This window comes from Bidens hawaiensis, unplaced genomic scaffold, assembly GCF_021521415.1.
Source record: "Bidens hawaiensis isolate Kalapana, Puna unplaced genomic scaffold, B.hawaiensis_p1.1 tig00030888_1, whole genome shotgun sequence".
NCBI lineage: Eukaryota > Viridiplantae > Streptophyta > Magnoliopsida > Asterales > Asteraceae > Bidens > Bidens hawaiensis.
Genome location: NW_027495180.1, coordinates 1,763 through 73,851, shown reverse-complemented (window position 1 = coordinate 73,851; position 72,089 = coordinate 1,763). Strand labels below are relative to the sequence as shown.

General features: G+C 38.9%; 4 protein-coding genes and 3 pseudogenes across 5 annotated transcripts in view; 1 reads left to right on the top strand and 6 right to left on the bottom strand.

Moving 5' to 3' along the window:
• Positions 1–11,742: 11,742 nt before the first annotated feature.
• Positions 11,743–14,383, bottom strand: LOC143581356 (zinc transporter 4, chloroplastic-like). The gene is made up of 4 exons (XM_077064179.1): positions 14,342–14,383; positions 14,202–14,259; positions 12,969–13,666; positions 11,743–12,221 (listed from the first exon to the last, which is right to left on the bottom strand). Exons 1-4 carry the CDS (start codon positions 14,354–14,356, stop codon positions 11,766–11,768), a joined length of 1,227 nt encoding a protein of 408 aa, XP_076920294.1. The 5' UTR covers positions 14,357–14,383; the 3' UTR covers positions 11,743–11,765.
• Positions 14,384–18,231: 3,848 nt separating this feature from the next.
• LOC143581361 (uncharacterized) lies at positions 18,232–21,286 on the bottom strand. Its single transcript, XM_077064182.1, has 6 exons — positions 21,067–21,286; positions 20,012–20,093; positions 19,431–19,497; positions 19,149–19,331; positions 18,527–18,587; positions 18,232–18,452 (listed from the first exon to the last, which is right to left on the bottom strand). Exons 1-6 carry the CDS (start codon positions 21,284–21,286, stop codon positions 18,232–18,234), a joined length of 834 nt encoding a protein of 277 aa, XP_076920297.1.
• A 15,077-nt stretch (positions 21,287–36,363) lies between these two features.
• On the bottom strand, positions 36,364–38,038 carry LOC143581360 (uncharacterized; annotated as a pseudogene).
• Positions 38,039–40,748: 2,710 nt separating this feature from the next.
• LOC143581359 (uncharacterized) lies at positions 40,749–42,408 on the bottom strand. Its single transcript, XM_077064181.1, is given in 4 exon segments — positions 40,749–41,438; positions 41,738–41,804; positions 41,933–42,014; positions 42,135–42,408. Coding segments are annotated over 4 exon segments (1,113 nt in total).
• A 1,494-nt stretch (positions 42,409–43,902) lies between these two features.
• On the bottom strand, positions 43,903–46,108 carry LOC143581358 (uncharacterized; annotated as a pseudogene).
• A 19,187-nt stretch (positions 46,109–65,295) lies between these two features.
• LOC143581368 (leucine-rich repeat receptor-like protein kinase PXC1) lies at positions 65,296–67,791 on the top strand (annotated as a pseudogene). The gene is made up of 2 exons (XR_013143809.1): positions 65,296–66,649; positions 67,007–67,791. The product of XR_013143809.1 is annotated as a leucine-rich repeat receptor-like protein kinase PXC1 (transcript).
• A 4,044-nt stretch (positions 67,792–71,835) lies between these two features.
• The window catches only part of LOC143581367 (uncharacterized), a 1,449-nt gene continuing 1,195 nt past the window's right edge, over positions 71,836–72,089 (bottom strand). The window contains exons 2-3 of the mRNA XM_077064186.1: positions 72,003–72,089; positions 71,836–71,911 (exon numbers count right to left, since the gene is read on the bottom strand). The exon at positions 72,003–72,089 is cut by the window's right edge and continues 80 nt beyond it. Coding sequence (XP_076920301.1) covers positions 71,906–71,911; positions 72,003–72,089 — 93 coding nt within the window. The 3' untranslated portion in view covers positions 71,836–71,905. The remainder of the gene's footprint in view (positions 71,912–72,002) is intronic.

Genomic DNA, 72,089 nt, shown 5'->3' with positions numbered 1-72,089 from the left:
GAGGTATGCGTATCAACTTCTTGGCGCAAATAACTTCGGCGCGATTATGCGAAAGCCAGTCCATACCAATGATAACATCAAAGCTCCCAAGAGGCATAGGGATGAGGTCAATCAGAAAATCGTTTTCGTTAAGGTTAAGCGTACAACCTTTAATCACTGAGTTAATTAAAATAATTTCACCATTAGCCAATTCAACTGAAAAATTCTCTTTTAAATCGTTGCGCGGTCGCGCAAGCTTCTGCTCGAAGGCGCGAGAAATAAAACTTCGATCGGCGCCAGTATCAAAAAGTACAGAAGCATAAAATCCGTTAAGCAAAAATGTACCATTAACTACGTCATTATTCGCTTGCGCTTGGTGCGCGGTTATGTTAAAAGCTCGTCCACGCGTTACTTGGTTTGAAATCTGGTTCACCGGATTCGCTTGTGTGATTTGCACTTGCAGTCTCGGGCACGCGTTCCGGAAATGACTAGGATCACCGCAGTTAAAGCACGATCTGGGTCGTGGGTTTTGGTAGGTTGGTTGTGGGTTCTGCGGGTAGACTGGTGGTGTTGGCGCAATTGGATTGGCGAGAAGGACTCTACAGTTTTCTGCAAGGTGACCAGCGCGGCCACATCGGGTACAAAGTCGACACGGGGTTTGGGTTGGGTGGTGAAATCTACAGGTTGGGCAAAAGGGATGGTTTCCTGTGTAAGGTTTCTTAGGAGGCGGGGCAGGGAGTGCGGGATTGGTTAAGGCATAGTTATGGACTACAGGAGGTGTTGGGTAGGCTGACAGTGGGTTAGGCGCATGAACTGGAGGTTGGTATGCGGGTTGCTGGACAATGGGCGGGTTGGTAAGCGCATAGGCCTTGCGCCTGCGCTTGAGGTTGTTACGGTTTGAGGGTTCAGGTTTGGTTTCTGTTGGTTCAGGGGCAGTCTTGGGTTTGGTCTTTTCTGTTCCCCGCAGGAACAGGGTTCCTGCTCTGACATGGTTGTCGCTGAGCACAGCGGCCAACTCAATGGCGTCAGAGAGGGTTACTGGGTTTCTGGCCAATACAGAATCTTGAATTTCCATGGGGAGACCCCCAAGGAATTTCTCTATGGCTCGGCGGGAAGGGGTAACAAGGTGAGGGACAAGCAGGCTTAGTTCATGGAAGCGCGTCGCGTACTCGCGCGCTTCACCACTGTACTGCTTAAGATTCCAAAATTCCTCCTCCAGGCGCTTAACTTCGTTGGGAGGGCAGAATTCTCGCGTCAGAATTTCCTTGAATTCCTCCCAGAGCATGCTGGAAGCAGCTTCTGCGCCACGCGCATGAGCTACTCCATTCCACCATGTAAGCGCTCTGGATTCCAGGACACTGGAAGCATACAGGGTTCGTCTGTCTGAGGGGCATTGGGTGTGGAGGAAAGTGTTTTCTATCTTCTCAAGCCACTGGAGCATCACGGTGGCTCCTTCAAGACCTGTGAACTTTGGAGGGTTTCCAGCGTTAAAGGACTTAATGTTATAACTGGAGGTATTGGTATTGTTTTGGCTCAAGGCTTGGGCTATCGCGGCGGCCATTTCCTGGGAACGTTGCTGTCTACGCATGCGCGAGGCTTCTCTTCTCTGAAATCGGCGAGATAGCGGAGGCATTCTATAAAAGTTTTAATTTTGGTTAATGTCTTAGCGCAAAGTATAATCTCATAAAGCTTGGTTTCGCAGGGTTAGATACTATCAAAAGTTAAAGTAGATTAAATGACTTTAAATGCAGACTTAATAAAGGTAACAAATTCGAATCAAGAATCGACAATTCATGTATCACCATGACTTTCCGAATTCCCAATTTAAAATATACGAGCAAACGAGTATTGGAGATTGACGATTCATGTATCACCATGACTTTTCAATCTTCAATATAAAATATACAAGAAAATGAGTATTGGAGAGTGACAATTCATGTATCACCATGACTTTTCAAGTCTCCAACCTCAGAACATAATCGTAAATGGGAATTGAAAATCAACTTATTCATGTATCACCATGACTTTTCGGATTTTCAAACCCAACAAACGAATATGTAAGAAAAATCAATAAAAATCGAAATTCAACAAAAATCGAAATATCGCGAAATAAAACATAAAATCATATACTGCGCAAGCGCGAGCATATTCATAAATAACGAGTAATTAACAATAAGCGCGCAAACATGAGATTTCTCTCATGCGCGAGAAGGGACTCCTAGGTATTCTAGGTCGTTACGTCTAACCACCTATCCTAAAGTCAACGAGCTCTGATACCAATCTGTAACACCCCGACCAAAGGCGGATTATACATCGGGGCGCCACATATTGTTTCATTACTCGTGACACTATTGGGTGTCAATATTTAATAAATACATTCATTCGCGCAGGCGCAGGGTAAACACAAGATATAAATAAACCAACATAAATTAATATATTATAAGGCAAAATATTCGAACAACAATAACTTGTCTTGATACATTTTAATCTAGGTCCAAAATAAAGAAAACTTCCTACGTGTCCACAAGCTCCAAAACAGCTACTGCAAACCTGAACATGTGTTAAAATAAACGTCAAACACTTGCGTGTTGGTGAGAAATCAAGTTTAATACAATACATAGATAACAATAAATCTGCGCGCAACATGTGTATGTCTGGTTTTCAACAAGGGTGTAATCTGATCGGGACCAACTCTAAGATTCATAAGACTGCCAGTGCTCACAATTGAGCTCACAAACAAGACAAACTGTGCATGTGTAAACAAAAGAGAAAATCATAAACGATAGTTCTCCCGTGTTCATCTAATGGTACCATGAAAACTGCGGAATAGACCGACAAGACGGTTAATGATCCACACATACAAATAAACAGCCAAGTCTACGTCCTCAACACATGGGATACTGCGCGACTAAAGTTCATAAACAAGTTTAAGACTCTAAGTTTGTATGAACACATGAACATCCCAAAACATTAAAAGCAAAAAGGGATTAGGTACGAGATTACTCACTTGATAAACGATGCGGTGTAAGATAAAGCAAGAACCAACTTTAAACAAGCACAAGTTATCCTATAAATAAGATTATTGTTTTAATGATTTGTTTTAAGTCTTGATTACAAGTTAGCATAATTAATAAGTAAATTATTATATATATATATTACCGGAAAAGCAGGGCAGAACAGGGAGGAAGACGGAGGCAGAGAGGGAGGCGGCAGAGAGCAAGGAAAACAGGAGAGATTAAGTGTTTGTGTGTGTAGTGTTAGGAAAAATAATACTATTATTTATAGAGAAACCCTAGGGAACACAATCCCTAGAAAAAGGGGAAAAGATCTTTAACAGGATCAAGCAAAAGATATCAAAAAGCATAAGAATCCAAAAGCAAAAGATATGGAAAGATATGGCAGCTGCAGAGGCAAGATAAAGCTGTCAGGGAACAGTAAAAAGCATGGGCGGGTCAGATAAAGGTACTGGTCAAGCATGGCAAAAGCAGATCTCAAAAGATAATGTCAGTCACTTTATCTGCCAACCAATGGGGTTGGTGCGCATGCTGCGCCGAAAGTAACTTTTCAGACATAAAGCAGATTAGGTCAACAGCACAAAAGATAAGACAACACAAAAGCAAACGGCTAGATTCAACAGAAGAAACTCAAAGGGTTTAGCGCGAGAAGGCTAAGGCGCGAAGGCAGACACAGAAGGTCAAGAGAGCGCGAGCGCGAAGGCAGACAGAAACAACCTTAACGCGTCGCGGAAAGAACTACATTTCTAAGCGCGCCGCGGGAAGAATCACATTTCTTAGCGCGCCGCGGGAGGAACTAGAATTCCTAGCGCGCCGCGGGAAGAACTATAATTCTTAGCGCGCTGCGAGAAGAACTACAAATCCTTAGCGCGTCGCGGGAAGAACTACCGTTCTTAGCGCGCTGCGAGAAGAATTACAATTCTTAGCGCGCTGCGAGAAGAGTTCGTCTCGCGTATCGCTGAAACAGGTGGTCTTCACGCAGGATTCCTTGTAAGGGGTCTGGCGCGTGGAGCTGCGCAGACAACCTTAGGCGGGAAGGAACAAAGGACAAGCAAGGAGTTAGAAGAAAAAGAGGGAAACAAGGCGTAAGGGCGGGACGGCGACAAGAGGGAAAAGAAGGCGGAAAGAGAGAAGGAGAGGGACGGCGGAAAGAAAGAGAGAGAGAAAGAGGCGGGAAGGAAAATATATTATTATTATTAAAAGTAAAATATAAGTATAAATACTAAATCATAAAAGAAAGAGATCGGGTCAGAGAAACGGGTACCTGGGTCGGGTCAGATCGGGGCAGATGTCACATAAATCTTTTGTTCGAATAATAAAGAAACTGAAATAATGTTTCTGGTCAAACCAGGTGCAAACAAACAGTTATCTAAAGTAACTACAAGGCCAGACGGACAAGCAAAATGATATGTGCCAGTTGCAAGAACTGGGACTCTCTTCCCATCACCAACGATGAGTTCCATGCTGCCTTATTTCAGCTTCTTCTAGTTTTCAGGCTCCTGCAAGACATTAATGATGCGGTAACCACTTCCGATATCAAATACCATGTGTTGCTAGAGACAATGAAAAGTTCAATAACGTAAATAGAAATACCTTTAGAGGAGCTTCCACCATTGGTCCTCTGCCTTTTCAGCTCATCAAGGTAGTCGGGATAGTTACGTTTCCAGTGTCCCATTTTGTTGCACTTGTAGCACTGGCGCTCCTCAGAAGGCGGCGGTGGTACCTTTGCAGCACCTTTGCTAGTGTTGGTGGCAGACCTGGCAGCAACAGTAACCTTCTTTTTGCCTTTACCGTTATGACCTCGGTTCTTGGGTCAAGGCTTGACGACACCAGCAGATCGAACCATAAGAACTTGATTGTTTTTAGCGGGAATATTCATCTCAGCTGTCTTGAGCATTCCATGAAGCTCCGGCACTGTCTTCACCCAGCCATTCATATTGAAATTCATTACGAACTGGTCGTAAGAGCTGTGAAGAGAGTTCTGGATGGAATCCGCTGCCATTTCATCTGACAGGGGATAATCAAGTTTCCTTAGCTGTTTGATGTACCTTTCATCTTGACGACATGCGCACTAACAGGTGATCCCTGTTCTTTCTGCAACTGATAAGCTGCTTCATGGTGTCATAGCGTTCTTGACGGGCTTGTTTCTGGAACATGCCCTTGAGTTGCTCAAGCATCTCATAGGCACCAAAATCTTCCAAGCCTTTTGCAAGCTCGTAAGACATGGTGGCTAGCATGATATAGGCGACTTCAGTCGAGTCATCCATATGCTTGTCAAGAACTCTCTTGGCATCAGCAGTATTGTTTTCAGGCTCGGTTGGAATAGGTCCATCGAGAACATAATGCTTCTTTGCCATCTTGAGAACAAGTCCCAAGTTGCGGTGCCACTCAAGAAAGTTGGTGCCATTCAACTTTTCTTTCTCAAGGATAGCCTTGAGGGTGAATGAGGAGTTATTATCAGTAGACATATGTATAAATAAGCAAAAGTAAATTTTATTAGTATTTTCGATGATTTAATCCTATTATTAATGACCCAATAACATTAGTAAATAGGAACTAGAGAATTTGGCTTCCAGTTACTAATGGCAGCTGTAGCACACAATATTAGTAAGTGGTTAGGCAGACAGACAACGATTACCAATTGTGAATAGAGCACAACTCTCGTTTATGAGGCCTATTAAGACAACATTTGTCTAAGTAGATACGTTTAGCCTCATCTATGCCCACCTTAGTCTCCAGACAACTGTAGTACGTAACAAGAGAGTAAGGTAATAGTCGCCCTAGTATAGTCACTTGTGAAAGAGCCGGATGTGTCAACGAAACCCTTTCACCTTGAAGGGATAGGCTAGAAATCAAGTGCGGTGCTGTAGCTCCAAACACTTGAAGTTTCGTAGTATGCCTCAAGTGTGACTTATAGTAGGATGGTATAGACTATAGATTTAAATTGGGATTAATTTTAAATATTACCGAATAGAGTAAAAGTTTAGTTTCACTTTATTGATCGAGACAACTTGATGAACCCTTTCATCTCTCAGGACACTTAGTTTTAAATAACCTATTAAAACTAAGTTTGTCGCGATAATACCAACCAATTTTAAGTTAATAGTTTTACCTATTAAGTTATTAGTTATGGAAAATTAAATTTAGTTTAATTTTGCAAAACTTGATTGGTTAATTTATTTTAATATATTTGGTATTAGATTGGTGGTATTATAACCCCATTATAATCAAGCAAGCAACCAAAATAGCAAACAGAATATGTAAATCTTAAATGGCCAAGATTAGTGATTGACTTTGCTAGAGCCTATTAGCAAATTCAATCGGGTCAAGGGGTCACAACACAAAACAACCACAAGGATGGACTCTTGGTGCATCCCGTTATCTTTGGTAACTCCCACTGACTTCAAGAACTCCATGAGCTCGTCCTCGGTTTACCTTCGGGTCTTCTTCATTACAAAATTGCACTAATACAAGTAATGAAAAACTAAACCCTACCTATTACAATTTTGAACCATCAAAGTGGCCAAAAACCATAAAATATAACCGAAAACTAAATACAACTTTTGAACCATCCATATGGCCAAAATAAAAATCATTCAACCAAACAAACAAGGTCGGGCCAGATTTACATATTCAACGAAAAATAAGTCGGGGCAATATTTTGGTCAAATAATATAAATAAAATTTTGACCAAACTAAAATTGCCCTAATATTTTATCTAGATCATAAACGTCAACAATCTTGAAGTTTATGATGTAGAACCGGTGAAAATACCGGATTTGACTCGTATGTTGTAACCAAGGCTCTGATACCACTGTTGGGTTTCAGTGGTAATCAGTTAAAATTTTGTTTATTAAAACCGGTTCAATAAACGTGGTTAATAATAATTAATCTTATTAATTATAGTTATACGCAGCGGAATATATAATTAATCAGCACTGAAAACTAAACCCGACAGGATCCAATTACAGACAATACGAGTACGAGTCAAAAACATTAAATATATAATTATAAACTAACAATATATTTAAGTTTACCTCGGTTAATAATTAACTGGTTGAGACACCGAAGGCTAACGAACCGAGCCAGGTGACACAACGAGATCCAACGGTGGCGGTGCACAACAGCAACGACAGTGGTGGTGGTATCCGGACAGCAGCGGACAACGGCTGTGGGCCCTGGTCGGCTTCAATCGACGATGGTAGGGGGCGACGGCTGGCGGCGGTGGCACCGGCAGGCGGCGGCGGCGGCTGGACAGCGCCAGTGGTCGGAGCAGCGGCGGTGGTGCAGGTTGGCCGGCGATGGGATGGAGGCAGAAAGGAGATGGACTTGTTGATTAGATTAGGGTTAATTAAACATCATATGTTTATATAACTTTCTATTAGGTTTAACCAATCTCATTAGTTATAAACCTAATGAGCCAACAAGTCCAACTCTTACTCCAAAGCCCGCTCCATGTAGTTTTTTATCTCGTTAAAGTGTCTAACCCGGTTAACAAACTTTAGCGGGTTAATGGTCCATTACCTCACGGTGTAACTCTCACGGGTCATAACCTGGTTGGCCGTATTGACTTACCCTAACCGGTCCATAATTCCAACAAATATGTTATGTTACTTTAGATTCATGATGGCTTGATGTATCGGTTCGGTTGTAAACACATAAATAAGAATTGGCAGAAACATCAGTGATTTTTGTTTTCAGTTTGACGTAGTCCACTTCAAACTGTTTTATTTTTGTGGTTGTTTCAACTTTAATGTAGATGCGTAACATGTTAGTTAGATTCAGAAGATAAGAGTTGTACTAAGAAGAGGTAATTAGGAGAGATAGAGGTCAACAGTTATTCCTTTTGTTTGTTATTGGTTTTATTCAATCTATGCAGTTGATATCGGTATCGGACCTCTAGCAGAATATCGGTACCGAATTTGTTTTGCATGTTTCACCAGCATCAACACACAAAAGAAATCCTATCAAGTACCTCTCATGCTCCTCTACTAACAATTTTGCTCATTCTTTTGTTTTTATTTTTGAAATGAAGTGAAGAAAATTGAAGGAGAAAGATTATATATAAATGTGCCTGGTAAGGATATGATCAACATCAACTAGTGTAGGTGTACAAAACCGGTTTTCGGCCCAAACCGAACGGGTTAGAACTGAGTCAAACAAAGCGAAAACCGATTCGCCCAAACTTGATTGGTTTAGAAGTAAGTTTTTAAAGGAAAACGATACCTGGTTTCAAATAGCATTTCAAACCGGTATCAAAACCATGTCTATATACTCAAGCTGTTTTAAAACCTGCGGATCAGATTGGACCCGAGCCCGTTTAACCTTCAGGATCGGTTTTGGATCTGGTTCTGGAAACTTGTGCACCTCTAACATCATCACTAAATCATGTGCTTTGGTGGGACAACACAACACATGTATGATCTTTATTATGAATCTGGCTCAATACTTAAAAAATAAAAATAATGTAGAAAATCATGAAAGTAGCTATTACTTTCTTGGTGTGTTACATGTTGTAGTTTATAGAAAAAATTTACTTGTGTGGTCATGCATCTACTTTTGCATGTGTGGCGGACTTTTGCCCATTAATCACGGCTTAAATGCAAGTGATACGTGATCCAGTGTCGTGTATCATGATTTTCCGGCGACCCAGAAGAAATTAAATGGGACCAACGGTCCGTTAAATTAAGATTGTTATTGATAATAAAAATGAAAGTTGAGGCCGCTAGTAGTCACGTTATTAGTTGGGATTATTATTAGTTAGTGCTTAATATTTGAATTAGTAGAATCCAATTTTCCTATTTTATAGACAAATTTTGGAACAAAAGTACAAAACCATATGCGCTTGAACATTAGTCATGTAGAATCACTAAAACTCATATTTCCTACATTAAAAGTAACTCAAGTCCGTAGGAATGACTAAGACTTCTACAAATACCAAAACACCATTGGCACTATACTTGCATATCATTGTCTTCTAAGTAACCGAAAGAAAAACATCATGTGTATTCCTACACAGTTATAGTACAGACATCAATTACTAACACTTCATAGAGCATCGAGCTAATGTTGTCCGATGACTTGGAACAGCATCCATTGCAAAATCCTTTACACGGAAGTTAGAAATGTCGAGGTTATTATAACCGATGAATTGCAGGGCAAATCTCCTTTGGCGGTTATTACAAATGAATGACTTATTAACTGCCAAGGAGTAATTACCGAGTAATGCATTCATATGCTTTAAAGGCACTTGGTTGATAGAATTCATATTCCTCCAACTATTTATAGGCTACCAACTAATAGCATGCTCTATTCTAGCATATACTTCAAACATCTCCCCCCTGCCCTTCATCTCTATTTATTTGTTAAGACATTGAATTGAAAATATACTCAAATAATATTTTTTTATGCTAGTGTCTTTTTGTCCGACCTTTTACGATTTGAAAAGACATAAATATGCATGCAAATGAGTATATTTTGGGATATGCAAGAAACTTTTGATACTAATTTTAATATTTATTCTTTTTTAATAGGTTACTGTAGAAAGTGATACTAAGTTTCACAAGATCATTAGAAAATGTTATCGGTCAAGATTGAAAGCATGCATCAAATAATTCTTACGACCCTAATACTTTGTTATACGTTTCAACACGATATTTCATAGATTTATTCAAATCTTCAGCTCGTTCTTCTAATCCACTTTGTCGGCTTTCAGTCGAAAAGTATGTGGTCGATGTCAAGTGCCTAATTCGACCCAGGAATCTCCCCCGTGGCCCTTACATGCCGACCATTTTCAGTTAGTGTAGCTTGTGAAGACTGACAATAGCATCTCATCTGCGATACACACAACCCTCATGAACAAACTAGCTTCCGAGTTCCGACTTTGTCTTTGCCCCATCACCTTTCTTGATAGGATTACTCATTAGTCATTAAGATATGTAATCGGATGTCCCAAACATAAACACATCCACTGTTTCAAAGATCTTGATGTCAGCTTCATTAGCTTCCCCTGTTTGATTGTCACGGAACCAATTGACAAAGTTCAACAAACAAGTAGGTGTTTAGGTTTGCTTAATATGTGAGAGGAAAAGTTTCATAAGTTAGAAGGTTGTAACTTATGACTTTTTCATAGGTCTTAAGGATTTCCAAACACCCCCTAAGTGGTTAACCCATCGGCGGATTCATGTAACACTTTCTGGCACAAACAAATATGAAAGTCAGCTAGAGATTGTCAGGCTTCAAAATTTTTAAAAGAATACGCTACATATAGAACTATACCCTATGTATTTAGGGTGTTGAGTTATAATTTGGGTGCTCGAATAATTAAAGGACCCAACTAAAATTCCAAACAAACCTACTAACCTATGATTATATGAATATCTTGACCCATTAGATACGCATAAACAAATAAGTAAACATCGATTAATGAATAACTAAATAATTAAATAAACAAAACAACCCATAAAGATTAAATTGTAATTAATTAATATATAAAGCCATAACATTGAAATAAGCAGTATCTTCTGAAATCCTGTTTAGTTTATTTAACTATATATAACTAGTTTTAAAACCCGTGTCACACACGTGATTATCCAAATTAAAATATTACAAGCAAATAATTACATAACGTATTTGAAAAAAATATATTACATCTATGTCTGAATCTATAATATTTGTACATAAATTAATTTTATTTATATCACAAAATGATTTTTTTTAAATGAACTTAATAAAAAAATACACGTACAAATTCTAACTTTCATCCGTTTGACATTTTTAAGCCAACACTTTGAACTCGTAACAGATTTGATGATAAATCTATTTGCATTCTCAAACTTTTAAAAATACTCAGATTTCTCATTTTGTTATCTGTAACAAATTTTGATCCTAAATGTAGCTAACTTATACCAAACAATCTATTTACCAACATTTGACCCATAAAAATCAAATTTAAGTTCCACAAAAAACCCAGAACAATCCTAGATAAAATACTAAGAAATAAAATATGATAAACCTTGTTATATCTGAAAGTGATTGGTATATACTATCTTTACGTTTTAACATATATATAGTTTACTAAATTAACTGAAAAATAAAATGAATAGATTTAAAGCATAGATTTATAATTTATAAATTTATATGACAGTTTATAATAATAATAATAATAATAATAATAGATTGATTTAAAAAAAAAATAGATCGACTTTTAAGCATATATTTATAATTTAATGATTAAAAAATAACTTTGTAAAATGAAAGCATATTCGACTTTTATTTTTCTTTACAATATCTCCCACAATATATAGTACAATATATTAATGATAAACATTAAAATTATATGATTTTTTAATCTTTAACAAACATGGTTTATTATAGATTTTTGAATTTACCAAGTATTTTGGAATATATAGTAAAAAAATATTTTAATATTTATTTTTATAAAAATATAAATATAAATAGAGTATAAAAGGAAAGTGAATAATTATTGATCTATTACATATATTATGATTAATTAAGTTAGTTTTGAAGGAAAAAGAATGATAAAAATTAACATGACAAGTGTCCATAATTATTTTAATTTATTAGAACAGGTAGATTTAATTCATCATTTGTTAATTACCTAATAATGCAATACTAAGTATTGTGTTTTTCACTTGGAACACAATAACAATAACCACACCATATCAATCATCATCAATCTCATTATAAACCCGTGGTATACTCTGGCTTAAAAAAATTATAAAAATAAACAATAAAAAAATAAACCTAAGCTTAAGCCCAAGCTGCTAGAGAAGACATCAATCCAGCACCAAGAAACAGAGCAATATAAGACACCACTTGCAACCTAGTATTACACCTCATCCTCTTACTCAAAAAATCAGCTGCAATCAAGTCCACCAAAGCCATATACACCAGTATCCCCGCGGATATCGAATCCAGGATTCCTTCAACCACTAAAGCCCACGGGCTATTTGGGTTATAAAACTTTGATATACCCGTCCCGATACCCACGCCTATGGGAGCCGTTACTGCAAAAAAACATGCCATTATTGTAGAATGAAGGCTCCCGAATTTAGCCTGTGAGATGCACCCACCGAGCGCGAATCCTTCAAAGAATTGGTGAAAAGATAATGCGCCTAACAAAGGTCTTATTGTGCACGGGCTTTGTGACACTCCGAGTGAAAGCCCGATTATTATCGAGTGTGATATTATTCCGAGTTCCAAAACCTGCAAAATGTATGAATAACCAGTTATTATTGAGTTTTGTCAATGCAAATCCAAACAAACCTGAGGTGTGAACAAGCCAAGCTGCTCATGAGGGTCATGAGCTACTTGAGATCGGCTAGTTAAAAGCTCAAATCACATATTAAGCTTGAGTAGGCTTGTGAGCATAAACAAGCCTGTGATTTATATAAATATAATAATTTTCACTCTTCTTTATTTAGATGTGTCACTTTATATAATTATAAATATATAATATATAAATATAATAATTTTAACTTTATATAATTATAAATATATAATAATAAGTACTATTATACGTAACATTGCAATTTAAATAACTAAATAATATATATAATTCCTATATTTATAATTATAATTATTGAGTATGAAACGAACAACTATACATGTATGAAAATAAAATAATTACATATTTAGTTATTAAAAATATATTAATCATACAAATAAAATAATTACATATTTAGTTATTAAAAATATATTAATTTTCATTTTATATAAACTAAACATATTTAACTACATAATAAATACTATGTTCTACATAAACTAATAACAAAAACAACTACATAATATATATTTTGTTACATATAAGACCATAACTATAAATACGATTTAAATAACTATACATGTATATATAAATAAATTAAAAGATAACAAACGAGTCAAGCCCAGCCGAAGCTAGTGCGAAAACTTATTAACATGCTGAGTTCAAGCCCTCTTAAATTAAAAAGTTACCTGAGAAACAACAACATGTCGAATGCCACTTTCATCATCATCAAACCCGTGTGAATGCGAATGCGAATGCGCATGTGAGTGTGTGTTCTCGTGTGAACCACCCTCGCTCGCTTGCCCTTCGCAGCCCTCTGTCCCAGTTGCATGATTATGTCTATGTTGTGCAGCATGAGCATGCATTCCCACAATATGAATCCCACCTTCCTCTTTACCTGCTGCCACCGGTACAAACCCCGACTCCGAAGCCAAGTCAGCCGAGTTAACTCTAACCGCTTGCACCTGCCTCTCGTGCTTCCGTTCATAATACTGAGTACTAAGAAAATCCGCAAGCAGCGTGCCTAAAGCCGCCATCATTGCAATAAACCCTGAAAACGGAAAGTTGGACCACGGGTTTTTAGGAAGACACGGGTTGGATAATGCGGACGTGGCGTCCGGTAGCATGTGAACGAATCCAGTGGCTAAGATCACACCGGCTGCAAAGGCCTTGGCGGCAAAGAATAGGTTGGTGTCGGTTCTAAGAAACCGCCTCTTCTTTCCGATCAACGGGATTGCGACTCCAATTATTCCAGCAATGAGGATGGCGGCAATGGCCACGAATTTGAGTATTAACGCCGCCTTTTCGTCCCTACATGATTCTAGATCGGCTGAGACGTTGCAACTGACGGTTGACATTGATTCAGTAAGATTTCTTAGAAACGAGCCTGTTTGAGAATCAAAATTAAACATGAATCATTTAGTTCAATAATAATAATTAAAACCAAGAAAAGGCTGGTAAATCTTCACAAAATCAAATAATAATAATAATAATAATGTCATTCAAAAAGGGGTAGCGGCGCAGCTTGTTCCCCTCTTGCCTTCTGTTTCGATGTAATCTAAATGTTAGTTTTATAAGTTTAACTTAAAAGAAAAAAAAAAGGTTTATTAACCAATATTTCAAAGAACATATGATAAACAAGCAATCAAAAAAGTGTTAAAAAGCACATGATTTATTTATAATTCCTTTCACTTAAATACACTTTTTTCTAGTCAAAAAGTTTAAAATTGTCCAAAGACATATAAACAAACAAGTGGTGTGCATACTACAATTATACATACATACATGCTTAATCTTGAAACTTAATATCCACCAAATTAAATCAATCAATACCTATATAATCAATCCAAGTAACACAAACTTTAATCAATCAATCAAATTAAAAACCCTAATCAATGAACAAAAAGGGTTTTGGAAATTACCGGGTAAAGTTTGAATCTTTGGTTCAAATTCTTGTGAATACAACAAAGAGAAGAGTTCCTGAAACAAACCCAGATCAGATTTCAAGAAACATTCAAAACCCAGAAATGAAAACACATGAAGAAGAAGAAAGAGCAAGAACCTGAAGCAGTGACATGGGATTGAGAATTGGGGTTTTATTAGAATCCAAGGGTCTGTAGATAAAATGGGTTCGGGTGGAATCAAGTAACAATTTGTATTGAAGACGACTCTGCTCAAAAGGGGGGAAAATGTCGACATATTTGAGAGATTCCGTGGAAAGAGGGCATGGAATAGTTGTGAGTTTAAGGGAGTGTGTCGACATTATTATTATTATTATATAGGTATGTAACTGCTAGTTGTCTCTAGATGCTTCATCTTTTGGCATATGTTGATTTTGGACCTTTATCATTTTTATTCTTTCACTTTTTGCTTTTTCATAAAATAATCACTAATTGCCTTTTTAACTCTCTCAAATCACATTTTAAATATCCAAGAAATCTTATTTTGGTCAAACGGTCAAACTGTATACAAACTTGAAAAATATCAAATATATCCATGCAAAAATAAAAAGTATCATATATGCACTTACAAAGTAGTTAAAATATCGAACATATCCAATTAATTAAAAATAACTAAATAAAGGACCATTTTACCCTTATTTTTCTAAAACTTTAAACTTTCATATATGTGCATCTTTAACTTCATTTTTTTATTTACCCATTCATAGCTTAAATTTCTTTTACTCATTCGATTATTTGCCGTTGAGAAAACAAAAAAGGAGAGACAACGGTTCAGTTGGCTTGCTTGTCGTCAATTTTGATCAAAATCCTAAAAGATGGGGTATAATGGAAAAGGGTAGAATGGTCATTAAGTAAAAAACTTATTAAAGTTGGGTATATACAATATTTTTAGTTTTGGTTGGATATATATGAAAATTTTGAAGTTGTAAGGATATATATGAAAACGATCCTGTAATGTAAAAACGATAAAAATCAAACCGTTGGATTAGTGACCAGAAGATCTTCACCAACAATCTGCACTTTATCACCACATTCTCCAGTCATCTTGCCATAATGCTCCCAATCATCTTGGTCAAATGGGTCTTCAATCGACACGATCAGGTACTTGCTCACAAATGATTTATAAAGATCATTGGGTTGCACTCCTGAAATTTTTTGAGACCCATTGTTGTTCTGCATAGAGGTATCAGTGAAACAAAAGGTTATCCATCTCTTAGTTCCAGTGCTTCATAGACACCTACAAGACAAGAATTATATGCATATCTTATTATGATGTTTAAAATTCTGGCCAAATATTATAGCCGCATACGGATTACAAATTAAATGTATGAATACTGCAATCTACATAAATGAAGGGATGCAAATGATCGAAGCCGCTCATGAGCTACTTGAGATCGGTTCGTTAAAAGCTCGAGACCGGTTTGTGCTTAAACGAGCTCGAGCCTAATAATAAGCTTTTTAAGTGAATGAGCTCAGGCTTGAGTAAGCTCGTGAGCATGAACAAACATACTTTTTCTATAGTTTTATTTAATATAGTACATATTTGGATAATAACAATTTTTATACATAAAATTACGATAAAATGACTAAATAATGTTATTATTTTATAACAAAAGATATAATTATGAATATATAAAAAGATAAAAGGATGCATAAATAAACTAATGAATAATACACTTATACACGAACCAAGCACGGCTTGAGCTCAGGCTCCGCTTGGCTCATTTACATCCCTAAACATTATATTTCAGAAGGTTTTTCCTAAGCAATCCATCCCTCCTTCACTCAGCCTCACATTTTATGCATCAGGACTTATGAAAACTCATTAAAAATTTTACAAGATTTATAAAGCTTACAGTTCTTTTAAAAGCTCAGAAATTCTTGAAAGAAAAATTAAAAACATTACAAATTCTTATAAATATATACAAACTTTTTACAAATTTCAAAAAATCTAAAAATACCAAATTAATTTTAGTTTCACAAAATCTTATAAACAAAACTGGAAAAGTCCCACGTTTCGCGTCTGTGGGCCTCCCCGCAAACACATTGGCCAAAAACGCCTACGGACGGGCTCCGTGGAACCCGAGGTAATCTTTTAACAGTTTGTTTCATGAGAGAAATAGATGTTACCAGTGGATGCACCACTAGGAATAGCTGCACGGGCCTATGTACCATTTGCTAGAATAACATCCACCTGCATCAAACCAAAATTAACATCCAGATTTCAGGAAAACAATCTCATCAGTCTCAATCAAAACCAATGGTTTGGTTTTATGTTTTTGTTTACAGTTCGCTTTTGGCTTTGCTTGTTATTAAAACTGACAAGAGCGATCCAAATCGAATGTCTAGATTTTCATTTTTTTATTTTTTATTTTAAGTAATTTAGAATAATTTAATATATATGCAACTCAAATATTTTAGGCCAAATGCATAATGATTAATTACTAGTTATTAATTAGCAAAATGATTTAGGTCTAATCATTTTTCTTTTTCAGCCAAAAACTTTCAAGATCAAATGACAAAACCGAGAAAAAAAATTTAAGAAAAAGGCGTAACCAAACAGTTTCAAAAGTCTAAAAACCAAAGTTTCGGTTTTAGCTCAAAACGGCCCAAACCGAACCATGCACACCGGTACCACCTACTAACGATTGTGTGTGTCTATTGATCTAAATTCACAAGAACAACGTCGAAATGCGAGTGAGCTATGAAATGGATCTACGGAAACAAACAAGCCTCCACCGTTGGATTGTCTGTGCTATCGAAGATTTGCTGTGCCATAATTGTGGCCATTATGGTTCTTTGTTTAGAACTTTAGATTGATCAGAAGTGAGAAATGTGAGTGAGGGACTCAGAGGTATGCATGCATGCACTTGTAGTTGTTTTCAGGTATTTATAGGCTTCCGGTTGTTTTCCTGATGAAAAAGTCTAAATAAAATATTATAATAATATATATGTTTTATTTTTATATGTAAAATATGAAGAGTGACCGTTCGGAGGTATGCATCCCCCACTTGTGGCCTAGTGGTAAGAGGCTTGGGTTCTCCAATGGAGACTCAAGTTCGAATCACACTTGCGTCATATTTAGGTGGATATTGGCAATGATAAAGTTGAGCTAGGCCTTGTGCTAAGGTTGTCAGTTCAAATCCTGAGCCCACCCGGGTTTCCGTCCCACCGTGTGTTACGCCAGAGAGTTTTGCTCTAGTGGTGGCACAACGGCTTTCAAGTGGCAGTCGCCGGTAAGGTTTCCCGAGGGAACGCCTAAGCCAAACTCTGAAACCAGCGTGGGCCCGGTTAAGACAACATAGTCTGGCCAGAGTGGGGCATCAGGGCTCTCCAAATTTGAAGAGTGCGGTAGCCTAAATATAAGAAAGTCGCCGTTCTAAAAAAAATGAAGAGTGACTGTTCGTTATTCATACACACACTCAAAGAATGGCCTCGAACAAACTGTTTGTCTTGTCAGACGATATAAAGTGAGGAACGTATTTATCAGAAGTCTCGCAGTGAAAGGGTCGCATTCATCGGTGGCATGTTATCAATGATACTTATCTTTCTAGTCGTGTGTTGGTAAATATATGTTGTTTTTCAAAAAGGGCTAACGACGCACCATTAACCTCATAATAAATTAAATGATGAAAACTATTTTGTTAAATTAAAAAAATGCGCAACCTATAAATTATTATAGGACATAACAGTGGACGTATTAGTTGACAGGATAGTACATCAAAAGTATAGTATAATTCATTGGTGAAGAAGGTACATGGAAAAAAGGTGTAAATACCAACATTCCCTTATCAAGGTATTACTGGCAGATCCACGCCAAGTGACAAAGAATGATATGTCAACTTGTTTATTAAACATGTCAACCCGTTTAACCTATTTAAATATGCAGGTTACACGGGTCATGTTCGAGTTACATGATTTTAAGAGTATGATTTTAGGATTGATATATTTGATATGAATAAATACACGATCCATTTTCGGGCCATTACTTTCAAAAACGAAACTGCCCTCTTGATCTAAATGATTCAGATGAGTTCGAGTGATCACCGGATTCTTTCTTACCAAAAGCACGAATTATCTTGGAATAATAGTCCCAATCAGGATGAGAAGGCGTTATAGCTGGATCCCCAATCTGGTGAGCTTTCACATAACTCTGAACATCTTTAGCATCCGCAAGCCCGTCCAAAAACGCCCTTAACTCGCTGTTCAGGCCTAATCAAAATTTCACATATTTAGAACACGAAAATTTTCCAAAAACAAGCTAATGAATCTATCTATATATTTACCTAGAACATCATCTTTCTCATTTTCAGGATCATAATTCCCAGGATAAATCGAAGTGTTTGGCTGCGACAAAACACACATGTATCATCATCATTAAAGGCATTAACATTACACCCGCGCGCGCACAAACACGAATATATATATAGATATAACTAATCGTGGAAGTGTATGTAGGCTTATAAATGAATCGAACAAACATGAACATATAATCGAACAATATTTTTTGTTCATGTTCGTCTGTTTAAAACCTGCACGAATAGTTCATGAACTTAAACGGACATAATTGATGATCATGAATACAAACTCTAGTGGATGATCACGATTTTTTTTCCAATAAATATAACCAAGTAAATATTTATTTAACTATAATTACTTATGTATTTATTAAAATTTAAAGGAACATAAACGAACAAACACAAATAAGTGAACATAAACGGACGTTCACGGACATAAATGGACGAAAAAGATGTTATGCCCGTTTAAATAAATGAACAAAAAATCATGTTCATGTTCGTTCGTTTGTAAAATAAACGAACTTCCCGCCGAACATATCACGAACTGTTCAAGAACGGTCGGTTCGTTTACAAGCCTAACTGTATGAGAGATGTATATAAAGAGTGATACAGGATTCAAAAGGGCCTTCACGGGATATGTGATCAACAAAGTGTTGGACGCAGAGTATTCGCCTTCGGACCATGGACCGTATATATACTTTTTCTGCCATATATGCTTAAGTTCTTTCAAGAACAACGGCTTCTTGTTGTTGTCCGGACACATGAAACCTGTCTCCGTGCATTGGCCTTGATCCTAACAAGTCGTTAAAGCATCAGCATCGTCGTAAAAGATAATAAAATACAGTAAACAAGAAAATTGGTCAGATTTGTAATCCAAGTGATTTAAACTCACCCATGTAAACAAAAGCTTGCTTTTGAGTTCTCCCATTACATTGGTGAGAACCTCACCTATGTTATGCCTGAAGAGAATTATAAATTTATTTTAATAATATATAAAAATAATTATCACTAATTCACTATATATAAAAGAACCAAACATCCAACAAACGTGAACCATTGGCGGACAAATTATTAATTTTTTTTATTTGTCAAACAAATAAACATGAACAGTTTTGTTTAGTTAAATAAATGAACATAAAAAAGTTCTTGTTTAATCATTTGTGCTCCTAAACTATCCGTTCATGTATGTTTGTTTACATATAAAAAATATTTTTGAAGTACATTATATAGCCAAAAAAACAACATAAACAATTATATGAGAAAAAGAATATTATGTTTATTTTAACTTTATAATAAGCTATTTAATGAAAATAATATTCATTCCTTTGTTTGTTTATTTTCTTAACGAACAACAAAAAACTCAGTTCGTTTTAATACCCGTTTATTTACTTTTATCAGTTGAACTTAAACGAACAAATACTAACAAAATGACAAGTAAACAAAAGAAAAATTCAGATAAATTGTGATACTAACTCCATCGCTGATGACCAAATCCCAACTTCAAATCTCTCAAAACAAAACTTCAAAAACTCTTCACAGAATGGCCTCTTGTAAACTGTAAATACACATTTATTATAACGCGTTAGTGAACAGAAATATAAAAACTAGGACCGGCAATTCCTGACAGGTTTTGGTTTGGCTGACACGACCCGTTTTCTTAAACAGGTCAACCCAAACATGGCACGTATAAAAAAGTGGGTCAACCCGAACATGACCTGTGAAAACAAGGTTGGTTTGACCCACTAACCCATTTAAAAAGTTTTTAAAAAAGTTAATATTTCGATTTTTAGAGACAGTACTAAAATTTTAAAGTTAAATTAAAATATTCTGATTATTACTTCTAAGTTCTAACTGACTATTCATCATTCCTATTCGCCTATTCAAACCTCAAGCTAAATATATAAACTCAAGTTTGTTAATCGGGAATGAGAGACATATACAATACAATTAAAATCACACAAATTACAAAAAGGTTTTATATGAATCTCAGTAATGAACTGTTTAAATTGTTACTAAGTCACTATGTATTACTCGTATTAGGGTTGTTCAAAAAGGTCGTGGCTTGAAGCTCGGTTTGAGACTGTATCAAGCCGGCTAGGCTCGGTTAAAAAGTGAGCTTAGCTTGGCTCAGGTCGTAACTAGCCAGACTGGCTCGCTTGTTAGCTTGGCTCAGTTTGTTTGGGTCGGGTTATTTTGCTTTTAATGCATTTTGTATTCGTTTGAACTAGTTATGAACTTATTTTGTATTTAGTTGAATTTATTAATTAAAAAAAAAAAGAAAAAACCCTGGGCTGAGCCCGGGTTTGCCATGACTCGACTCGTGAACAACCCTAACTCATATCGGTAAATGAACATAAAACGGGCCAGTCGACCCGAACACAACACGGCTTTAAGTGGGTCAACCACAACAAGACCCAAATAAGTGTACGGGCCGGTTAGGGTCGAATAATTCAACCCACCAACCCGACACGATTTATACAAAATTCCCACATTAAAAAGCAAATAATAATATTGTTTTGTTTACTCACTCATAAAATTTCCAGAACAGAAATCCGGCAGCCGGTTTTTAGGGACGGTGTTTGGCCGGCGGCAATGAGCTCGGTGAACGAGAAACCCACCGATGGGAAGCACAATAAGCTTCTTTTTGGGACCAAGGTTAAGCTTATCCATGGATATTATATTTATATCCATTCCTGCAGTTTCTTTTTCATTATCAGAAGCAACAGTCTTCTTCTTCATCATCATCATCATTAATAATAATAATAATAATAATAATGAGGTAACAAAATATTTGATGTCTTTGATGAGAGAGATGACTTCATGACTTGTGTGTTTTTGTTCGCAGTTTTTTCAACTTCACTCTCTTGACTATTGATAGGTAATATCCAGTCCCTCTAGTTTTCTAGCTTCCGTTGCAACGGGTAGGGGTGTGTACAAAACCGTAAAACCGATCAAAAACGAAAAAATCAAACCCAAATTATGGTTCGGTTTTGCCTGTAATTAAAACCAAAATTAATAATCGAACAGAACTAATAGATTTTTATTTATTAATTTTTATTTTAATTTTTAAGTAATTTATAATAGTTTAGTTCAAATATTTCAGCTCAAATGTATAATAATCAATTCGTTACTATTGACCGAAACCTAACGGTTCTCAAAATTATAAAACCGAAATTTCGGCTTTTTTGTTCGGTTTTAGCTCAAAACTAAACCAAACCGACCCATTCACACCTCTAGGCCTAGCAACTAGTTTTCTAAATACGTTTGTCCAATTAGCACCGAATTAAGTTATAAGATAACTTTCCAATAAATTATCTGTATGGTTTGCATAAGTGAGATTCTAGCCAAATTGCTTGTTCATGCTTTTGAAATTCTTAGCTTGATTGTTGTATATGAATATGATCGGTGCTTGATCCTTAATTACTAAACATTTGCACTTGTATGCTTTTGCAACACATTGATAATCATTGTTTAAAACATTCATTTCGTGTTTGAATGTTCTTTATACAAAATGTATCGCACCAGAGATGGTGGGTAGAGTTTCAAAATTTTGATGTTTTTCGATTATAGCATTCTTCAAATCATTTGAGTTTAAGAAAATCTTATGTTATGAATAGTAACTCTTCTACCTCATTATCTTTACCATCAACACTCATAAACAACCTTTAAGAAATTAGTCTCGTGACATTCTAGCATCAAGTTGAAGTTTTACACTTTTAAGTTGTCATTTTTTTTAATAATGTTTGAAACTATCCACAATATTTGAGTAAGCCTTCCTACTTCCTAAGATATGATATCAACAAGGAGGAAACCCACCACGGTGACCCCCCCTCTTGTCCGTTAAGTCAGGCTAAAGATCTCAAACCTAACCAGAGGACATTTGCTTAAAGTTTGGTCATGCCTTTAATTTCGACTTTGAGATGGCTAGTGTGTCTTATGATTTTAGATTTCCAATAAGTTGTGGGATATGATAGCATTAGTGGTTAACTGTCAATTGATTATCATTACAAGACTCAAGGTGGCTAGCATGCATTATTATTCTAGCTTTCCAAAATAGAGTCATATGACTCTTAACTCTAATGGGAGATGTTTCTTCATATGCACTTTTATGTAACACAATTTATATACTTTATTGTGTAATTTAGTACATCAAATAGATTTGAAGCCAAAATGTTATTCGTCTTGAAAGGATTCCTCGGGACTTCTAGCTTTATTTATTTTTATGCATTGTTATTTTATCACTTCATCATCTACTTATTAAATTTGACTAATAAAAGCAAAAGTAGAGTATTGGGAGATATCATGTCCATTGGTTCGATACCAGATTTTTGCCAATACTATATCGTTATACGATAGGTACACTTGTCAATTGCGTGTAATTGGGTTAAACTGTATGCTTTAAAAACATACCCACGTTATTATTACTATTATTAATAAAATGACATTACACTTTATGGTCAAAATATGTAATCTCTTGATACCCCTAACGGCGTTTTTTCAAGATCACACTAATCTCACAAATGAAATAAGTCATATAATGTGATTAAAGCTAGGCTATGTTACAAGATAAGAACCACATGGTATTCATAATCTTTTACAACTTGTAAAATATGATGCTTGTAAATCGTACAGTAAACTTTTGAAGGTCAAGAATCTCATGCTTCTTGTTAAGAAATTACAGGGGTAATACGGAAACCAAAAGTTTCAGAACCTGAACTTGTGGCACCGTACCACGTTTGAAAATGTAAACCACGAAACAAACAAACAAGAACAAGCAAACTGGTAATCAAATACGAACTAGATCCACTCTTGACCGGAATAATTAGATGGGTTCTAGTGATCACTAGATTCTTTCTTGCCAAAAGAACGAACTACATTGGAATAGTAGTCCCAATCAGCATGAGAGGATGTTATAGCCGGATCCCCAATCGGGTGATCTTTCACATAACTTTGAACATCTTCAGCGTCTGCAAGCCCGTCCAAGAACACCCATAACTCGCCGTTCAAACCTAGAAGATCATCTTCCTTGTTTTCGGGATCATAATTCCCAAGAGAAATCGAAGTGTTTGGCTGCAACAAAATCATCAGTAAAGGTGTCAACTAGGAAAGACTCACACACCAGCACATATATAAAGACGTAACTTATTTTTTAAAGTATATAAAAAGAAGTATATATAGAGTAATACAGGATTCAGAAGGGCCATCACATGATCAGAGATCAACAACGTGTTAGATGCGGAGTAATTGCCATCACGCCATGTACCAGATATATAGTTTTTCTTCCATATATGCCTAAGTTCTTTCAAGAACATCGGCTTCTCTTTGTTGTCTGGACACATGAAACCTGTATCCGTGCATTGGCCTTGATCCTAACAAGTGTCGTTAAAAACATCAAAATTGTCATAATAATAATAATAATAGTAGTAGTAGTAGTAGTAGTAGTAGTAGTAGTAGTAGACGACTAGTAAACAAGAAAACTGATCATATGTAATCTAGGCGATTTTAAACTCACCCAAGTAAACAAAAGCTTGTTTTTGAGTTCTCCCATCACATTGGTGAGAACTTCACCTATGTTTAGCCTGAAAGAAAAACACATAAATTAATTTTAATAATATATAAAAATGAGTATATCTATAAACCAACCAAACATACAACAAATCGTTCATGAACTTTTTGACGGGAAAAATTTGTTTAACCATTTACGCTCTATAAATTATTTGTTCATGTACATCCACATGGGAAGGTTAAGAAGAAAACCACAAAGTTACAAGAAAAACTTTAAAAATTGTGATCAATCAGTCAATTTTATTTTTGTAGCTGTTTCATTTTTCTTTTAGTTAAGAGGCTTATTGTAAGAAAAATGTAGCTCGTAAAGTTACATATATGTATTTTAACAAAAATTAATAAGATACAAAAAGAAGAAAACAACAAAAAATAATAAAATATCTTGTTTAAAAGTGGTTTTTAAGAAATTAATTTTCTTGTACCTTTTAAGTTTCCTCATTATCTTTTCTCTGTCTATTATCTCATTATCTTTTTCTGTTTATTATTATATGTATATTGGTTTTTAATTATCCTAACTATTGTTTTTTGGTCACCGCTGTCCCAACTAATAAATTGGCTACTGATGGTCCCAACTTTTAAAGTATTTGTTCCTAATGGTCTGCGACTAACAGAATCCTACCGCCGTTAATTTCAGGTCGTCGGGAAAACATTTTTGGCCGGAAATTTCAAATTTGTTGCCGGAAAACACCATCTGAACACCGCAACCACCGCCAATTGACTCACCGCTAACCAACTACCATCACTTGAGCACCATCAACCGTTTCCGGCAACCTCAATAATTTGGGGCTTTTACTAGAAAAAAGTTCATAAAGGTCCGATACGAAGTTACCAAGATGTTTGGGACGAAAATGTTGAGTTTTCGGGAAATAAATTAAGTTTTCCGGCCAAAACCGCTCCAGCGACCTGAAACTAATGACGTTAGGATTATGTTAGTCGCGGACCGTTAGGAACAAATACTTTAAACGTTGGGACCATTAGTAGCCAATTCATTAGTTGGGACCAGGAGTGACCAAAAGGTAATAGTTAGGATTATATAAAAACTAATATATCATTATTATATAGAGAATATTAATAATACGTATGTAACCAATTGAACAACATATATAAAAAAAATTTATATAAGAAAAAGAATAATGTGTTTATTTTAACTTCAATATTTCGTTAAGTTAACACACTTCTTTCAATAAATATATTTAATTTCATTATTTTTTCTATTATCTATTCTTTAGACACAAAAAAAAACACATTTTCTTAACTATCAAAATGTTTATAGTCTAGTGATATCAAGATATAATGTTAAGAGTTCTAGTCTCATAAAAACATTGTTCTAACTCCTAGATTTAAAAATAAATCTAAAGATTATGAGAGTTAGCCGTCTTTTAAAAAAAAATATTTTTATTAACATAAAAATCCGTTCTTTCAAGTAACCGTTTATTTCTTAAGTTAAACTAACTAACAAAATAACAACTAAATAAAAGAACATTTTGAATAATTGTGATACTAACTCCATAGCAGATGACCAAATTCCCACTTCAAATCTTTCAAAACAAAACTTCAAAAACTCCTTACAGAATGGCCTCTTGTAAACTGTACATACACAACATATAAATGTGTTACCAAACAAGACATACAAAGATTTCCACATCAAAAAGTGAATAATAATATTATTGTTCACTCACCCATAAAATTCCCAGAACAAAAATCAGGATGGCGAGCAATGGTGTTTGGCCGACTACGATGAGCTCGGTGAACTAGAAACTCGCGGATAGGAAGCACAAGAAGTTTCTTTTTGGGACCAAGGTTAAGTTTATCCATGGAAATACTTAAACCGATTCTTGTTTCTTTTTTATTGTCTTCATTGATACGATCAGTGTTATCAGAAGCAGCAGCCATCTTCTTCATCATTGATAAAATTGGTAATAATTCTAGGACTTAACACATTTGCAACTTTTGTAACAAAATATCTCATCTTTTTAACGAGTGAGACGACTTGTGTAACTATATCAACACCTTTGTAACTTTAAACCTTAACTATCGAACATATCATATTCAGTCCAGCAAGTTTCCTGGCTAATACATATGTGTTTGTTTCTTATATTTTACTAAAGTTATAAAGTACATTGAAATAATGTTACAAATTTACCACTTTTATCAGAAAAAAGAGGTAGGTCCCAGCAGAGCCCAGTTGGACCCGCAAGACTCACCTTAAACAGGGACGTCTGCGCAGAGACCAACTGGATCCGCAGGACCAACCATGCTCAGAGACGTGACGTCCTTACGCGCAGTACGCAAGCTGGTCCCGCAGGAAATGCCTCCCAATGGTGAAGGACTCCGCCTGTCCCCGCAGCCTCGGATACAAGCCATTAGGGAAGGCCACCCGCGCAGCATGGCTACACGCACAAGGCACTTAGCTCTCGATCATTCAGTGTCACCTGAAGGAATGAGCCAAGCCGGGAGCAATCCCGCACTGAGGCGGGAGGGGGAATACTCCCGCCCAAATAAGCCAGTCCGTATACTGAAGGATCTTTTACTGTACCTGACGAGGTATGGGCGAAAGATCTGATCAGAGATACGACAGCTCACTGATACAGTATGGCGAGCAGCATGCTCCTGTACTGTATCACTATTAGCCGCTGCCTACTCACCAACTACTGCCATACCACGTGCGTAGCCGTCAGTTGGTGGAACAGGAATAGTATACAGCAGGCCTGGTCACTATCAGCCGCTACCTACCCACCAACTACCAGCAGGGCACGTGCGTAGGCTACTGTTGGTGGAACAGGCACACTGTTGCAGCCGGCCATACCTCTTTGGAAACCTACCTTCGGCTATAAATACCACAAATGGTATGACCATCTGATCTTATCATACCTTACTACATTATCATCATATTATACCTGATATCTGCTCTAGCAATCTCTTAATATACTTTTATATTTAAAGAGCAATCTAGTCTGATTCTCACGCCGGAGGGTGGTCACAAGGAGGAACCCCCCCCCTTCTCAGTGACGAGCTCACGGTGTCTGTTTTGCAGGTTATCAGAAGAACCATCTTCCAAGGGTCTAACCCCTCGTGGGAAACATCTCTCCAACCCCCCAGGTTACCAGTAATCTGTCGGGGGTCCGGTTAGTGTTTCTTCATTGGCGCCATCCGTGCATAAAGCTAGAACTTTATTTTTCTCCAGTTTTTTCAAACTTCTACAAAGATGGTTAGAGAAATTCCGGTAACCACAACCCCAGCTACTGGGATGAACACCGGCAACACAGTTTTTACGAACACTACCCCGGCTACCGAAGCCGGGGCAAGTGAAGTAAATTTTACGAACACTACCCCACTTACCAAAGCTGGGGCAAGTGCAGTAAATGATCACCTATTGGGATCCACCGACATCCAGTTTGAGAAACGAAGACTCCCCCGCCAGACTCTCGATGAAGTTAAGGCATGGGCGGAGGCACGACAAAAGGAATTCCAGGCTGAGTTGGACGAACGCTTGCGTTCCGTGCAACAGGCCGACGAATTCGAATACTGGGAGGATGACTCGGAGGAATCCGACTCCGACGCGAACCCTCGCCATAGGGCAAAAGGGAAGCGTAAGGAAACGGAATCCCAACCGAAAAGGCATTTTGGACAAGCCTTCAAACCAAAAAGCACAGGTGGAAGTCCACGGGACTTCTCTAAAACGTTCAGACCAAACGTTGCAAATGCAGGAACGTCCAAATTTGCAAGGGACATTGCTGAAGCAATCGCCCCAAAGAGTGCCAAACAAATGCCTAACATAGGCACATATGACGGTATATCTGATCCAGACGATCATTTGAACAGGTTCATAGCGGGGGCAACCGTCAGTGATTGGACGGAACCCACGTGGTGTTACATGTTCCAAATGACGCTGGTGGGGGCTGCTAGAGCATGGTTCGATCGTCTACCGGTCAACCACATCTACGACTGGGCAGACTTCCAACAGAAGTTTAGCCAACACTTCAGCCAGCAACGAAAGTATACCGAGGAGCAATGGACAATCCTCAAATGCATACGACAGGAAGATGAATCTCTGCCAAACTTCATCACTCGCTTCAACTCAAAGAAGCTAAGTTTGGGCAATATCAGCGAAGATCTCGTTCGCGCTGCCTTCATCCAGGGCGCACATGACCCAGAGCTCATCCGCACCCTAACGGGTAAAGATGGCATGCCATCCACATGGGATGGCATCATGACAGCAGCAAAACGCTATGCGGAAACGGAGAAGCAACTGGGTAGAGATCTCCCACAGAGCACAAACCTCTACACTCAGAAGACGAGAGAAGACAACGTCATCACCGCCAGACTAAATAAAAAGCGAAAGCTAGGCATTTGGCAGTCTAGGGTAAACTTTGACACCTCATCCGGCTTGCAACATCGAGTGGGCGGAAGGGATAATGTACAGCCGCACCGAAACTCCAGATGGACGCCACTCACCAAAAGCGTCACTGAGATATTCGCCACTGAAGAGCTCCCGTGGCCAAAACCTCCGATAATCCGACATCGTCACGATGCTGATCGGAGCAAATACTGTGACTTTCACAAGACAAAGGGCCACAACACTGAAGAATGCATAGATGTAAAAGACATGGTCGAAGCATTTGTCAGAGATGGGACGCTCGCGCACCTCGTGGCGCAATAAAGGCTGAGCAGGCGGATGCGTGTAGAACCCCAGCTGGGGAAAACGAATAAAAATTCCAGCTTCAACATTGAGACTACATGCTGCGTAAAGAACGAGATCCCGAACCAGGTGCGTATCGGCTCGATGGCGCTCCCATCCCAACATGGAAGGGAGCTCATTTACACAGTTTGCATGTAAATCAATTCCAATTTGTAAAAAAAAAAAGGGCCAAGAGCCACTTCTAATGGAAATGATTCTCTTTTAAGAACATCGAAGCTGATGATTTTACATTTATACTTTTCTAAACACAAATATGCCGGTTTTCATGGGAAGGCGGTCCTACCCGCACGAACCCAAAACGTGACAAACCTTCACGCAGGTCAGTTGAAGGGGAAAAGTTCAATTCTCCCATTAAATGAAAGTGCCGGTCTATCCGCATGAATCATGAAAGGAAATTGAATAACCACCTATCAACAACCGCGCGTCGAACGGTTAAACTATGCAACACTGGTGACGGCATTCACATTACGTAAAGTCGTTGCGTGGGAAGGCGGTCCTACCTGCACGAACCCAATAACGTGGCAAACCTTCACGCAGGTCAGTTGAAGGAAAAGTTCAATTCTCCCATTAAATGAAAGTGCCGGTCTATCCGCATGAATCATGAAAGGAAACTGAACACTAACCTATCGACAACCGCGCGTTGAATGGTCCAAAACAAAATTCTTAAAAGGATGAGGAAAACCTACACGCAGGTCAGATAAGGGTAAAGTTTTGCCATCCTACTGAGTGCAAGTGACGGTTCTACCCGCACAATCACGAAAGAGGAAGCAAAACTTCACACCTATTATCAACCACGTTCAAAGGTTAACTTATCCTCAAAAGGTGAGGAAAGCCTACACGCAGGTCAGATAAGTGTAAAGTTTTGCCATCCTACTAAGTGCAAGTGACGGTCTTATCCGCACAATCACGAAAGAGGAAGCGAAAACTTTAATCCATTATCAACCACGTTCGAAGGTTAACTTATCCTCAAAAGGTGAGGAAAACCTACACGCAGGTCAGATGAAGGTTAAAGTTTTGCCATCCTACTAAGTGCAAGTGACGGTTCTACCCGCACAATCACGAAAGAGGAAACAAAACTTCACACCTATTATCAACCACGTTCAAAGGTTAACTTATCTTAATGCCTTAGAAATTTCGAAAAGGAAAACCTACACGCAGGTCAGATGAAGGCTAAAGTTTAGCCATCCTACCAAGTGCAAGTGACGGTTCTACCCGCACAATCACGAAGGAGGAAGCGAAACTTTAACCCACTATCAACCACGTTCAAAGGTTCTTCTTCTAAACACTTGGAAAATTGCTAATTTAAACTAAGTATGCAAGTCATAAGTTTATAAAGCAAGGAACCCAAAGAAGGAAATAACAATCTTATACGCAAAAAGATTAATATTTCAAGAATATATTACAAGAATGGCCGGGAAACTACCCGCCTAAAAGAATAAAACTATACAAGTCTATCTTAGCAATGGGAAGGGATCTTCAGGATCAAGCTTCAGGGCCGCTTCCACTTGGACCCGCTCCGTCAGAAGAACGGGGTGGTTCGAGGAACGCCTTGAGGACAGCTAACCCATCATCAGCAGCAGCTACTTCGTCCACCTTCTCCACCACTGGATGCGGGAAGGCGGCGTATTGGTTCAATGCTTGGTCATAAATGGCTTCGGTATCCACATCGAACAAAGGGAAGTTGGAAGGCGGGACGCCTTTCTCAACAAACCCTAGACCAAGCAGGAAGCCGGCCTTTTCCCCATCCTCATGAGAAGCGTTGAGGGCTGCGGTCATAGCATCATCGTAAGAGGTCTCTGAAAAGACCCGACGCACAACCTACAAAGAAAACACAAGTATTAGAACCTTTTCTTACAAAAGAAAAGCGTAAAACTAAACATACCTGAGGCAACGCTTCTCGAAGAAGCCATTGGAGGGCAGCTTGAGCTTCGTTATGGGCGCGTTCGGCTTCGCTCTTGTTAAGGTTGGCAAGTAAAACTTCCTTTGCGGCAGCCTCTTCGACGCCCTTAAGTTTCCGCTCGGTGTGGTCAAGCACCCCCCTCTGGTCCAGGATTTCCTGGAGTTTCTTGGCATCTTCCATTGCCAAGGCATCATGAGCGCGTTGGAGAGCCTCTAATTTGGCCTTGAGCTCCTCATTCTCCACACGCAAAGGCTCAGCAACGGCTTCAGCCTTGGCAGCCCTCTCGGTTGCGTTTCGCGCAGTCTCCCTGGCCAGCCGAAGCTGTTCATTCACAGCTTGGGCAGCCTTGGAGCGGGCCTCGAGTCGCGCCTGAACTTCAACCTCGAGGGCCTTGAAGGCCTTCTCCTTGTCGGCGGCAGCTGCCGCCAGCTGTTGGTTCTCCTCCCGAAGAGCACGCGCCTCAGATATGTCCTTGGCGCGAGCTGCTTTCAACTTGTCGTTTTCACGACAAAGCAGCTCGACGCGCGGCTGCATCCGGGCCTGGAGAACCCGAAGCTCATTAGTTAGCCTACCCTCCTGGTAGCTAACCATGGCTTCCCCCAACGCACCCGGAGGAGCAGCGTGGCGAGCCCAGTCCACGCACTCCACAGGTGTGCGAAGGGTTGTTCCTCGGCGTATGTTCCATCGTGGAACATACACTTCATTGGAATCCGACACTGCAAAAGAAACAAAGGCAGTAAGGAAAAGATGATAAAAAACATAAGAAAAGAAAGGAACCCTACGCACCTGTAGGGTCAATGACAGGCCGATAGCCGCCAAACCCATCACCTGAACCTAAAGGAAATCCATCCAACAGGTCAGGCAGACGGGAAGGTGGCAATGATCGGCGGGAAGCCCTGCGCGTACCTGATGGTCCGGCCATCGGTGCCGGTGGCGCGGGCATGGTGGCAGCCGCCGAGGTCGCCGTTGTGGTCGCCGCCGCGGTCGCCGCCTCGTTGGCAGCAGCAGTAACCGCCGGCTCTGTGAAGGATGCTGTAAAAATCGCACTCACAGCCGGCGGTGACGTCATCTCAGCTGGAACAGTCTGCTCAGAGGGAGCAACTGAACCAGCGGAAGCAGACGCAGGCACCTGGGTCGACGCCTCAGGTAGGCTGACCAAGCCTACCGTCATTGGCGGAAGGGTACTCCTCTGCGCTTCACCCCGGAATGCGTCAACATCCACGCCTGCACAAAGAAGAAAGTGTTAGATAAATTTATGAAGTGATAAATTTACAGACATTATAATTGTACTTACGGGTTTTCTTGACCCTGAACGTACGGACGGGCGGGGAGGAACCCGATGGAGCCGGCCTCTTGGTACCGGTCACCGTTGTCTTCGTTGGTTCTCCGGAGGTAACGGTCGTAGCCTCCGGAGCAGTGGTCTTCTCACCACCGGGCTTCCCCGCCACTTCTTCACTATCTGACTCCGAGTCAGATAGAACCACTGGATCAGCTGTGGAGGCCTTCTCCTTCCCCTTCACGCCGGCAGCAGCCTTCTTCTTCCGCACCAACGGAGGAGCATCTGAGGATTCCTCAGAAGAAGACGGGTCAGGAATTCCAGCAGCGGGTACAGCATTGAGGGATTGAGGAAAGAATATCGCCTTACCTGGCCGCCGGTGGCTCAGGATCTCGTGGCCCAGCGGATAGACCTCCACAAAACGATCCGCCGTTTGCTCCAGGATGGGCAACTCGCCCTCGTCCAGAGCACGAGTACCCATCCGCGCAGGACCGTCGGTTTCCCGCGGGTACAGAAGCGACTCCAAATCATTTCCCTCTGAAAGAATAAACAGTTAGAAGACAAACGCGTATCAAAAAGAAAGACAAGACATACCATAGGGAATAGAGTTCAAACCGTATTCGAGAAGGATGGGAACCTGAGACGCATCCTTCCACACCCGGCTCATCCCTAACATGACCATCCCGGACTCCGCAAACCGGTAAACCGGAGATTGGATCCGGGATATCTTCGAAAACCATTCCGCCTCCTGGTAGTTGGGGGCGTGAAGGCTCGGTATCGCTTGGCCATTTTTAAACTTCATGGCAAGGGGGATGGCGCGGGCAGAAATGTAGAAGAATTCCTGCTTCCACGCGCGAAGACTGCGCTCGGTGTCGCAAATCTTCAGACCCTTAATACGGGTCGTCAAGGTGTACCACCCCTGGATGCACCTCCAGGTATAGAAGGTCATCAGGCGGTCCACATGGGGCTCGATGCCCAAAATCCGGCATACCCACTCAAAATGGCGAATCTTGGCGATCGCCATGGGGTGCAGCTCGGTCAAATGAACACCGTGCCTCTCAAGGACACGGTAAACAAATTTAGTCAATGGAAATCTAAGATTCCCATAGACAAAAAATGCAGCATAAACCCCGATCTTGCCTCTGGGGGCATCGTACACGGTCTGGTGGGATTCAGGAAACTCAGGCTCGAGATGATCGAGCATGAACTTCCTGACAACATACCGATACTGATCGCCGGGCAGAGCACACTGGCACTCGCCAGCAGTACCCTTGTCGTCAGCTATAGCTTCAGCATCACGAGAAGACATCTTGCAGAGGAAGAAAAGAACGATTTCGAGAGAATGCTCGATTGAATAAAGGAGTATTCGCCGGAAATCGCCTTAAAGATGAGAAGAGTGAAAAGTGTGAATTTCAAATAACCCTCTCCCCCTTTATATAGTAATCGCAATTAATGCGGTGAATTTAATGCGGAGGAGAGAGAAATCGAATGTGCAATGAAACTATGACACGTGGCAAAAAGCAAGCTGGCAACAGCTGTTGAAAGGACGTATGCCAGTAATTTCGCGGCCACGCGCCCGAAAAATCGCGCCCACGCGCCTGAAAAAGCGACTGGAATGACCATGTTCTGTCACGTCACCATAACTTCCTGCACGTCCTGACACAGTCAGAAGAAACCGTCGCACGACGTTTCAGAGGTTTGGACTGTTATCTTTTCACCAATTCTTCGAATTTCAAAATTCAAAATTCGAAAATATTAAAAAGTAAGCGGGAAAATACCCCTTACCCCTTGGCAAGCAAGTAACCGTAAGACGGATGCGGGTACAGTGTAAAGGCAAAACCCTTCACATACCTAGCACCCGCAGGGAATTGAAGCCAAATAAACCTTGGCAAACAAGTAACCGTAAGACGGCTGCGGGTACAGTGTTAAGGCAAAACCCTTCACATACCTAGCACCCGCAGGGAATTGAAGCCAAGAAAACCTTGGTGAACAAGTAACCGTAAGACGGATGCGGGTACAGTGTTAAGGCAAAACCCTTCACATACCTAGCACCCGCAGGGAATTGAAGCCAAGTACCTCGGCAACCAAGTAACTATAAGACGGGTGCGGGTACAGTGTAAAGGCAAAACCCTTCACATACCTAGCACCCGCAGGGAATTGACGCCAGGAATACCTTGGAAGTAAAGTAACCGTAAGACGAGCGCAGGTACAGTGTTAAGGCAAAACCCTTCACATACCTAGCGCTCCGCTGGGAATTGAAACCAAGAAGGATCTTCTGGGCAATGCTTGCGGAAACGGAAATAACATCCCCGCATAGCGGGAACGTCGAGAACTACGTTGTTTGAAGCTCCAGGATGGAATTGGTGGTCTTAACATAATTGATCACTATGTTCAAAACTACCAAAACCTCATGGAAAATACATACAACTGGGACTCAATGCTCCTGACTTGCGAGGAGGTTACAGACCTACCCGCATCATACCCAAAGACCAAGCAGGAAACTCGGGCATTTCTGCAAGTGACAAGGACTTCCGCGGAAAGAATCCCCATGGAAAACCTTACAAAACCCTTTTCAAAACCCTTTGCTCAAGTCCAAAAGTTCACCTCACTTTATTAAACACTCATGAGAAGAACATTGGACTGGAGGGACTTGAAGAGGTAGGTCCCAGCAGAGCCCAGTTGGACCCGCAAGACTCACCTTAAACAGGGACGTCTGCGCAGAGACCAACTGGATCCGCAGGACCAACCATGCTCAGAGACGTGACGTCCTTACGCGCAGTACGCAAGCTGGTCCCGCAGGAAATGCCTCCCAATGGTGAAGGACTCCGCCTGTCCCCGCAGCCTCGGATACAAGCCATTAGGGAAGGCCACCCGCGCAGCATGGCTACACGCACAAGGCACTTAGCTCTCGATCATTCAGTGTCACCTGAAGGAATGAGCCAAGCCGGGAGCAATCCCGCACTGAGGCGGGAGGGGGAATACTCCCGCCCAAATAAGCCAGTCCGTATACTGAAGGATCTTTTACTGTACCTGACGAGGTATGGGCGAAAGATCTGATCAGAGATACGACAGCTCACTGATACAGTATGGCGAGCAGCATGCTCCTGTACTGTATCACTATTAGCCGCTGCCTACTCACCAACTACTGCCATACCACGTGCGTAGCCGTCAGTTGGTGGAACAGGAATAGTATACAGCAGGCCTGGTCACTATCAGCCGCTACCTACCCACCAACTACCAGCAGGGCACGTGCGTAGGCTACTGTTGGTGGAACAGGCACACTGTTGCAGCCGGCCATACCTCTTTGGAAACCTACCTTCGGCTATAAATACCACAAATGGTATGACCATCTGATCTTATCATACCTTACTACATTATCATCATATTATACCTGATATCTGCTCTAGCAATCTCTTAATATACTTTTATATTTAAAGAGCAATCTAGTCTGATTCTCACGCCGGAGGGTGGTCACAAGGAGGAACCCCCCCCTTCTCAGTGACGAGCTCACGGTGTCTGTTTTGCAGGTTATCAGAAGAACCATCTTCCAAGGGTCTAACCCCTCGTGGGAAACATCTCTCCAACCCCCCAGGTTACCAGTAATCTGTCGGGGGTCCGGTTAGTGTTTCTTCACCACCACTACTTTAACTTTACCTATGTTTAGGGCAAAATGTTATGTTATTAAATGAGTCCTTAACCGATTGATCAACATCGAAACTCTGAACGAATACAAAGCGTGTGTTTACTATTCACCTCATAATAGCTAGAGTAAGCAGTAGGAGTGCTTAATTTGGCTTTCGGTTTATTTGGTTTGAAGGTTTTTTGGTAACACCAAAATTTTGAACCAAACCAAACTTAGGGACTTCAAAACCAAATTTAAATTCAGCTTGGTGTTTCGGTATTGTTCTGTTATTATTACTATTATTATTATTTTGGTTAACACCAAAAACTAAACCAGCCCAAATTAAGGAAGTTCAAAATCTAACTTGGTTTTTCTTTTTCCAACACCAAAAACCAAACCAAACAGAAATTAAGAAGTTCAAACTCAATTTGAGACTGAATTTGACTTAGGTTTAGTTTTTGGTTCAGACCAAAAAACCAAACCATTACTTTTTATTGGATCGGATTGGTACAAAGTTAGGTTTCCAAAACCAATAAGAAAAACATTTTCAGATTCCAATTTTAAACAGTTTCGGTTCGATTTGAAATCCAATATGAACACATATTTGGGAGTGTAATGAACTTGGCAACCAAACTTAGAAGCAAAAATATTCAAATCCTAACTGTTCCATGTCTAAATTTATAAAAAAAAAAGACGATAAAACTGGTAGACAGATCGCAAAAAACCCTTTTGGTCTAATGAGTCATATACGCTCTAGTGTGCATTAGATTCTTTCTTGCCAAAAAAAACAAACAATCTTGGAATAGTAGTCCCAATCAGCATGGGAAGAGGTTACAGCTGGATCCCCTATCGGGTGAGCTTTCACATAACTTTGAACATCTTTAGCATCAGCAAGCCCATCCAAAAACATCCTTACCTCGCCATTTGGACCTAAAGCATCTTGTTCCTTATTTTCAGGTCATAATTACTAGGAGAAATCAAAGTGTTTGGCTACAACAAAACACATATATCATCAACAAAGGTGCCAAAACATTAAAAATATAACTCATCTTGTAAGTACATAAATGAAGTATATATAGAGTAATACAGGATTTAGAAGGGACTTCACAGGATCGGAGATCAACAACATGTTAGACTCAGAGTATTCTCCATTGTATTTCTTCCATATTGACTTGAGTTCTTTTAAGAACACTGGTTTGTCTTTGTTGTCCAAACACATGAAATCTGTCTTGATGCATTGGTTTTGATCCTAAAAAAAACCCTTCAATGTAAGATTAGACGGCAAACAAGTGTTACAGTGAATAATATTGAGATCAATGCAAGTTGGGTATTTATTGGTTGGATTGTGAGTATTCATTTAAGCCTTTGTAACACTATATATTTATAAAAGTAAATTACATATTTCATCAAGAGAATACATATACATTTTCACTTTGTCACATTAAAATTAGGTAGATTAGTAGTAGATTAGTTCGTATAATCACTTTATAATCAAGGTGATGTTAAACTCACACAAATAAACAGCAGCTTGCTTTTGAGTGCACCAAAAACATTGGTCAGAACTCCACCATGCCTGAAAAAAAAACCAAAACAAATTTAATAACATATGTAAACATACCAAAAAACCGTTCATAAATCATAAACCTTTTGATAAACATTTCATTTACATTCTATTAAACTAAATGCTCACATATATGCCATACGTATATAAAATTTACAATACATCTATAACAAAAAACAAAAAACAACATAAAAATTATATAATATACTTTTATGATAAGCTATTTTTGTAAAATAATATTTATACTTTTTCATGAATGTTATCACTTATACTCTTTCCTTAATGTTCATTCATCTATAAAATTAACAAACTCATACAAAATTATTTTCTTAACACAGAATACATAAATCTATTCATTTAAGTACCCGTGCTTATAATTTATTTGTTCGGTTAAACTTAAACAAACAAAAATAACAAGTAAATAAAAGAACATTTTAAAGAATTTATGATACTAACTCCATAGCAGATGACCAAATTCCCACTTCAAATCTCTCGAAACAAAACTTCAAAAACTCTTGACAAAACGGCCGCTTGTAAAATATATATACACATAACATATAAACGTGTTAGTAAACAAAAATATAAATATCCCCACACCAAAAAGTGAATAACAATATATATACTGTTTACTCACTCTTAAAATTTCCTGAATAGAAATCCGGAAGGCGGTTTTTAGGGTTGCTGTTAGGCCGGCTATGATGAGCCCGGTAAATGAGGACCCGGCGATAGGAAGCACAAGTAGTTTCTTTTTGGGACCTAGGTTAAGTTTATCCATGGACATGCCTAAGTCATTTCCTGTTACCTTTCCATCTTCTTGTTTACTGACACGACCAGTGTTGTCAGAATCATCGAGATTCTTGGAATCTTTGCATGCCATGGTTTTTTAATGAAGTATGAGATTGTTTTGAGATTTAAATTAAGGAGATGTTGGATCTCATGAACAGTTTCTTTTAACCAACCGTACGTTTCGACTCTTGAGTTTCTTTGCTATTAAAAAATGAAATGAAATTATTAAAATGGTGTTTGAATTGTGGGTAAACAATTGAATAAAATTTGATAAGTTAATATAATTTTTTTTAACGACGCGCACTTCAAATTTGAAGAGCCTCGTTAATTCTTTATACCGTTTTGAGCAGATTATGTTTTCTTAACCATGCTCACGATGACTTCAGAATTTGATTTGGGTGTTCCCTTGAGAAACCTTATTGCTAGCTGTCAACACGTGTCACCACAAAAGAAGAACTCTCTGGCGTACACACGAGTGGACGAAAATCTGGGTGGGCTCGAGACTCAAAATGACAACCTTTGCACAAAGTCTAACTCAAATCATTACCCAATCCTCTTACCACTAGGCCACAAGTGAATAATAAATAAAAATATAAAGATCATTAATAAAAGCTGAAAAGTTTATATAATTGAATAGATTTATTTGATCTTTAAAAAATTTAAAAGCTGAAAATAAATAGATCATTAATAATATTTATTTATAAAATAAAACACATAAGTTGAATTCGATTTTCGAAATTTGGGTTGGATTCGAAATTGGGTTAGTGAATTTGAATTCGAATAATTAAAAACCTAATTGGCATTCAATTCAAATCAAATTTTTAGTACGCTTTGAATACTAAACACCCTTGATTTGAGTTAGGTGAAACCCAAAATAACTAATAGATTTTAGATTCATTTTGTACAAAATTATTAAGGGTATATAACGTGGTCGACAATGAATAATGATGGAGATTGGAGTTGGATAAAAAGCGTGCACACGCTAATTGTTTTTTAATCTCATTCTTTATATCTTATAAAGCCATGTCTAGTGAGTAGGCAAATGGATTTTGACGAGGTTTTCGTACTAGGGGCTAGACTCGAAACGGTTCGTTTATTATTATCTCTCGCAGCGAAAGAAGGTTGGGAATTACGTCACCTTGATGTCAAATCCGCATTCCTACATGGCGAGTTAAAAGAAGAAGTGTTTGTTACTCAATCGCTTGGTTTTGTTAAAGAGGGTGAAGAACACAAAGTATACAAATTATCCAAAGCGTTATACAATTTAAGCAAGCTCCGAGGGCGTGGAATACAAAGCTAAACGGTATTTTGTTAAATATGAAGTTTCACCGGTGCACGCAAGAACAAGCCGGTATACCGAAAGAAAATTGGAACTGATCTTTTAATAGTCGATGTGTACGTTGACGACTTAATTGTGACAGGTTCCAATTTAAACTTAATAATGGAGTTTAAGCGCGAGATGGCTTTAAACTTTGAGATGTTAGATTTGGGAAAGCTAACTTATTATCTCGGAATTGAAGTTTCATAAAGCAAGGATGGGATAAAAATCAAGCAAGAAGCGTATTCGAAGAAAATTTTAGCTGAAGCGGGAATGAAGATTTGCGATTCTACTCAAATTCCATTGGATCCGAGTATAAAAGTTTCTAAATTTGAAGATGAAGAAGATTTTGATGCTACGAGATATCGAAAGATTGTCGGGTGTCTCCGGTACCTTTTACAGACTAGTCCTGACTTGGCGTATTCGGTCGGAGTCGTAAGCCGGTACATGCAAAATCTCATGCAACTCTTATAAAGCAAATTCTTCGTTATATTCAAGGTACTCTCAGTTTTGGTATTTCTTATACTCATGGGAAAAGCGTGTTTGTTGGTTATAGTGACAATAGCCAAAACATTGACCAAGACGATGGCAGAAGCACTACGGGGCACGTATTTTATCTTGGGTCTTCACCAATTACTTGGTGCTCTCAGAAACAAGGTATAGTCGCACTCTCATCATGTGAAGCAAAGTACATGGTGGCAAGTGCAGCCGCGTGTCAGGCGGTTTGGCTAAGGGAATTGATAAGTGAGTTATTCGACAAGGAAATTCCAGACGATACATCAGCGATAGCTCTCATGAAGAATCCAGTTTTCCATGGAAGGGCCAAACACATTAAATCTAGGTTTCACTACATTCGGGAATATGTTGATTGTGAAGAAGTTAGTGTCGAGCATGTTAGTGGTGCTAAGCAATGTGCCGATATCTTGACGAAGGCTCTTGGGAGAATCAAATTCAAGGAGATGCGGGAATTATTTAGAGTTGAAGGCTTATCGGTTTCGAGTTCGAAATTCCGGGAGTGATTGTTGGGAATTTCGTCATAAACGATACTTGGCGTGCAAGGTTAAGTAACATGATTTAAGGAGTGGATAATTATAAACAATTAAATATGCTCAGATTTAATTGTTAGTATAATAATTATCATGTTCTATTACTTAGCAATCCCAATTGCAGTCTAAACATGATAGGTTAGATTATAAATACCCTTGTTTTGGGATTTAGAGACTGTAATGAGTAATTGAGTTTTGTGAAGTTTCTCAATAATAATATTCGTGCTTGGGTGTTAGCCAAATTAACAAGTTCGTGTTCGATACGTGGTACCAATTCCATTAGAATTGTAGTGGTGAGCAATCACTATGGTCTATGCAAAAGAATAATATGAGGAGAATACTTAATTAAGTTATGGAAAAGATGAGAAGAGAATTACAAAAAGATAAAAGGAAAAGGAAACATTCCATAACAATATTCGTAACAAACGTTCTCACTCTCATTTGACTGATTTCTTATTATCTGTTACATAATCCTTTAAATACATTGGTTGTCTCCTGGGCCTGGTGCTCCTTCTAATGGCAGGTTTGTCCATGTCCATGGGCTGGTTGATTGCAGGTTCGGCCACGGGCTGGTTAAGTGCAGGTTCAGGAATGAAATGATTAGCTGCAGGTTCAGCCATGGGCTGATTAGTTGCAGGTTCAGCCAAGGGCTCAATAACTGCAGGTTCGGCCGTGGGCTGGTTAATTATTGACTGCTGATTGGGTTGATCCCTGGTGCTCATAACGCGCACTATATTGGAATAGTAGTCCCAATCAACATGAGAAGACGTTATAGCCAGATCCCCTATCGGGTGAACTTTCACATAACTTTGAACATCTTTGGCATCCACAAGCCCGTCCAAAAATATCCTTAACTCGCCGTTTGGACCTAAAAGATCATCTTCCTTGTTTTTAGGATCATAATTCCTAGGAGAAATCGAAGTGTGTGGCTGCAATAAAACACATTATCATCAACAAAAATGTCTATTTAGAAGAGCCTTGATAGGATCAGAGATCAACAACGTGTTAGACGCAGAGTATGCTCCATTAAAACTCTTCTTCCATATTGACTTGAGTTCCTTCAAGAACACTGGCTTGTCTTTGTTGTCCAAACACATGAACCCTGTCTTGGTACATTGGTTATGATCCTAATAAAAGTAGTTGAAACAAAAAACATATTAAATAAAAGATAATAGACAGTATACAAGTGTTGCATGAATAATATAGAGAGTAATGCAAGTTAACATATATTTTTGGTCGTGGTTATTCAGTTGAGTCTTTGTAACACCTCTATATATATATAAAAAAGAAATAAATAACATGTTTCATTAACATATTACTTGTGCATTTTTATAACCGGATCTTTGCGTCTTACTTTGGCGTCTTTTTAATAAAACGTTCTTTGCTTTGCCGTTCAAAGAAAAGATCAAGATGATGTTAAACTCACCCAAGTAAACAACAGCTTGCTTTTGAGTTCACCAAAAACATTGCTCAGAACTCCACCAATGTTATCCCTAAGAAAAAATAAAATAACTTTAATAATATATAGAAATAACAATGAGTGTCTATATGCAAACAGTAACAAAATAAAGAGCAGATCGATAAAAGAACATTAATTATATATAGATTTTGTGATACTAACTTAATAGTAGATGACCAAATTCCCACTTCAAATCTCTCAAAACAAAACTTCAAAAACTCTTGACAAAACGGCCTCTTGTAAACTGTATATACACATAATAACATATAAACGTGTTAGTAAACAATAAATATAAAGACTCCCACATCCAAAAGTGAACAATAATGTTCACTCACTCTTATAATTTCCTAAACGGAAATCATGCTTTCGGCTTTTAGAGTGCTGTTTGGCCGACTACGATGAGCTCGGTGAAGAAGAAAGCCGGTGATAGAAAGCACAAGTAGCTTCTTTTTGGGGCCAAGGTTAAGCTTATCCATGGAGACACCTAACATCTCCTTTTCATTATCTTCGGAAGCAACAACATTGGTGATCGTTGCTTCCATTTCAACATCTTCTTTACAGAAGCTGTTGTCATTAGAAGCAACGACCGTTATCTTGTTTTTTGCATCTTTCACAACATCTTCCTCTTTGGATGCCATGGTTATTGATGAATGATGAGTTTTGATGTGATGTGATATGTTACTTATAGCATAGGCAACTGGATTTTGAGGAGATGAGATCCCATATGTTGCCATAACTTTTGAGTTTTGACCCTTAGTTTTCTTTCATTATTATGGTCTTTTGAACTTTTGATTTCATTTATTATAAAGGCTATTCATAACGGTGCACGGGTACTTATGGAGTCGATTAAAACATGTGATAATTGTTTTATAAGAAAAAATATAAGATGTTTAAATAAAGTTTAAGTTTTATGATTGTAATTGTTTATATATAGCTCGGTTTCACATTTATTTTTCAAGTATTATTATGTACATGAACTATATATTAGACAATGGTTTATACGGTAATTAATATTCATTGTTGTCAAACCTCCCCTTCCCATATTTAGCTAGGTTTGGTCAACTGGTTAACTAACCAACAAGGGTTGCAACTGAATTGAGTCAGGTAGGGCCTGGGCTTGACTCATACAACCAACCTGAAATGTTGAGTTTTAGCTAGGCTCACGAAATTAAAGCTCACCAAGCCAGCTCATTTATTTATTTTTTTTTATAAAAAGCAAGATTATGATGAAAGATGATAAGAGAAAGATTGATACGATACGATGAAAAAATAAAGAAGATAATATTGCTTAATGAAATCTAGGCACGACCTTAGGATGCGTGCTTGAATATGTTGTATTGCTTGAATTGTAACTTGCAATTCTATGGAATTATTTGAATAGAATAGTGGTTTTGTTATAATATGGTTATTTATTTCATTTATGAATTATGGGGAAAGTTAACGTGCAAAGTAAATTAACGTGTTACCGGTAATAATCAATTAATGTAATTATATATAAAAGTAATGTAATATGTAATTACATCATAGTGTAATTATAATGTGTATATATAATTATACTACTTGATTATCACAGTTAGCACGTTAATTTAATTTGTATTTGATTCAAACCCTATGAATTATTATAACTTTTTATGTTACCCAACTTTAATAAGTTAATATTGTTTCTGAAACTGATAGTGTACCATTTTTCAGGCTAGTAACGATGATATTAGCATGGAGTTCAAGCGAGACTAGGTTTAGATAAATAATTCACTTTCATAATTATTTGTGCAATATAATAGAAACTATTAGTCGTTTATATTTCCGTTGTAATGAACTGGTGACACCCAATTTTCAAAATTATTGAAATGGTCTTATAAGTTACAAAATACTACTGGGATTTTCCGCTAAGTTTTAAATGAATTTTTATTAATAAAATTCATGGATTAATGAAAGAAAACGTGTATTCATCATTCATGCACCACAATTTATTAAACTTAATTTTTATTAACTGATGCAACATAAGGCATAAGCAGAAGCTTCGGATCATGAAATTGTACCAGTGTACTATGTCCGAATCCCAAAAACACTGGCAATCAAAATACCAAGGAAACACAAACACCAAACACCGCTCTCTGTCTGAATGATTTGGATCATTTGTTGTCGCCATAAACACTGATTATCTCGGAATAAAAGTCCCAATCAGCATGAGACGGTGTAATTGCTGGCTCCCCGATCGAGTGGCCTTTCACATACGTCTGAACATCTTTTGCTTCTGCAAGCCCGTCCAAGAATGCCCGTAGCTCACCATTTGGACCTGACAAATATATCAAAAAACTGGTCAGGTTAGGGGTTAGCCGGCTTTACCCTTTTAGTAGTTTTAACAGTTCGGTTTTGATGGTTGAACCGATGATTTTTAACCTTCCAATACTACAAGTGCTATAACTTTAAAATAATATAGATGGTATATATGATATAATACATATATAAGGTTAGGGGTTGGCCACTTGGCCGGTTTTACCCCTTTAGTAGTTTTAACAGTTCGGTTTTGATGGTTGAACCGGTTTTTTAACCTTCCAATACTACAAGCACTATAATTTTGAAATAATATAGATGGTATATATATGATATAACACGTATATAATTACATAAATCAAAAATAAAAAATATATATATATAAATAATAAGATTCGTTAGACAACCAAATTAGTTGAAATGGTTGGTTCGGTTTCATGTTTCAAAACTTAACCAAACTACTAAACGGCCAGAATGTAAACTAGATATTAAACAAACCAGCCATTTTGCTCCACATTTTACAGTTTAGCGACTCAACAGTTTATGAACACCCCTAAACAAATTTAAATTTTTGATTACCTAAAACATCATTTTGGTTATTTCTTGGATTGTAATCTGCAAGAAAAATCGAGGTGTTTGGCTGCAAAAAAAAACATGTATATCATCAAAAAAGGTGCCAACATTAACACACACACACGCTGACACGCACAAGCGTGCGTACACACACATAGATATTAGTCTTGTAAGTAAATGAAAGATGTGTATAAAGAGCGATACAGGATTAAGAAGGGCTTTCACAGGATCGCTGATCAACAAAGTGTTGGAAGCGGAGTATTCTCCTTCGGACCATGGAAGATATGTGTATTGCTTCTTCCATATAAGCTTGAGTTCTTTAAAGAACATTGGCTTGTGTTTGTCGTCCAAACACATGTAATCTGTCTCGGTGCATTCGTTTTGATCCTAAAAAATGTCGTTAAAACATCCAAACCGTCATTAAAAGATAATATTAGTAGATAGTAAACAAGAACTGGTCTAAATTGTAACCATGATGATTTTAAACTCACCCAGGTAAAGAGCAACTTGCTTTTGAGTTCACCCATTACATTGGATAGAACTCCACTTATGTTATGCCTGAAAAAACCCATAAATTAATTTAAATGTATATGAAAAAAATAATGACAACATATATAGACAAAAACTGAATGTCCAACATGAACAAGATTTAATCTTATTTAGTTAAGTAACCAAACACTAAATTTGCAAACTATTAATAAGGAAAAAAAATACTAGATTTATACTATTTATTCCTTTGATTTCGTTTATCTATTAAATTAAAATAACACAAATATTTTCTTATAAAAAGACAAAAACTCGTTTAATTATCGTGTTTACTTATTTGTTATGTTAAACTCGAACGAACAAAATGAGTGCATAAAAGGAAAAAAAACAGATAGTTTGTGATACTAACTCCATAGCAGAAGACCAAATTCCCACTTCAAATCTCACAAAACAAAACTTTCAAAAACTCTTTACAGAAAGGCCTCTTGTAGACTGTAAAGACACAATAATAACATATATATCAACGCATTAGTGAACAAAAATATAAAGATTCCCACATAAAAAAGGAATAGTATTAATTCTTTACTCACTCATAAAATTTCCGGAGGAGAAATCCGGCAGGCGTTTTCTGGGGATGGTTTTTGGCCTACGGCGATTGGCTCGGTGGACGAGAAACCCGCCGATAGGAAGCACAAGTAGTTTCTTTTTGGGACCAAGGTTAAGTTTTTCCATGGAAATACCTAAATCAATTCCTTTTTCTTTTTTGTCCTTTTGTTCTGTAGTGACACAATCACTTTTACCGGAAGCAATGACTTTGGTGGTTGTTGCTTCTATTTCAGAGTCGTCTTTACTAGTAACCTTGTCATCAGAAGCAACAACCACGATCTTGTTTTTTGCATCTTTCACATCTTTAGTGGTGGTGTTGTCATCAGTAGCAACGGTGACGATCTTGTTTTCTGCATGTTTTTCAACTTCTTTAGTGATTATGGAATCTTTGGATGCCATGGTTTTGGATGAAGGATGAGTTTGGATGTAATATTATTTATATAGCATGCATGGCAGCATGAGCAAGTGGATTGTAAGGAGATGAGATCTCATACGTTGCCATAACTTTTGGCCCTTGAGTTTTCTTTATTTAAAATGGTGTTTTGGTTTCATTTATTAAGGGAATTCATAACGGTGGGTAGTTAAGGAGTTGATTACAACATGTGATATCCGGTTTTTAAGGAAAAATCTGAACATGTTTGATTAAAGTTATCAGGGTCGTCTCTGAGAATAAAAAAAATAAAAATAAAAAAGTGGGTCTGGGACATAAAAGACAAAAGACCCTAAAATACAAACTCAAAAACTCTAATGTAATTTAGATAAATATTATAACGATAAAACAAAAACAAAATTTTTAGCAAAATGGTCTAGCTACAAAATAAAAAGAACATAAAATTGATTCCATTAACTTATTAACATAAAAAACATATTTTTTAAACTAATTAATATAACTATTAACTAATTAATAAAAACTCAGAATTTAAAACCAAAAATCTAAAAGTATAAAATTAAAAGTCTAAATTGTAAAACATTCAACATATAATAATTGTAAAACATCATCATCATCATCAGTATATCCCACCAATAGCAAGGCTATGGTAGGGTCTGAGGAGGGTAAGATGTAGACAGCCTTACCTCTACCCCATAAGGATAGAGAGGCTGCTTCCGGTGAGACCCCCGGCTCGATAGTAGTTTTGCATCAAGCCTTGGACATAAGGCACATAGCACTCAATCATCGGGACACCGGCTGATCGGTGCATGTACCCTTGTCTTTCGGCTATCAACGCCACTACATGATGCCTGATTAACCGTCCGTCACTTTTAACGTTATTTTCACGGATTAGTAAAATAACGTCAAAATTAGTGCAATTTCACTTTTGCCCACACGAGGGTTCACACATATATACATCATATGTGCGCACCGCAAGCAGGGCTTAATAATTGTAAAACATAAAGATATAATATGTTTAACCTGGTTTAAGTGTGGTCGGCAAAGAGAAATTGCATAATTTAACAAGGTTGTGTTGGAGACTGAGTCGAAGTGTCGGACCTCGGCAATGGCGAAGAGCAGAGCCTCAAAAGTGAAGGGAAGAAAGCCGGTGTCCGGCGATTGAGAGTTAGGTTTAAGCAGTTCGATTCCGGTGCTTACGAGTTACGTCTTGCGTTTAATTGAATTCACTAATTATCACCATTATTTTTTTTTCTTTTTAGCTTGTTGGGCCTTTCAAACATATTGGACCATACATATAAAAAAAATTTAAATCCTTGGGCCCTAAAGAGGAGTGGGCCTGGGACTTGAGCCCTCCCAGCCCACTCTTATAGCCGGGCCTGAAAGTTATATATAAGTTTTACGACTGTTGTTTACAGTTTTCTTTTTTTTTTTTTCTAGTAGTGCATTACTACGAACTATTAGAGAAGAACATGTCTAATTAAAGAATGGTTTATATTGTATTAATATGAACAAAATAACACAATATTATATATGGTCATGTGCCTTAATTTCACGTGGGGTTCAGATTAGGGGTGTTTAGAAAATCCGAAATCCGAAAAAAACCGAAATTCGAACCGAAACCAAAACCCGAATAACCCGATCCGAATAACTAATTCGGATTCGGATATGAATTTTAAAAATTTTCGAGTTGTTCGGATTATTCGGATATCTGTTAAATTCGAATAAATAATATTATTTTTTGTGATATATAGCCATTGGCTCAACCCATTAACAATAACCCTAAGTTTCCTAACTCCCATTCCACACTTAGCTAAGTTTCATAACTCCCATTCCACACTTAGCTAGATGCAATGTCAACCTAGACATTAGATTAGAAACGTAGGAAATTTGATACGTGGTACTACATTGTTTATAGCTATGTTCGTTTTTCCTATCTACTGCATTATTGGTATCGTGCTCTTTAGGGTTATTACTTTGTTTCCAAGCTTTAAAATGGATAGACTAGTTATTTGAATATTATGAATGAAAATGATAAAATAGTATCCTAATTCTCATTCAAATGTTCTATTGAATTGCAATTTTCAAATTTAGGGAAAAAAAATATTTTTTTTCTCCGAGTCAGACCGAGGCACCGGATCGGCAGTGGAGGCCACCTTCTCCTTCCCCTTCCCGCCGGCAGCCTTCTTCTTCCGCACCAACGGAGGACCATCTGCGGATTCCTCATCAGAACATACGATTAGAGGAATTCCAGCAGAGGTTTCAACATTGAGGGGTCGAGGGTCGAATAGCGCCTTACCTGGCCGCCTGGCACTAAGGATCTCATGGCCTAGCGGATAGACCTCCACGAACCGATCCGCCGTTTGTTCTAGGATGGGCAACTCGTTCTCGTCTAGAGCGCGAGTACCCATCCGAGCGGGACCGTCAGCCTCCCGCGGGTACATGAGCGGCTGCAAGTCGTTCCCCTCTGAAATAAACAGGAAAGAAGATTAGAAGAAATTCTAAATTAACAAAGGGAAACAGAGCATACCGTAAGGAACAGAGTTCGAACCGTATTCAAGGACGATTGGGATCTTTTGCGCATCCGCATCCTTCCACACCCGGCTCATCCCCAACATCACCATCCCGGACTCCGCAAACCGATAAACCGGAGATTGGACTCGGGATATCTTCGCAAACCATTCCGCCTCCTGGTAGTTGGAGGCGTGAAGGCTGGGAAGTGCTTGCCCATTCTTGAATTTCATGGCAAGGGGGATGGCGCGAGCGGAGATGTAGAAGAACTCCCGTTTCCACGAGCGAAGACTGCGCTCGGTCGCGCAAATCTTCAAACCCTTAATCCGGGTTATCAGGGTATATCACCCCTGGATGCACCTCCAAGAGTAGAAGGTCATCAGGCGGTCAACATAGGGCTCAATGCCCAGAATCCGGCACACCCACTCGAAGTGGCGAACCTTGGCAATCGCCATCGGATGCACCTCGGTCAGGTGCACACCGTGCCTCTCCAGGACACGGTAAACAAACTTTGTCAATGGGAACCTAAGATTCCCATAGACAAAGAATGCAGCATAAACCCCGATCTTGCCTCTGGGGGCATCATACACCCTCTGGTGGGGTTCAGGAAACTCAGGCTCGAGAGACTCGAGCATGAACTTCCTGACGACGTACTGATACAGATCGACAGGCAAAGCACACTGGCACTCGCCAGCAGTACTCTTGTCATCGGCTGTAGACTCGAGATCACGTGAAGACATCTTGCAGATGAAAGAAGAAAACGATTTCAAGGGAATGCTCGACTGAAAAGATGAGTATTCGCCGGAAATCGTTTTGAAGATGAAAAGAGTGAAAGTGTGGATTACAAAGAACCCCCTCCCCCTTTATATACTAATCGCAATTAATGCGATGAATTTAATGCGGAAGAGAGAGAAATCAAAGGTGCAATGAAACTATGGCACGTGGCAAAAAGCAAGCTGGCAACAGCTGTTGAAAGGACGCGTACCATTAATTTCGCGGCCACGCGCCCGAAAAATTGCGCCCACGCGCCTGAAAAAACGTCTGGAATGACCATGTACTGTCACGTCACCATAACTTCCTGCACGTCCTGACACAGTCAGAAGAAACCGTCGCACGACGTTTCAGAGGTTTGGACTGTTCTTATCCTTTCACCAACTCTTCGAATTTCAAAAAAATTCAAAAAGATTCAAAAGTAAGCGGGAAAATACCCCTTACCTTGGCAACCAAGTAACCGTAAGACGGATGCGGGTACAGTGTTAAGGCAAAACCCTTCACATACCTAGCACCCGCAGGGAATTGAAGCCAAGAATACCTTGGCAACCAAGTAACCGTAAGACGGATGCGGGTACAGTGTTAAGGCAAAACCCTTCACATACCTAGCACCCGCAGGGAATTGAAGCCAAGTAACTTGGCAACCAAGTAACCGTAAGACGGATGCGGGTACAATGTTAAGGCAAAACCCTTCACATACCTAGCACGCGCAGGGAATTGAAGCCAAGAATACCTTGGCAACCAAGTAACCGTAAGACGGATGCGGGTACAGTGTTAAGGCAAAACCCTTCACATACCTAGCACCCGCAGGGAATTGAAGCCAAGAATACCTTGGCAACCAAGTAACCTTAAGACGGATGCGGGTACAGTGTTTAAGGCAAAACCCTTCACATACCTAGCACCCGCAGGGAATTGAAGCCAAGAATACCTCGGCAACCAAGTAACCATAAGACGGGTGCGGGTACAGTGTTAAGGCAAAACCCTTCACATACCTAGCACCCGCAGGGAATTGACGCCAGGAATACCTTAGAAGTAAAGTAACCGTAAGACGAGCGCGGGTACAGTGTTAAGGCAAAACCCTTCACATACCTAGCGCTCCGCAGGGAATTGAAGCCAAGAAGGATCTTCTGGGCAATGCTTGCGGAAACGGAAATAACATCCCCGCATAGCGGGAACGTCGAGAACTACATTGTTTGAAGCTCCAGGATGGAATTGGTGGTTTTAACATAATTGATCACTATGTTCAAAACTACCAAAACCTCATGGAGAATCCACACAAGTGGGACTCAACGCTCCTGACTTGCGAGGAGGTTACAGACTGTGACACCCGGTAAATTCCCAATCCCTTAAACCAAGTAATCAACCTAAATATTAGGTAATTATGTTATATGCGCCCTGCGCAAGCGCGCCATGTTAGAAACAGCGCGTGCATTTGTTATGTGCGCCCTGCGCGAGCACGCCATGTTAAGAACCAGCGTGAGCATATGTTATATGCGCCATGCGCGAATGTTTTGGCTTTATGTTTTCATGTACCTTAACGTTATGTTGTCTAATGAGTTGACCATCCCGCATGATGCTAAGGCGGGTGCATCCTAAATCGTTTATGCGCGTGCGGAAGGGAACTAACCTCCCCGCATGGCGGGAACATTGAGAGCTAGTTTGTCTGAAGCTCCAAGATGGAATTGACTTCAACATAACTGATCACTATGTTGAAATACCAAGACCACCTGGAGAATCTACAAATGAAACTCAATGTCCCTGACTGCGAGAAGGTCACGCACCTACCCGCAGCAAAGAAATGTCCTTCACGCAGAAAGCTATGCGCACAAAGTAATACGCGCAGAACACTTAGTCTATTCTCCCGACGTAAGGAGATTACTCCCGCCTAAAAGGAAACAGTAGCGTGTTTCAGAGATTTTCCACTTTTTACTGTACACTGACAAAAGTACCTGAAAAAGCACACTATAACACGAAAAGTCAACTGTCAGCCACCCTATTCTCACCAACCCCAGACCTGCATGTCCTGACCAAATCAAAATCAAAATCTTTTATCCACTACTCCACTCTTAAATAAATAATAATAATTTCCATACTTTATCATCATTACACCTAGATATGAAAAGATTACAATCCCCTAAAGCAAGGGATTGTGTTCCCTTGAGTTTGCCTATAAATATGTAACCTAAATTATCACCCAAAACACACTTCAAACTTCTCTCTTAAGAACTGCAACTTGCACCAAACATCTCCCAAGCATCCGTTATTTTCAATTCCGTTCCAGTTACTAGACCTTCAATTCAAAGGCCAACACCAAGAAAACCCGAATCTCGATTAACCCCTTAACAAGAACCACAGGTGAGTCTCACAGCCCCTATTCTCGCTGTTTTCACTGTTTTTAAACTGTTTTCGGGGCGAGGGACACGTACTTAAATAATGTTTTATCATGGTATACTTACAAGCTATGCAAGCGATTATGTGTTTAAATTATATTTCATGATGAGCAATGCGAACGGTTATCTAAGGTTTTCGATGTATGTGCGCTAGAACTCGAGTAAGTGATCACTTTACCATTGGAACTCTAAGGGTAGGGACTGCTGGTTTGATCCGCCCACTCGTAGGGGTCGCACCTCTTACACAGACGAGTGCCTAGTATGGTCATGGGGCAGTACTATGGGTTTGAGCCCGCTCGTAGAGGTCGCTCCTCTTACGCAGACGAGCGCCTTGTTTTCCGGCACAACGTCAGCGCGTAACCCGCGGGACGGTATTATTCGCTCGTAGTGGCAGCGCCACTTACACAGACGAGCACGATTTTTCAGAAGTGTCCGCGCGTAACCCGCGGGACAGTATTACTTGTTTCGCTCGTAGTGGCAGCGCCACTTACACAGACGAGCACAGTTCCCAGAAATGTTCGCGCGTAACCCGCGGAACGATTTTATCAGAATATGTTGATAGAACTATGTTTTACCAAGCATGTGTTTTAATGATGCTATCAGAATTATGTTTCGGAATGATTTGTATCAAGATTATGATGCAATACGATTTATCAAGTTACTAAAACTTGTGAACTCACTCAGTTTATACTGATTCAAATGTTTTACGTGTCTTTCAGGAGATAACTAAGTAGCGCATGGAGTCACACTTAGAGCACCTCACGCTGAACATCTAAAACTAGCTTTTTGGAAGATTTTAGTTCTATCCCTTCGATGCGCGTGGTTCCCGCCGCGCGAGGGGATATGGCGTGGAAATCTTCAACAGTTTTTATACTTGGATGTTTTTATGTAATTTTTAAACAATGTAATGTATTTGTATTAAACATTTCATGCGCAATGAAAATCTTACTTTGAATGTTTGCAATGGCCCGTGCTTAATTATCAATCCCCACTCGCGCGCGCCCGGCTGTTTCCGCCGCTCAGGGCCGGGTGTGACAGATTGGTACCAGAGCACTGGTTATAGCGAACTAGGAAAAGAAGTTTTAACCTAGACTATAACCGTTGGGGAATCGCATGAAATATTTTTCAAAGAAAATATTTTCAAAAGAAACTATACACACACTTAGGAACACGGGTCACACAGTGTCTAGTGAATAAAGATAAAGAACATTATGTGCTCAGAGTAAATGCGCTAAGTTTAATATATTTTCATTCTCTTTTAAAGCGAGAATGCCTCCAACTAAAGCCAAGGGAATTACCATGACACCCGAGGAACTCGCGGAAATAATCGCGCAAGCGATCGCGACGCATGAGGCCAGCAAGGCCGAATCAAGTCAGGGTCGTCAGAACGAGACCCCAGAACCCGAATCAGGAGCCTTGGACAAAGGATGCTCCTATAAGACATTCATGGCCTGTAGGCCTTGGCCATTCAAGGGTACCGAAGGGGCCATTGGGCTCTACAACTGGATTGACAAGATGGAGACAGTTCTCTCCATTAGCAGATGTAGTGAGAACCAGAAGGTTCTTTACGCGACATGCATGTTCCAAGAAGCAGCTTCGTCTTGGTGGAAACTTCAAGTGAAGACTTTGGGGCGAGAAGTTGCTCTTCACAAGACCTGGGAAGAACTGAAGGAAATGATGATGAAAAAGTTCTGCTCTCGCGCAGAAATCCAGAGTCTGCAGCAGGAATTCTGGAACCACACAATGGTAGGAACGGATATCGACGCCTACAACAACCGGTTCAACGAGCTTTGCCAGTTGGTGCCAGACCTGGCAAACACGGAGGAAAAGAAGATCGAGAGGTATATCTTTGGGTTACCTCCTGTTGTTAGGGTTCCGCTCAACGCCGCAGCGCCTCCAACCTTTGATGAGGCGGTAGCGCGGGCCATCACCCTTACAAGGGATACGGTCCGTGCGGGTATGTTGACTACGCGCGGAAACGAGCAGCGAACCTCTGACTCCAAGAGGAAATGGAACTCTCACCACCGAGGGTCCGACTCCAAGCAGCCACCGTTCAAGAAGCAGGAAAGCGCAAGGGCTTACGCGATCCAAGCCGCGGAGCCATCAAGGAAAGGATACAGCGGGCCTTACCCATGGTGCAACAAATGCAAGTTTCACCATGACGGTGAATGCGCGAGCGTCACGTGCGCCAAATGTAACAGGCCAGGGCACAAGACGGTGAATTGCCGTGTCAGAGAAGCTGGAGCGAGCGACAACTGCTACGCATGCGGAAAGCCGGGGCATTTCAGTCGGGACTGCCCGCAAAGGGGAAACCAAGCTCGCGGGAGAGCTTTTGTGATCGGCGCGGGTGAAGCTAGAGAAGAGCCGAATGTGGTAACCGGTACGTTTTTGCTTAACGGCCATTTTGCATCTGTCTTATTTGATACTGGCGCTGACCTAAGTTTTATATCCGCTGAGTTTAAAAACTCCCTAGGCCTAGCAACCAGTAGGCTAGACACGCCTTATACTATAGAACTAGCCAATGGTAGGCAGTTATGCGCGAACGAAAGAACTGAACAATGTGTAATAGTCATGGAGGGTCACGGGTTCAACATTAACTTGTTGCCAATAGACTTGGGAAGTTTTGACATTGTGATAGGTATGGATTGGTTAGTCGAGAACCACGCGGAAGTTATTTGCCATGAGAAGCAGGTTCGGGTCCCACTGTTGAACGGAGAAACCTTGGTGATTCAAGGGGAAAGAAGGGGAGTTGCGACGAAACTAATTTCGTGCCTAAAGGCGCGTAAGTGCCTAAGGAAAGGGTGCTACGCCTTCCTGGCGCATGTCGTAGAGAAGAAAGGAGATGAGCGAAGAATTGAAGACTTACCAGTAGTGCGCGAATTTCCAGAAGTTTTTCCTGAAGATTTGCCCGGATTGCCGCAGCCGCGACAAGTAGAATTTCGTATTGATTTAGTCCCAGGAGCTGCGCCAGTAGCTCGAGCGCCTTATCGATTAGCTCCATCTGAGATGCAAGAGCTATCCAATCAGTTACAGGAACTATTGGATAAGGGTTTCATACGCCCAAGCTTTTCACCTTGGGGAGATCCAGTACTGTTTGTTAAGAAGAAGGATGGTTCGTTCAGAATGTGTATTGACTACAGGGAGCTGAATAAGCTGACAGTCAAAAATCGGTACCCCTTACCGAGGATTGACGACTTATTTGACCAGTTGCAAGGATCCAGTTATTATTCGAAGATAGATCTACGGTCCGGATACCACCAACTTAGGGTCCATGAGGAAGATGTGCCGAAAACAGCCTTCCGAACTAGATACGGCCATTATGAGTTCTTAGTGATGCCTTTCGGGCTAACTAATGCGCCGGCTGTATTCATGGATCTGATGAACCGCGTGTGCAAACCATACTTGGACAAGTTTGTGATTGTGTTTATAGATGATATTCTGATTTATTCTCGGACCAAGGCCGAGCATGAGCAACACCTGAGATTGATTTTGGAATTGTTGAGGAAAGAAAAGTTGTATGCAAAGTTTTCCAAGTGCGAGTTCTGGCTTAGAGAAGTTCACTTTCTCGGTCACGTTGTAAACGAGAAAGGAATACACGTTGATCCTTCCAAAGTCAAGGCCATCGAAAACTGGGAAGCGCCAAAAACCCCAACTGAGGTGAGGCAATTCCTAGGACTAGCTGGCTATTATCGACGCTTCATTGAGAACTTCTCCAAGATAGCTCTACCACTAACCGCGCTAACTCAGAAAGACAAGAAGTTTGTTTGGGGCGAAAATCAGGAAACAACATTTCAAATGTTGAAACAGAAGTTATGTAGTGCGCCAATTTTGTCTCTGCCCGAGGGGACGGATGACATCGTCGTTTACTGCGACGCTTCACATCAGGGACTTGGATGTGTCCTTATGCAGCGAGACAAAGTCATAGCGTATGCCTCGCGCCAACTCAAGACCAATGAAAAGAACTACACAACGCATGATCTGGAACTTGGAGCGGTTGTCTTCGCGCTAAAGATTTGGCGCCATTACCTCTATGGTACAAAGTGTGTAATCTTTACGGATCACAAGAGCCTTCAACATATATTTGATCAAAAGGATTTAAACATGAGGCAGCGAAGATGGGTAGAATTGTTGAATGATTATGATTGTGAAATTAAGTACCACCCTGGAAAGGCGAATGTGGTGGCAGAAGCGCTAAGTAGGAAGGAGCGAATAAAAACGCTGCGAGTCAAGGCTCTAAGGTTGACCATTCACGCAGATCTCTCTACCCGCATCCGAGACGCTCAGCAAGAAGCCTTGAAACCAGAGTTTGCTAAAAACGAATCCCTTGGGGGTATGATTAAGAATTTGGAACTTAAGAACGGCAATCTATATTTCGCTAACCGCATATGGGTCCCTCTCAAGGGAGGATTGCGTGAGCGAGTATTAAACGAGGCTCACAAGACGCGGTATTCCGTACATCCTGGCGCAGACAAGATGTACCAAGATGTTAAAGCGCTGTATTGGTGGCCCAATCTTAAAGGCGCCATCGCGACGTATGTCAGTAAGTGCCTGACGTGTTCAAAAGTAAAGGCTGAATATCAGAAGCCGTCGGGGTTACTTCAGCAGCCAGAAATTCCCATGTGGAAGTGGGAACAAATCTCTATGGACTTCATCACCAAACTGCCAAGGACACCTGGGGGTTATGACACGATCTGGGTTATTGTAGATCGGCTAACTAAGTCAGCGCACTTCCTGCCGATCAAGGAAACCGATAAGATGGAAAAGTTAGCCAGATTGTATATTCGAGAAGTAGTTTCAAAACATGGAGTCCCAGTGTCCATCATTTCTGATAGAGATAGTCGGTTCACATCAAGGTTTTGGAGATCGTTACAAGGAGCTCTAGGTACTCGCCTTGATATGAGTACAGCTTATCATCCTCAAACGGATGGGAAAAGCGAGCGAACAATCCAGACATTGGAAGATATGCTGCGCGCGTGCGCAATCGATTTCGGTGGTAGCTGGGATACTCATCTCCCATTGGTTGAATTTTCTTACAACAACAGTTATCACACAAGTATCAAGGCTGCGCCGTTCGAAGCTTTGTATGGGCGCAAATGTAGATCCCCACTGTGCTGGGCTGAAGTGGGTGACAAGCAAATGACTGGGCCAGAATTGATCCAAGAAACAACAGACAAGATTTTTCAGATACGGGATCGCCTTAAGACAGCGCGCGACAGACAGAAGAGCTACGCAGATGTGCGAAGGAAACCGTTGGAGTTTCAAGTAGGGGATAGAGTACTTTTGAAAGTCTCTCCATGGAAAGGAGTCCCCCGTTTCGGCAAGCGAGGAAAGTTGAATCCACGCTACATTGGACCATTTGAGATCCTGGAAAGGATCGGTCCGGTTGCTTATAAACTCCGTTTACCCGCCGAACTCAGTGGAGTTCATGATACGTTTCATGTGTCCAACCTCAAAAAGTGCTTATCTGACGAAACGTTGATTTTGCCGTTGGAAGAGATTCACATCGACAAACAGCTGCACTTCGTAGAAGAACCTATAGCAGTAACCGATTGGAAAGAACAAAAGTTGCGCAGAAGCAGAATCAAGTTAGTAAAGGTTCAATGGAACTCGAGGCGTGGGCCTGAATTCACTTGGGAAAGAGAAGACCAGATGCGCATGAATTACCCACACCTCTTTCAGAGCATGGCTTCTGCCAGCAACGTCTCCTAAATTTCGGGACGAAATTCTCTTAACAGGGGGAGAATGTGACACCCGGTAAATTCCCAATCCCTTAAACCAAGTAATCAACCTAAATATTAGGTAATTATGTTATATGCGCCCTGCGCAAGCGCGCCATGTTAGAAACAGCGCGTGCATTTGTTATGTGCGCCCTGCGCGAGCACGCCATGTTAAGAACCAGCGTGAGCATATGTTATATGCGCCATGCGCGAATGTTTTGGCTTTATGTTTTCATGTACCTTAACGTTATGTTGTCTAATGAGTTGACCATCCCGCATGATGCTAAGGCGGGTGCATCCTAAATCGTTTATGCGCGTGCGGAAGGGAACTAACCTCCCCGCATGGCGGGAACATTGAGAGCTAGTTTGTCTGAAGCTCCAAGATGGAATTGACTTCAACATAACTGATCACTATGTTGAAATACCAAGACCACCTGGAGAATCTACAAATGAAACTCAATGTCCCTGACTGCGAGAAGGTCACGCACCTACCCGCAGCAAAGAAATGTCCTTCACGCAGAAAGCTATGCGCACAAAGTAATACGCGCAGAACACTTAGTCTATTCTCCCGACGTAAGGAGATTACTCCCGCCTAAAAGGAAACAGTAGCGTGTTTCAGAGATTTTCCACTTTTTACTGTACACTGACAAAAGTACCTGAAAAAGCACACTATAACACGAAAAGTCAACTGTCAGCCACCCTATTCTCACCAACCCCAGACCTGCATGTCCTGACCAAATCAAAATCAAAATCTTTTATCCACTACTCCACTCTTAAATAAATAATAATAATTTCCATACTTTATCATCATTACACCTAGATATGAAAAGATTACAATCCCCTAAAGCAAGGGATTGTGTTCCCTTGAGTTTGCCTATAAATATGTAACCTAAATTATCACCCAAAACACACTTCAAACTTCTCTCTTAAGAACTGCAACTTGCACCAAACATCTCCCAAGCATCCGTTATTTTCAATTCCGTTCCAGTTACTAGACCTTCAATTCAAAGGCCAACACCAAGAAAACCCGAATCTCGATTAACCCCTTAACAAGAACCACAGGTGAGTCTCACAGCCCCTATTCTCGCTGTTTTCACTGTTTTTAAACTGTTTTCGGGGCGAGGGACACGTACTTAAATAATGTTTTATCATGGTATACTTACAAGCTATGCAAGCGATTATGTGTTTAAATTATATTTCATGATGAGCAATGCGAACGGTTATCTAAGGTTTTCGATGTATGTGCGCTAGAACTCGAGTAAGTGATCACTTTACCATTGGAACTCTAAGGGTAGGGACTGCTGGTTTGATCCGCCCACTCGTAGGGGTCGCACCTCTTACACAGACGAGTGCCTAGTATGGTCATGGGGCAGTACTATGGGTTTGAGCCCGCTCGTAGAGGTCGCTCCTCTTACGCAGACGAGCGTCTTGTTTTCCGGCACAACGTCAGCGCGTAACCCGCGGGACGGTATTATTCGCTCGTAGTGGCAGCGCCACTTACACAGACGAGCACGATTTTTCAGAAGTGTCCGCGCGTAACCCGCGGGACAGTATTACTTGTTTCGCTCGTAGTGGCAGCGCCACTTACACAGACGAGCACAGTTCCCAGAAATGTTCGCGCGTAACCCGCGGAACGATTTTATCAGAATATGTTGATAGAACTATGTTTTACCAAGCATGTGTTTTAATGATGCTATCAGAATTATGTTTCGGAATGATTTGTATCAAGATTATGATGCAATACGATTTATCAAGTTACTAAAACTTGTGAACTCACTCAGTTTATACTGATTCAAATGTTTTACGTGTCTTTCAGGAGATAACTAAGTAGCGCATGGAGTCACACTTAGAGCACCTCACGCTGAACATCTAAAACTAGATTTTTGGAAGATTTTAGTTCTATCCCTTCGATGCGCGTGGTTCCCGCCGCGCGAGGGGATATGGCGTGGAAATCTTCAACAGTTTTTATACTTGGATGTTTTTATGTAATTTTTAAACAATGTAATGTATTTGTATTAAACATTTCATGCGCAATGAAAATCTTACTTTGAATGTTTGCAATGGCCCGTGCTTAATTATCAATCCCCACTCGCGCGCGCCCGGCTGTTTCCGCCGCTCAGGGCCGGGTGTGACACAGACCTACCCGCATCATACCCAAAGATCAAGCAAGAAAGTCGGGAATTTCTGCAAGTGACAAGGACTTCCGCGGGAAGAATCCCTATGGAAAACCTTAAAAAACCCTTTTCAAAAACCCTTTGCTTAAGTCCAAAAGTTCACCTCACTTTATTAAACACTCATGAGAAGAACATTGGACTGGGGGGACTTGAAGAGGTAGGTCCCAGCAGAGCCCAGTTGGACCCGCAAGACTCACCTTGAAGAGGGACGTCTGCGCAGAAACCAACTGGATCCGCAAGACCCACCATGCTCAGAGACGTGACGTCCTTACGCGCAGTACGCAAGCTGTTCCCGCAGGAAATGCCTCCCAATGGTGAAGGACTCCGCCTGTTCCCGCAGCTTCGGATACAAGCCATCAGGGAAGGCCACCCGCGCAGCAAGGCTACACGCACAAGGCACTTAGCTCTCAATCACTCAGTGTCACCTGAAGGAATGAGCAAAGCCGGGAACAATCCCGCACAAGGGCGGGAGGGGGAATACTCCGGCCCAAATAAGCCAGTCCGTACGATACGGGAAGATCTTCTGTACGGTACCTGACGAGGTATGGGCAAAAGATCTGACTAAAGATACGACAGCTTATTGACAACAGTATGGCGAGCAGCGTGCTCCTGTACTGTATGTCACTATTAGCCGCTGCCTACTCACCAACTACTGCCATACCACGTGCATAGCCGGCAGTTGGTGGAAAAGGAATAGTACACAGCAGGCCTGGTCACTATCAGCCGCTGCCTACCCACCAACTACCAGCAGGGCACGTGTGTAGGCCACTGTTGGTAGAACAGGAATACTATTGCAGCCGGCCACACCTCCTTGGAAACCTACCTTCGGCTATAAATACCCCAAATGGTATGACCATCTCATCTTATCATATCTTAACATATCTTATCATATTATACCTGATATCTGCTCTAGCAATCTCTTAATATACATTTATATTTAAAGAGCAATATAGTCTGATTCTCACGCCGGAGGGTGGTCACAAGGAGGAACCCCCCCCCTTCTCAGTGACAAGCTCACGGTGTCTGTTTTGCAGGTTATCAGAAGAACCATCTTTGCCGGGTCTAACCCCTCGTGGGAAACATCTATCTAACCCCCAGGTTACCCGTAATCTGCCCGGGGTCCGGTTAGTGTTTCTTCATTGGCGGGCCGGGTCTAACCCCTCGTGGGAAACATCTATCTAACCCCCAGGTTACCCGTAATCTGCCCGGGGTCCGGTTAGTGTTTCTTCAGTATATATAATTTTTGTAATACAAGAAAATGGGTGATTCATTACAGGTAAGTGGTGGTCTGGAACTTGAAGAAAATCTAGATAAACTTATTAGTAATCCTGAAATTCTGGAAGAACGACGTTTGGCTGCAAAACAGGCATTTCATGGTCTGTCAAACGGCGTTGTTGAAAATGTTTGGACTCTGTTGAAACTTCATATTTTCATAAATAAACCTCCTTCAGTTATAACATTTGCATATAACTGATTCGGGTTTGACTTTTGTAGGCATGGTCAAACGTGCATATGTTGGTATTTCATTTTACTTGTTGATGGACCAATTTTGGTTGCATGTAATTTTTTTGCGTCAAACTGATTGAAAGTAGCGATGCTCGAGGTTTGGTTTAAAAGCGTGAAACCGTCCAAGCTGGTCATATGTTTGGTTTTTTGTTAGTTTTTTCGGTCGGTTTTAGAATTTTTAAACCATACCGAACAGTTTGGTTTACAATTTATACTCGAAGCCTATTGGAAACAACCAATGTTGACCGTAGGATTTTATGCTATGTAACTAAGGGGGTGTTTGGGATTGCTTATTTTCACCAACTTATAACTTATTAACTTTTTAAAAAGTAATAAGGTGTTTGGGATTGCGTTTGGTGTGAGAGGAAAAAGTTAATAAGTTACACTTTTGTAACTTATTAACTTATTGAAAATTTATAAGGAGGTAAAATAAGAATCTCAAACACCCCCTAACTTTGTATATTTTACTTGGCCCTTCAGTTATTTTAACTTTGACTATGTATACGATGGAGTTTATTTAAGTTTTAACTCATGGAAACAATTGATTTTTTTTTATTTAATTAGATTTTGTGTGTTATTTTATTAGAGTCTAATAATCCCAAACCATGAAACCAAACTATCAGTACCAATTTGGTTTGGTTTTGATTTTCAATGGTTGGTTTTGGATTAAAGTTGTCAATAATTGTTATTAACGGTTTGGTTCACGGATTAACCCAAAAAAGTGTTTAAACCATTGTATTGTGAATGCATGTGATTTTTTACTAGTTGAATATCATTTCATGAGATTCCTAATTGCAAAATCTAGTTATATATTTTATTGTTGGTATATAAACAATGCTTATTTTTAAAAAAATTGTAAAAGAAATAACTTTTGTTGAGTTGTATAATTCGATGTTGCTAGATTGGATATTTGGATGGCCTAGGCTAAGATTCTCCTTCCTTTGGTAAAAGTTAAAGTATGTCGAACAAGTTTTCTTTTAAACCTTTTTCTTTTTACTTTTAATTATATCTAAGCTTATAGTGAAATATTTTTATAAATTCTTTTTTAATATAACGAAGAACTAGATCATATATTTTTGTGATTTTAACATGATATTTTCTGTTCAATTTCTACAAATTAGTGTTCTATAGGTAAGGAATATTTGTTTTCAAATTGATTAAACTGAACGTAACCGAATCCATTTAAACTGGAGTGAACTACATTCCTTGATTTTGATTCGATTATAAGCTGAAACCAAATTAGATGTTAGGTTTTAAGTTTAGCTTTCGGTTCTAAAACACTCAGCTTGGTTTAAACCAAGGACTCCAAATTACATGTATTGGCCTACGGATTTTCATATTTGTACATCTTATTATACATTTAGCTCGTATGAAAATTAACACTGTATAAAATTTTTCATAAACGGAGGACCCACTCCGGGGGTGGTTTGGGGGGGGGGGGAATAAGGAAACTTTGCTCTTATTATAGTGAATAGTTATATAATTATTCAAACTATGAGGAAGAAAACAAGAAGTCCATTTATAGATTACTAAAAGTTAAACAAATTGCTTGACCTTACATGTAAGAAGTAGATATCTAGGCATTTATCTGCTGCAAGGTCATGTCACAAATCCTTAAGTTTGAATCGATATGTTTGATTTGTATCTGTGCACATTCCCTAAATATAATAAAACACTCAAATAAGTACGATTCTGCCTATTGGTCTATTTTAAGTTTTTGAAGTTTCTTTTGTTTCTAGGGTCTATGTGTTGCCAAAAACAATTTTTTAAAATTATTTTTAGTGAAAAAAACTTAAAATATGTAAATTAAAATTCTTTTCTATCACACACTTTTTTTATCGTGGTCAACGGTTAAAGTCATTTTCTTCTAACCGATAAATGGTTGCTATCAATGAACTAACACCAAAGCTTTTAGAGTTTTGGTACCATACCAATATGTTCTTCGAACCAAGGAATGTTACTTCAACGCGTAACTGACATTTCGTATAATCTTGATGCTTTTTTCAAATAGATAGATACCATTAAAATGTTTGTTATTCTATTTAAGTTTTGCATTACCTTTTATACACTATGCTGCTCTTGTCATATACTTAACAAGTTAGCATTGTCATACAAATGACATATGAATTTAGATACCATATGTTAAATGCTTTCATAAAAAAATGATTAAATGTGAGGGTTTTAATAGAAAATATGCCACTTTCCATGGTAAAAGGTTAAAAATGATGGAAGTTAGAGAAGATGTAGCATGCTTTTTGGAAACTTTTCCTCTATTACATGTGGGGAAATTTACAGACAATAATCATAACATCCAACTACCCTTCTTTTCCATACTCAAGTGATCTTTAATGACTCAAGGATTGATTTATTATTAATATTTAATATTTAATAAGTTGGTCTAATCATCAGAATATTAATATGCTATCATTCTTTATAATTGTTTTCCAAGAAAATACGTATAGAGTATCTCCAACACCACCTTATTTAAGACATTTTTTTAACTCACATCAAGGAGAGAGGGGAGATACAAATATGCAATTGATATGGGAAGAGAGGAAAAATGTCCAAAATCGGATTATATGAAATGGACAAAGCCTATACAGGATGGGTAGGGATGACGTGTAGTCGTTTTTGAAGCTTCACTGTGTGATTGCTCATAAGTATTAAAGAGAATTAATTTAGTGCAAATTGTTATAAACTTCTTGCATAGACACATATATAAACTTATCATTATCCCTTTGGTAAATACTTTTTCCACACTACCTAAAACTCCCTTTAGTTTAGTAATCAATGGCAATATATTACTAGATTGATTTGAAATGTTTAATTTCAAGAATTTTCATACAGTTGAAATTGTAGATTGAAAATGAGTAGATTTACACATGCAATGTGATGATTGTTTATTATTTCTTATCTAGAATGTTTCTTCATAGGAAATTATGATAAGGAACAGGAAACTGCTTCTGATGCATAAAAGACAACAAAAGTTGTAACTTAAAAGTTTACAATGTAGCTAAAACTTTTAACGCGAAACATTAAATTAATCGTTTTTCCAATAACAAAAGAAAATAGTACATTTATTTGACTTTTATTAACTTTTATTAATAGTCAAATGAGAGTCTATTCTTTTGTCTATACATATGCGGATAAATATTAACCAAGATGAAGGCATTCTTAGCCTCCAACCATATATCCATATATATCATATAATTATATTAAAAATCATTATTTTTTCTTTCTCCTGTTTAATTAAATAATATTTTTTATACATTTATCATTATCTTTTATTTTTCCTTCACTCACAACCATTTTTAGAAAATATTAAAAAATTATACGGCATGAATAGTGAAACCCCAAATTTAACTTTTCTTTATAACATTTTATTTCTCCTCTCCTCACAACCACTCATAACCATACCATATAATTTACAAATCCTCCTCACATATTTTTAAAGAACGGGCTAAGAATGCTTTGATACATTAATAACACGATTAAAAACATGTTTTGTTTTTCTTTTCTTTTTCTTTTTCGACCAACTTTTATTTTTACAAGTGGCAAGACGCTAAAGACTCTAAACAACATACATTATTTTAAAAACAAAGTCACACTAATTGCTCCATAACTTAAAACTAAAGTTAGATCTGCTTTTTTTATCCAAAGATAACCTAAAATTTTAATGTTTTTTATCACTTCTTGCCCCAAAACGTTCTTCCTAGCTAAAATTACATCATTCAATGCATTCCAAATACACCAAGAAGTCATTAAAACAATACCCTGCAACATATTTTTCTTTTTTTACAAACTGAAACCAAATAAGTGTATCCTCAGACCTCAGAAGATCCCGAATTAAAAAGGCCTAAATCTGGCAAATCTTACACCAAACACTAATCATACTCCAAACCAAATTAGCAACATAAAACGATGTGAGAAAATGATCCAAATTTTCTGAACTTTCATCATATAAACCACAAGACATCTCCACCCTCCACACACAAACATCTTTATCTACTTTTACATGTGTTAGCTAATCGTGTTACTAATTGCTTCCCACTATTAAAAAAACACACACACATATATATATATATATATATCGCATTTATTTCCCGCCCAACACACTTACCATCCCATAATGGACATTCTCCATCACCTCCTCCTCCTTCTCCTCCTCCTTCCACCGTCTCTCTCCCTCTCCCCCACCGCCGACATCGACACCGCGGACGCCGACAGCGACACCGCCGCCTTATCCCTATTCCGCTCCCAAACCGACACCCACGACGTCCTCCTCTCCAACTGGACACTCTCACCCACCACTCACTCAACCGCCTGCTCCGCCCACTGGACAGGCATCAAATGCACCAACAACCGCGTCACCACCATCATCCTCCCCTCCCTCAACCTCCGCGGCCCACTAAACTCCCTCTCCTCACTCGACCAACTCCGAATCCTCGACCTCCACAACAACCGCCTCAACGGCACCGTGTCACCTATAACAAAGTGTACCAATCTGAAACTCCTTTACCTCTCCAACAACGACCTTTCGGGCGCCATCCCGCCGGAAATCGGGTCGCTCGTTCGCCTTCTAAGAGTTGACGTCTCCGCCAACAACTTAGAAGGCCCCGTCCCAGACGAGCTATCAAAACTAGCTCGTCTGGTTACTCTCCGCATAGAGAGTAACAAAATCTCCGGAACAGTTCCGGAGTTACTAGCATCCAAAATGAAAATAATAAACCTAAACCTCTCGTACAACGAGTTGTACGGACATCTACCAGAAAACTTAGTGAATAAGTTCGGGTACGATAGTTTTGCGGGTAACAAAGGGTTATGCGGGTCGAGCCCGTTACCCGCTTGTTCATCAATGAATACTCCTCCAGTTACCGTACAATCCAACCCGAGCTCGTTACCCACAACTTCTATTATTAAGCAAAGTCATAGATCAGGATTACATCCTGGAGTGATCGTAGCGATAGTGATCGCTAATTCGGTTTTAATTTTGATAATTGTGTCGTTTTTGTTAGCGTATTACTGCGGAAAACAAACTACATCAGGCTCAAAGATTGGATCAGAGATAGGAAAGAGTCGGAGTAGCTATGGAAGTGATAGCAGAGTTTATGCTAACAATGCTGGTGCTGGTGCTGGTGGTGGTGGTGGTGGTGGTGATGGAGATAATAAGTTGGTGTTTTTTGATAAGAAGAAGAAGTTTGAGTTGGAGGATTTGTTGAGGGCGTCTGCGGAGATGCTGGGGAAGGGCGGGTTGGGGACGGTGTATCGGGCGGTGTTGGACGATGGGTGTACGGTGGTGGCGGTGAAGCGGTTGAAGGATGCGAATCCGTGTGGGCGGAAGGAGTTTGAGCAGTATATGGATGTGATTGGGAAGGTGATGCATCCGAATGTGGTGAAGTTGAGAGCTTATTATTATGCTAAGGAAGAGAAGCTTTTGGTTTATGATTATTTGCCTAATGGAAGCTTGCATTTGCTTCTTCATGGTAATATTCTTTGATAAGTAGTTAGTTTTGTTTCTTGATTTAGGGCTTGGTGTTGGTTTACTTAATTTGATTGATTAACTCTTGATCATATCATGATTGTAGATCTTCATGAACCTAGAGTATGAGCGATTTAACGCTGAATCGTTTAGAAATTTAGCTTTTTCCCCTTTAGATGTGTGTTAGATCGTTCACAAATTTAGGGTTTTTCCCTTCAATGTTGATGGGTTTTCTGTGGAAACTCATTAGGAAACCCGTCAACATTGATGATATAACCACTTATGGTGATCACGTGGATGATTCGAGGATTTTGAGATTAAAATTTTATTTTTCGTATAAGTTTTTTTTTAATGGTTACAGGAAACCGTGGACCTGGAAGAATCCCGTTGGATTGGACAACGCGTATTAGTATGGTGTTAGGAGCGGCCCGAGGGCTAGCCCATATCCATGAAGAGTACAAAACTTCACGAATCCCTCATGGTAACATAAAATCATCAAACGTGTTACTAGACAAGAATGGAAACGCGTGCATTTCTGATTTCGGTCTGTCACTACTTTTAAACCCGGCCACGCCTCGGCTAGACTAGGAGGGTACAAAGCGCCCGAGCAATTCGAGACCAAACGTTTATCACAAAAAGCAGACGTTTACAGCTTTGGGATATTGTTATTGGAAATGTTAACCGGTAAGGCTCCAAACCAATACTCGTCACCTTCTCGTGTTGAGGAAGAGGAACAACCCGTTGACTTACCAAAATGGGTTCGGTCCGTGGTGCGTGATGAGTGGACCGCGAAGTGTTTGATCAAGAATTGTTAAGGTACAAGAATATTGAAGAAGAGCTTGTTTCAATGCTTCATGTTGCAATGACTTGTGTGGCGGGCCGCCGCCGAAAAGAGGCCTACGATGGTCGAAGTTGTGAAGATGATCGAGGAGATTCGGGTCGAGCAGTCGCCATTAGGGGAAGATTATGACGAGTCACGTAACTCAATGTCGCCTTCAGTTGCTACAACCGAAGGTTGACGGTTGGATGGTTCTTCCATCTTAGTTTGTTAAATATCAACCGTTTGATCATGTTGCTCTTTTATTTTTTTAAGTTTGTTATGTGATTTGTGATATTGTAATGTTAGTGTGAAGAAAATTAATTTAAGGATTTGAATTTAAAATTTTAAATATTGGTTTATTTAATAAAAATAATAAAGTAAAAGGTAGGAAAAAAAAAAAGAAAGTGTGAATTCAGGATTGCAAAAGCTCATGCTTGAAATGATGGTGTCCCCAGGACTCACTTTGCTCCATTTATTTGCTTTTCATGCTTTTACACGCTTGACTTCATTTTCACTCAAACCAAATATTAGTATTGCAATTTTCTACTATTATAATAATAAAAATAAAGAGAGAAACAATTTTTGTCTATGTGAATAAGTGGGTTTTTCACAATTATGGGTCAAGATAAATTACCTTTTTTATATTAATCATTAGTGAGGGTGGGCTAGGCGAAAATCGTGTGTAGCTAGAGAGGGATTTATAGAAGCAGGAATGTGTCAATACCACGCTAGGATCTATCTCATTGAGAAAATGCTATCAAAGCTGGTGTCTCATAAGCTTCGTTTAAGAGAGAAAAATCAACAAGTTTCTTGTGAAATGGAGGAGCGAAAGGGACAAAGTCAATGACTAAGGTCACTAGGTATGAGAACTAGAAGGCAAGAAAAGAGAGATAAAAGAGTTGATGGCCGGGCAGTGGCGGGATGCACTTCATAAACAAAGCAGGGGTAGCCTCAACTTTTTGTCGCCAGTGTAATTTTTCTTCTTTTTGGGTCGGTTTTTGTATTTCGCTACCCCTGGAATTTTTTTTATGTTACCCCTATTTGTTTAAAGGCCAACCAATTTAAAAATTCAAATTAAATAAAGTCCAACCAAATTTGTAGCCCAAAGCAAATAAAAACAACAAATCTTTTTTTCTTTTCTTTTGTTTGAACGAGAGAACGTTAAACATAAATAGAATCAAACATAAACAAACTAAACAGAATATCATATTTTAAAAGTTCAAATCAAATAAAGTCAAAACAAAGTTTATAGCTCAAAGCAAATAAAAATCATTAACTTTTTCTTTTCTTTGGCTTGAATGAGAAACCTCAAACATAAACAAACATAATCATCATTTTGAGGTTAAAAATTTTAAAATAGTTTTAGATATGCAAATTCAAGACTTGGAAATCGATTTAATGAGGTCTTAACCAGTTTGTTAAAAAAATATGTCTGGTTTAAATCTTAGAGATTCATTTTCCAAATTTGACATATCCACGATAGTGGCATTTTCAGAAATGTATCCGAATGATTTTAGTAATGAAAAATTTGGTGTATTTCGGGTGATCATATGATTTTTATCACACTTTAAAGAAAGATGATACATTTTCAAATTTGAGTGAATGTGTGACATTGCTCGAGTAATGGTGGAAACTGGAAAATCACGTCACGTTTTCTTTTGTTTATCAGATATTGAAGCTAGCGTTGGCTTTACCGGGTTGCAACCGCAACCGTCGAAATATGTTTTTCTAAAATGAAACTTATTAATGCAGGTTTGCGTAAGAAAATAGGTGATAAGTATTTGAGCAATGCTTTAATTTGTGCAGCGAAAGAGATACGCTAGATAAAGTAAAAGGACATGGTGTAATAGCTCAATTTTAAGCTTTAAAAAACCGTATAGGAGAAATTTGCACCTCAAGTATCGTGCTTCTATTTTTGTTTCGTTACCCCTGAGATTTATGGCTAGATCCGTCACAGTAGCCGGGTAAAGCTATATCCATGTATATTCCATTTTCATATGATCAATGGTTTGATTTTTGTTATTTTAGTCAGCCAGGTGACTATTGGATTGATGTGGATGTGTTAAAGTTATCTTACGGTTTTAATAAGTGTTTAGAAATTATACTTATGATTCGTAATGTTCTTTCAGTCAACACTTTTAGGCCTTGTAGTAGATAGACATTAAACATTAATTTAAGTTTATGTGAACTCTAATTGTAATACTTGAAAACTTTAGAATCATACCATAATATAACTTCATCGATAATCCGTGTAATTAACTTACAAAGTCTTAAATAATAATGATAATAAAACAATAAAAAACTAAACTTCTTAAATTGCAAAACTTTATGATTTTTTAATTTATAAATTAGTTCAAAAAGAAAACTTAATTGCCCATTATTAGTTATTACTAATCAATCACTTCGAAAAAAAATATGATACCAATTCAAAATTTTAAAAAAGATGATTATTCATCATTGCTTAAAGGCTTATGAATTATGATCATACTTTTATTTTAGACCATAATCAGTTGCTTGACTTTCGGGTGGTAGGTTCAAACCAAGTTGACATTTTCATATCAATTTGATATTAAATTCTACATATCAATTTACTGTAAATACGTTTGTAAAATGAAAAATTAGGAGTTTTTTTATAGGGATGGTCAAATATATAAACGGTTTTGATTTATCATGCTAAAGATTTTATGCGAAGAGTTATGTAACCTAGCAAGCATGCGATGAAGTTTATATTTGTCAACGCGTATGGCTGAAGAATATCGTATTAAACAAGTATCAAGCAAAGCGTATGACGTGTGAAAATGGATGTGTAAGTAGTGAATAGGTATGCACCGTTTCGAGCAAACAAAATTTGAGAGAAATTTTATATAATAAACTCTCCCATAATAATTTGCCTATTTGCAAAGATGAGCCGCTTAGGATGTGAGATACATTATATGTGAGATGAGCCAACATTTTGCTTTCTTTGTTATGCGAAAAATGGTTACATGACCGTCTATCCCCACTAAGTCAATAAAATCATTAATGAATAAAATAAATATGTTTTATGTATTTCTGTTCTGAAAAGAATGTATCGTGATTTATAAATTTATTCATTTATTTAAAAAAGAAACTTAGAATTAATATCACATGTGACATGTAGTGCACTTAATCATAAAAAGGAAGGTGGTTGGTTATTTGGTAGAAATTTGAAGACAGAAAGCGGTAAAGGATATAGAATGCTCACCAACCTCTTTAACAATATTTTAATGGAAAATACTTTGATTATTTCCGCAATTTATTTCATTATATAAAGACATGGATTTGATGTAGACTCCTTGTTTTCTGGAAAGCATATATATCATGTTGATTAATTAAACAATTAAAAAATAATGTGAATCAATATTATATTATAAGATTGAATAATTTTAAATTTAATCATGTAACTATTTTTCAAAGGGAAGCTTCTACATCAATCGCTCCTTACCTGAGGTCAGATCTTCTAACATTGTTGTTCTCCCAATTAAGTAGAATAAACCTGTGAGAATCGAACCCGGACCACCCAGGAGGAAACATTATGATAAAGTGATAAACCACCTGATCACCCGAGCTAGCTCGTAATGGCATAATCATGTAATTAGCAAGCTTAAGACATAAACTTGATTTCAATTATCTAATTATTTCTGATTATTTCACCTTTTACATTAAGTAATCAAACTTATCAGACACCTAACATAAACAACTCAAAACAAAATCACATTAAATACCATCTTTTTATAGTACACTTAATAACCTCAAAAATACAAATATCAAAACACTTGGTTACTCCACAAACCTACCATACATTTGTCATTGTCTCCATCATTGGTATTTGAAAATCTATAATCATTTTCTTAACATTTTTCATCTCTTTTAAGGGCTTATGTTATTACATATTCATTTAAAACATATATCATCCAGCAAAAGAAGGTTGGACATTAAAGGACCTTAAAACGAAGAAGTGTTAATTGTTTAATGTACTTGGGCTTGCACTAAAGCATCAGCCCATAGGCGCAACTAGCTTTAGTGACCGGTCTAATTTTCTCTTGATAGAACATAAAGACAACGATCCAAGAACCAGATAAACCCTGACTAAACCCATCACTAACACAAATCTTTGTCAAGTGCACCATTTAACTACAAGATCCAATATTTTAGGATAACAATTAATACATTTAAACGTTGTACTAAAACCTTGTGTTGATTGACAACTAACATCATGATTTACTACATCACTATAACTAAGACATCTATGTCAAGATAATGATGATGATAATATTAATTACACAACAAATACAAGAAGCAGGCTGCTAAAGCCATCGACGGTTAAGATTTAGTCGATCCTTCCCGTTTTGATCAATTAATGTGCCCACATGTTCTCCGTTAAGGCTCTTGATATATTTCCAGGCTCATGGAGATTGAAGATCACAACTACAAAAATAAAAACAAAAAGGCATGTTCAATAAAATAACTGTGAACAAAAAAATATTAATAGATAAGAGAGGTATCAGAAGAAACAAACCAGGAATCCCATTTTCTTCACAAAATGTTGCAGCATCATGTCCATTGGTGACGCGCCTCTAGAAGCTAAATCTCTAAAGGAAATGTG

Bases quoted from the DNA above. Each gene is read 5' to 3' on its own strand.
- LOC143581361 (XM_077064182.1), bottom strand. From the start codon at position 21,286: ATGATGATGATGAAGAAGAAGACTGTTGCTTCTGATAATGAAAAAGAA. The intron at 18,588-19,148 runs GTATCACTCTTT...GTTTTGTCGCAG, and splicing joins TGAAGGCCCTTTTGAATCCT to CCAAACACTTCGATTTATCC. The intron at 18,453-18,526 runs GTAAATATATAG...AATTTTGATTAG, and splicing joins TGAGAAAGATGATGTTCTAG to GCCTGAACAGCGAGTTAAGG.
- LOC143581356 (XM_077064179.1), bottom strand. The intron at 13,667-14,201 runs GTAATTTCCAAA...ATTCTCAAACAG, and splicing joins AAAGATTCAAACTTTACCCG to GCTCGTTTCTAAGAAATCTT. The intron at 12,222-12,968 runs GTAACTTTTTAA...TACATTTTGCAG, and splicing joins GACATGTTGTTGTTTCTCAG to GTTTTGGAACTCGGAATAAT.